The following is a 72,089-nucleotide window of genomic DNA, read 5'->3' on the forward strand; positions in this document are numbered from 1 at the left end:
ATTAGTTCACGTATATTATCAGGTAATAGTAGTTTATTAGCATTAGAAAAATTAAGTTTTTAAAGGTAATTTGGAAAAAGGAAATGACTTATCGCAAATTGTAGTTTATTAACATTAGGACTTCAGTGGTATCTTTTAAAAGCTCTTGTAAATTTGTACTCTTTTTTCCTTAATCTTACCAAATATTTTAGTTCTTTTTTTCACATACAAAATCTATTAACATTAATTCTTCACATTTTGCTCTTATATATTTTAGAATTTTTTAATAATTAAATAATATTTTAGAGAAATGAGTGAAAAGACCATTTTGTCTAAAGTAAAGTCTTTTAACGAAGGACAAAAAATTTGAATCACATTTCTAAGGGTCTTCACACTTTTAATATAGTATAGATATAGATAGATTATAGATTATAGATTATAGATTATTATCGATATAGATTATAAATTATAGATATAGATTAGTTTTTAACATATTAGAAATTAGAGATTCTATTCAACTTTCAGGTTTTAACAAAGTTTGTACTTGAAATGTTCACTTTTGAAAATAAAATTATTTATTTATATAAAAAAAAGAAGATTAAATATTATTTTTGTTATAAAATAATAAAGAATAAAGAAGAAGAGTAGAGAGAGAATAGAGAGTAATTCTTATTTCTCTTGAGGATTCTATTGAGATCCTTGATGATGATTTACAATGAAGGAAGCCCTTCTATTAATAGAAAAAATTTACTCTTAATTTCTGACTAAAAGACAGATACTTCAAATCCTAATAGATATCAACTAGATCTTGATAGATCTTATCTATTTAGACATTCATTATAATGTAAATACATTTATAACACTCCCCCTTGAATGTCTAATTGATAGATGATGTACCTCGTTAAAACCTTACTAGAAAAAATCCACTGAAAAAAATATTTAGAGAAGAAAAAAGAGTACACATCTCTAACAATACGCATTTTGGTTGCCTCATTAAAAACCTTACAAGAAAAATTCAAGGGGACAAAACCTTGAAAGGGAAAAAGAGTACAACTCCCCCTTATGAGAACATCAATGAACTTTTGCATCTCGATCTTGTGCAACATCTCTTGAAAGTTGTAGTCGAAAGACACTTGGTGAATAAATCAGTAATATTGCCACTCGAACGAATCTATTGCACGTTAATATCACCATTATTTTATTGCTCAAAAACTTTGATGAAGTGTGCTTCGTTCTATCTCCTTTTATGAATCATTCATTAAGATGTGCTATGCGTACAACATTATCTCTACATAAGATTATGGGTACATTGTCACATTTCAAACTACATTTTTCTTGAATAAGATGTATCATGGATCTCAAATATACACATTCTCGGCTTGCTTTATGAATAGTTATTGTCTCAGCATGATTTGATGAAGTGCTATATAGACTGCTTTGTATATATCCAAGATATGACAGTAACCCCATATGTGCACACATAGCATGTTCGAGACCGAGATTTATACGGGTTAAATAAATAACCAGCATCAGCATAAGCAACAAGATAGAGACTGTAATCTTTAGAATATAATAAGATCATGTGTTTGATCCCATTTCAATGTCTCCTACTAGGAGAAGAATTATACCTTGCTAACAAATTAATCAGAAAAGGCTATGCAGGCCTTATAGTATTTGCAAGATACATTAGTACATCGATTGTACTAAGATATGATACTTCATAATCAATTCAATTCGGTATATTGATCATGTCAGCAAATAATCTGTTGCTTTGAAAACTCTCCAAGAGTTTCAATGATTTTCAAGTTATAAACTTATGCAATATAAGGATTATAAATAAGTTTCCTAAAATCTTTTATATGCTTCAAACATTTTGAATCCTTACAAAGTTTTATATAAATTTTGTCAAGTGACAATATTCAGCATTTCACGTGTGACATCATCAAGTGTTTGGATTGCAAATCAAATAAGTTTTATGCTTACCAAGCTGCATCCTTTCATGTCACTTGATAAATGTTTTTACGTCAGCATGCTTAAATAAATGTAGAATTTAGATCTTCGTAATCTGTCACATATTATGCCAATATTGTATCAAAGATATTGATGATATATCATTTTGTATCGGTTCACAATGTGACACAACATTTTGAGATCTCATCACTTTATTATATTCAAGTACTTGAACCTTTGATAAGGTTTCATGAAGTATTATATTGTATGCTCTTCAAGAGCACATTGCCTTCTTATTATGATGATTTGCTCCTTATTTTTCAAGGATTATTTTATTTGAACTGATTAGTCTACCACACTTCATGCATGCATAGACTTTGTTCTTTAAGAATGCAAAATAGGAGCACTTATAGCTTAAATATGATACTAAATTTGATTCAACAGATGCTTCTAACATTTGACTTGAATTATCTTTAGAATGAGGATCTGATGATAATTCCTAACATATTTCATAGCTACTTATAATCTCACCCTTATGTTAGGAAAACTAACATTCATCCTTCATTTTTTTTTAGAAATCTATCTTTGTGCATCATGGTATATTCATTAATCGTATATCACACATCAAAACTATTAGATGGAATAGTTAGTTTATGGCCTTGAACTAATTAAAAGGGAAGAAATAATCATAAATTTTTGGTTTGATGTATACAAGTACTTTTGTATATAATATATCATCTTTCAAACCAGCACATGAAGCTTTGTTCTCATTAACAATGATTCAGCTATTTATCGGAGGCATTCAATGCTAAACCATCATCATCAAAATGAATTATCTTGAATACACAATCTGAAAATTATGCTCTTAACTCAATTTTATTGAGCAGCAACTTTATGAATGTCAAATAACAGGTTGACAATAAACATATAAGTGATCATCTTATATCATGCATCTTAATAGATCACATGATAGGTGAACGGTCCGATATTCACCTTTTAATACTTTTTAGATTTTAAGGGATCCAATCCCAAAATTAGTAGGTCCAACCAACTTATCATGAGAACTAGCAACATTAAAAGTAATGAAGACTTTTCTAATTCTGTAATATATGTTCAATACTCAGTATGCACATATTTGGGATGCCGATCGTTCACGTCAATTTATGAACTTTTATTCTAGCAAACTACAAGTTTACCATGACATGCACCTTTTCCTTTAGTAAATTTCAGATTTACTATTACATGAATAAATTTCAGATTTACTACTTTAGAAGTAGATTTCAAAGTAACTCTTCTCAATTATTCAGCCTCTTTTGAAGGTGAGTTGTGATACCATCACAATCACGTGCACGTTTGCATTAATAAGCTTCTCATTCCCCAAGAATAGAATATAATCATGACTTAAGCCTATCAAATTATGCTAGCTTATAGCCTCTTTTCAGTATATTGCTACTTTAGGAGCAAATCGAGGCATACATATAATGTATTGCTACCACTTCCACTTTAGAGAATAGAGCATATTCAATGAGACAAATTTCATGTCTTTTGCCAAAAACATATTGGTTTACCTTAGCCATCATTATATCATCAATATGGTGCATTGAGATTCAAACTCAATGTCTTATCCATATAAAAATGTCGTAGGTCATAAATCGATGGGACTTGAACCTAATATCATATCATCATGGTGCATTAGAACTTTTAACCCAACATCTTACCCTCTTAACGAGATGAGACTTAAATCCATCATCATATCTTTAAACAATATTGTTCTTCATGAACAAATTTAAGGAATATATAATTCCGAACCAATCAGGTTCCTTTAGATCCAACAAATCCAACATCTGTTTACTTAACTCAATCATATAATATAATATATATATCAAAAAAATATAACAAGTACAAAATAGATGAAAAAATCTAAGCATTCGTTGTCATATAAACCCACTTTTCTAAAGGGAGTAATTTTTTTTTCACCTTACATATTTTTTTCAAAGTAAAATAAGATATATATTGAATAAATAATAAAAATTACCTTTAGTAGTGACAAATTCCATTGATTCAGGGAGGAATACATCATTCATATATAACTTCAAGGAATATTCATTACGGAAGAAGTAAACAATTTGACAGTACATGTCCACTAATGTTAATACGCTATATATAAATTTATCAAAAGAAAGTGTTGTGTGTAACCTCTCTTTCAATGCTTGAATTGTGATAACTATTGTGTCCATTTATATAATCACTTTTGTATTGATTGGACCAGTCAAGAAAGCTCAATTTTGTTACACACTGAATGTATATATTATATGAACATCGAGTCATTGTACTACATTTCTTTTCTTTTACTCCTATACTAAACAATTAAAACAAGTAGGAAATAATCTTCCCCAAAGTTGAATCTCTTTAATACATTAGTATTGCCAAAATGCCCATGCCTTGCATGACACAGATATCTAGTAATAGAAGAAGAAATTGTCCTAATTGAATTAACTGAAACTGTGGTTACTATATTAATTGCAAATTAGTATCCTAGTTTACTATTATAAATAGGGCTGCTTATCGGTTGGATAATTATGCTTAGCGGTTCGGCTTATTGATTATCAATTTTTAAATATACTAATCCGCTAGTCATCCAATAAGATAACGGTTGGTTCGGTATCGGATTAGCAATTAACGGACGGTTATTGGATGGTGTAACGGATAAATTTAAAAGAGAATGAAATATCGAGTGATTATTGGTAGTTCCTTTGTTTCTTCATCGACTAAGTTGTTTGTATACTATGATTGATCTATTTATAAAATTTTTAGACTTCTTGAGTTTTGTTCGTGGAGTTATTTAATAGGTTAAAACATCGAATCAAATAAGAATTTCTTTTAGACCTATAATATATGTAGAAATATTTTTAATTACTAGATTGACAGAAAAAAATTAAAACTTTAATATTATTTGAATTTTTATGTTTATATCAAACTTTGTGAAGGACACATTTGAGTTCTTTCATTTTTATTGCGGTCCTTTCTGTTGTCAAGAATAATTTATGTTTTGATTTAAGAATTAATTTCAAATTTTCTTTACATTTTAGGGAGTGTAACTGCACTTTATGGTTAGATGACACAAGAAGTGGCATGTTATTTTCTAAACTAAGAAGTGAATAGAATAATAAATGGAATTTTATATGTTGGATAGACAAAAGATACTTATATATCTAAGGGTAAAAATATAATTATAATAATTTTTAATGTGTTAATGGTTTACCCGCTAAGAAAATTGAGTAATCCGTCCCCACATCAATAATCCATTAATAATAAAATTTTAATCCGTTCTCCAACCATTAAACCGATAACCCATTACCAATAAACCAATAAACTAATTTTGCGGTTGGGTTAACGGTTATGAATCAATTTTGAACAGCCGAAATTATAAAATCACTTTATCAATTTCTTTCTCCGTTCTATTTTACTTATCACATTTAGAGTTGGCATACATATTAAGAAAAATAATTAATAACATGGTTATTTTACCATAGTACCCCTAGTGAATAATGCTTACATTGTATCTTGAAATTAATTTTTTTTAAAATTAATATTAAGGGTAAAATAGGAAAAAAGAAGGGGCGTTTGGCTAGTTTGAAAGAAGTAGCTTTTAGAAAGTTCTTTAAAAGTGCTGAACTTATTTGTAAAATAAGCAGTTACGTGCTTGGATAAAAGTGCTAAAATTGAAAAAAAAATTTATTGATGTGTTTGAGGAACAAGTACTTTTAAGCACTTCTTTTGTCAATATGTCTGAAATACCCTTAAAGTTGTTAACAATAAATAGAGTTGATTATTATTATTTTTTATTTTAATGTGTGTGTGTATATATATATATATATATATATATATATATATATATATATATATATATATATATATATATATATATATATATATATGACTGACTATTAATTTATGTGTTAAAAAACCTTTTCTTTTGTTAAAAGAGTTTAACATTTCCCATTCAAAAAAGTGGGATACTGTTTCCCTATCCTAAAACGTTAAAAGGGTAAGGTGAAATTTACTCTTAAGAAAATAAAATTAAGATGGATGATTTCTAGGGTATTGGATTGGACGTAATTACTTGGAAAACAAGTTGTATGTAATTGATTCAATTAATTTGGGAATGAGATACCAATTCATTGTATAATACTCAACATCCCCATTCAAATAAACAAAATAAATAAATGTTGATTATGACAATAACGTGAAAACTCCTTTATGCAACCACACTTTGTTAATCAAGTTGGGTATGATTAATTGATTGAGGAAAGGACATGGGCTGGCCATTTTGAAAAGAAATGACCAACAATTTTAAAAGTTGGACATGGGGAGCTAGTCGACCCAATTTAATTGTGGTAAATAGCCATTTGGCCTAAAACTGATACTCATACACAATAAAGAGTATTAAATACTATTTCAACAGCTACTCTTACATAACTTTCCCAAATCATCTTCTCTTTTCCCCTGTTATGCTTGATAAATCTGTGTTTTGAATCAACATCAGAAATTGAGTTGCTATTTCTTGCATTTTCTGGACATGAAACAAAAAATAGAAAATAAAGAAAAGTTAAATTAACTGGTAAAGGGGTCAGTTTTGACCCCAAATTTATTGATAATGACGATGATTTTACAAAATCATCACATATGTTGTTGCACTTGAAGGAATGTCCTAGTTCTTCAAACTTGAAGAAGAAAAAATGTGATAGAATGGGGTTTCAAGGTAAGATAAAAAATCTATGTCAGAAAGTCTATGTTTTTCTCAGAGGATGACTCAGTCACAGAGTCAGAGACTGTTTGGTGCATGTAAAGATCAAGAAAAAAATCTTTCAAAAGGGAAAGAGAAGGTCGATGAATGTGTAGTTGTTACTGTGAAGAAAAAAGAAGCAAATTCGAGGAAAAAATGGTGAAGATGATGGTGTATCATCAAAGAAAAAGCATAACATTTCTGATCAGCTCAGCAAACTAATTTATAGTTTATCAGATGTTGAGGTATTCGATATTTTTTGGCAACTGTAATGTATTTTTTTGTATATATGTGCAATGTGAGACCTTACTTTGTATGTTGTTGTTATTTTAGTTTTTTTGTGCAATGTAATAAATAGTGTTAACCTATTTAGAAATATATGTTTTTGTTTCTGGCATGGGATTTTATTGTTCGACCAACTAATTATAACATAACTCATGTTAGTGTGCATGCAAATTGTTCGATTGTGAATGAGCTGAAAGATAAGTTGACTAAGGTGAAACTCGATTTATTTAGAAATACCCGTTTTGGATATTTTTTAGATTTACCATCTGTTTCCATTCAAAATCAGTTGATACATGCTATGTTGCTTAGGAAAGTTTTGTCTACTCGAAATGATGAGATATGGATTAAAGTGAATAACACAAAGTTGTGATTTGGTCTATCAGAGTTTGCTGTTATAAGCGGCTTAAAGTGTACAGGTGATGTTACACTGGCATGTAATTGAGCCAGTCTAGTCGCCTTATGAACTCGTATTTTCCAAATCAATCCAAAGTTACAAAGCTTGAGTTGAAAACTTTTTTCTTGGGAAAAAAATAGCAATCTGATGGGGACACGTTGCATATTGCCATTCTTTACTTCATTTATAGTTTTCTGTTTTCAATTACGTATAGTGACTTCATGAATAATTATGCCTTTTTGTTGGTTGAGTCTGGTCAGTTTGAGATATTTTCCTGGGGAAAGTTATGTTTTTGTGCTATGTTGGGTTCAATGAAGTACCAGGTTTATAAGCAAAAGTCTATGTATTAGTGTGGTGGTTTTACTTTGGCATTCCAATGTTGGTTTTATGAATATTATCCATATGTGGACAATAAACTAGCTGGTCAAGTGGGAGATAGTGTGCGCCGAATACTTAATTGGTCGGTGACGATAAGACCAAACTACAAAAAGGTGAAATTTGCTTTTAGTGATATAAATCGCGAGCAAGTACTTATACTATGTGTATTTATATATATGATCTTTTGCTTATACTATTAATTGACTTTTTAAATTTATTTTTTATGTATAGATGGTGTTAACCAATATTGAGCCAACTTGTACTGAGAAGAGCATTCTTCAGTTGCCTGTCTTTGAGCTGCATTGAAGAAATCTAATGGTTTGTATGATTCGAGCAAAGAATATATGAGAGAAGACAATCCTGTGAATTATCAAAATGAATTGAAACTGTTGCGAACTGATTTGAATTTAGTATGTTTAAGTGTTTTAAAAGTTTAATATCACCTTTTTGTAGTTGAGTATTATGAAATATTGATGTTTTTGTCTTTGCTATTTTGAAAATGTTCAACTAAAGGTTAAGGTTTTGTCGATGAAACAAATGTTGACATTGTCATTTAACCTAATTTTTCAAGCACTAAATATAAATGAGGGTTCTAAGGTATTTTGATACTTGTATTTTTTTTGGTTTATAAGACTATATACAGTTTGATACTAATATTTTTTGTGAACTTTTTAAAACAGTCTGCCACACTGAATGAGTATCACAATGGTGATAATGTGGGACTAAAAAATGATGATACACATGCAGGGAATCCCATAGGTGTTAATTTGTCTTACAATGTGGGAAAGCAACTAATGGTACACCTAAGGTTGATCACCTAAGTGATAATATGGTTGATGGTGTTGGACAAAAAGATGTTGTGTTGGGGATCGTATTGATAGAGAATCTGAGAATAAACTAAGTGCTAATCTGGTTGATGATGTTTAACAAGAAAATATTGATGTAGGTGATCACATTGATGTAGTAACTGGAGATCACCTAAGTGATAATGTCATTGATAATGTTGGACAAGAAACTGATGGTGTAGGTAATCGTATTGATGCAGATGCAGGCGATAGACCCATTACAGATGATGAATGGAGTGCATTTTCAAAATTTTATTTTTAAAATTTACACCAAGTGGGAATAAGATTGGAAAGGAGGTAAAAAATAATTTTAAGGATAGTTGGTCTGATTTTTCTGGTTATGAATTATCAAAATTTACCCAACCAATTTCTCATGAGAATGTACAGTGTATGAAAGATGGGGTTGAAAATAGTCAGGGAATTGATTGTCCAGTTATTCCAGACAGTAAAATCTCAAAGTATACTCAACCTGATAAAATTATTGCACATTCTATGATTGAGAAAGTTGTTGGAAAGATTGATACAGATTTAGGTTGTAAAAGTGTTGCATTGGAGGCTACAAATATTGTGTGTGACAATGTTGTATAAAAGATTGATACAAAAGTTCTTGTTGATGTTGGAAGTGTAAGAGAAAATGTTGATAATACTTCTGTAGGTGATAAATATACTGTCATCTTGGATGACACACCAGTTGTCCCTCATAGAATAGGAAAACCAGCTGCAATATGTGAAACACCATATGTGTCCAAGTTGGATTCTGGTTGTAGAACATTCAAGGTCAACCAACTAAGTGCATAGATAAAGGACATTCAAGAAAATACATATTCAGTATCAAACATCCATTTACCATAAGTATTACAGAGCCATTTTTTGATATGAAGTTGTTGTCTTCATTTAACAAGTTTGTTGATAAATCATTACGACTTAATTCAAAGTAAGTCTTTTCTTTCTATGTTTTTGTAGCTTAAATTTTTATCATTTTTATGTCATAACTAATATGTTGTGTCATTCTTTTTTTAGTCCTGTTTATTCAAAATCTGTTAATAATCTATCAAATGCTTTTGACTTTGGTGTTGTCACGATTAAAATAAAAGAATGGTTCTACACGGTTGGATATGCAGGAGTATCTTTAACTGATTCAGTAAGTCATTATCCACCATGGTTTGCTAGTATAGTAGTATTGAAATATTCTTTATTGATTCTGACAACGTAATGCGGTTTATTAAGATGATCTTTTATTTTTACTTTTTAGCATATCGATGTGCTTTTTTACTACTTACGAAAGAAATTAAAGTATAGTCTTTTGGATGATGGAAGTTCATTAATAACAACTGATTGTTGGTTTAATTGCTTGATACAAAGTTTGTATATAAAGTTCTTCGGTAAGAGGAAAGATGTTGCGGTTATTAAAAAGGACAATAAAATAGTTGAGTATATCCTCGGATTTGTTATGAAGTATAATGTGTCGTGGTATTCTGTTGATAATGTTTTGTTCCCGATAAATATTTCTGAAAACTTTCACTAGATTTTGGCTCGTCTGTCTTTTAAAGACCAATCCATTTATGTTTATGATTCAATGTGTGGTGCACGACATAGACGTGTTGCTGAGAAAGCTATTCAACATATTCAAAATTAATACCATATTTCCTTTCTTCTATTGATTTTTGGGACAAAAGAAGTGATGGAATTGCAGCTACCGACTTGTTTGATATTCGGATTATTGACGGATTGCCCACTCAAAAGAACACGTAATTTAGTACTAAAAAACTAATTTTGTTGCTAGTCTTTCACTTTTTTTCTTTTTGATTATTATACTTATTTAGGAATATGTTACAGGGATTGTGGTGTTTTTATAACTGCTTTTACAGAGTGCATGATTGAAGGCATTCAAATTCCTGCAAGTATAGATGATATTGATAGCATACGAAGTGGATATAGTGTATTACTGTGGCAATATGGAAAGAGAAAATAAAGACAGTGTGCAATCAGCGATGATGAATCTACTTGGAAGACTGAAAAGGAAAAATGAATCTTCTAAAGAAACAATAGTTTAGAATAACTTGCAAGTGTAGTTGTTGACATATTTCAATGTTTTTGATATATTGTTTGAAATGTTTACCTGGTGTTTTTGATGGAATACACTTTCTTAGTTTTCATTTCTGTTTTTTGAAGAATTTATATTGATTCATATTGACGATTAGATGATCTTGAAAACTTTTATTTTTTATTAGAATGTTGATATTGTTTTCTTTTGGTATAAGTGTGTATTGATTTTTATACTTATATATGCATGCTGAATTTGATACCTATATACCATGAACTAAATGTACCCTGAAGAAGAATATATAGAATGACTGCCATTATAGTCATGCTATGATGAACAATAATAGGAGAAATACTTTCTCCCTAGACACATACATATCACCTGTATATGATGTCATTTAAGTAGTACTGTATATTGTACAGATGACGCTCAAACGTATGTATTGGATGAAACTCGCATATGGACTTATATATATACACATCATACTACTGAATAAATTCATCAAAAAGATATAATAATAACAATGAAAAGTAGAAGTTGAAATCCATATAATGTCAAAATATTTTATTAGCAATCAAATTAGGAAGTATAAAAGTAGTCTTAGGCATCATCTATTACATTTCATGTAAAAGTAGCAACCTTTTCACATTTCAGCTTAAAATGTAAAATCAACTCCTGTAATATATTTTGTAATGTAGAATGAACTGACCTATTTGAAAAAACAAAAGAGGAACTATAAGAATGTCTTGTTAAATTCTTGTTGGAGCATTTGTACAGGTTCTTTGATTGTGTCCAGCCTTTTCACACCATCCACATGATACTTTCTGTGCAGACATATAGTCTATAATGCCTTTGCCTTGATTATTATTCCTTGGTCTACATAGTCTCGGCTTTCAGATTGGTGGGAGTACTATGATATCCAATACTTTTGTTGGAATGTGCTACATTATTTCATTAGGAAGTGGAATAATTGGAAATTCATAGACTTTCAAATAGTTTTCCTTTGTGTAATAAGATGCACAGCAGGATTGTACATTCATATGAGTGTAACTCAACACTGCCATAGCATAAGGACATGGGATTCCATCAACCTAAAATTGTAGGCAGCTACACCTTTTTTCACGCATACACACAATGCTTCACTTTTGAGTTTTATCAATCACAACAGGTAGAAGCCATTACCTGTAATATACAACAAAACATTAAGCAACTAACCATACCATATTTTAGTCAGTATGAAATACAAATAACAATACAGTTTCTTTACCTTTATTTTATCTGATAAAATAAAATTTTCCCTCATTATTGTGTTGTACTTGTTTTCCAATTTAGTAAATATTGCCTGTGCATTTATTCTATTTTTATTATTCCATTTCATTACCAAATTCATCATGAATTGTAGCAGCTTCTTTACTGGCAGTTCTCTTGCCTCTCTATTTGCTGAATTTAGCAACTCTGCAATATTTGAAGTCATCACCATGGATCTATTGACATTTGAATGTGCTATGGACCATTTTTCATAGACAATTCAAATAGGTAAGGCCTCAGTCTCTCATCGATTTTGTCTGCATCTTCCATTAGTCGATCAAAATCCGCTTTTATGTAAGTACGAGCCATTGCAAAAAAGATTTCCTTTAGCTACTTTTGATTCCTCTTGAATTTTCCTTTGATGTTGTTTCATAAATGATAGATGCATATACAATGAGCTGTATTTCGATATACCTTTGCTGCAGCCTTTAATATACTTTCATGCCGATCAGATACTATGGACATATTTTCTTTTTCACTATATGCTATTTTAAACATGCTAAAAAATCATTCTCATAAAGCATCATTTTCAGAATCCACAATAGTATATGCTAATGATAGAATTTTCTTTGATTATACAAGTGAAAAAAGTCAAACATGTTAGACTAGTATGAATAACGAATATTAAGCTTTTGCAATTTGTAATTATGTTAAAAAACTGAATTTCTACATCTTTTAAGGAAGTACTATTGTATCTGAAAAAAATTATTAAACTGACCTACTGCATCGAGCATGCTAGCACATACATAATCCCCCAGTACACTGATTTAAAGAAAGTACCGTCAACAACTATTGTTGGCATATAATATTCCCATCCTTTAATGGATCCATTCAATGCTACAAAAGTATACAGTAAGTGATTGTCCTCTGTCTTGTGTAGCCTTGTATATGAACCTGGATTGATTGTATTTACCATATATAAGTAAGCCGACAGTTTAGCATGTGATTCACGTAGGGAACCTCTGACTACTTCAATTGTCTTTTCTTTTGATTTGTATGCCTTTTTGTAGTTGATTCTAATATCATGAATATTTCTCATTTCATTCATGATCTCTGCGGGAGTGAATGATGATTTCAGATTTAGATACTTGTTCTTTACCATTTCAGCAATGGTTAATGAAGTAGCATGACATTCTGAAAGGATTCTATCTGCAATTGCACAGGTGTGAACATTAAAGAATCTTGTCACCATGAAGACCTCTGACTATTTTTTACTTGAATATTTAAAAGTCCATTGACATTTTTCATTCGCACATTGCAAATAGTACCTGTATTAATACATATATACAAAATAATGTTAGTTCTATTTGAATATTTTACTTACAGTAGCTCACTCAATTCTACTACTTGTTGTAAATTTTAGGTGCAGAATTCTTATCTTAGGTTGGAATATGCCAGAGACAACTTGGGAACAACTTCAATATACCAATAAAATCAGTTGACTTAATCAAAGGTTTCAAAGCCAAAAGATTCAAAATCTATGATGCAAATCCAGAACTCTTTAAATCTTTTAAAGGCACCGATCTTCAAGTTTCAGTCATGGTCCGAAATGAACTCACTAACAATATCACTACCAATCAAACCTTAGTAGACCTATGGACCAAAATCATTGTTGTACCTTTTTATCCACACACGATGATCTATTACGTCCTTATTGGAAACGAATTCCTCAGTAACCCACCCAATATCTATCATTTTAAGCCCTCTGTAGATAAAACTCCACAATGGTGTCACAAGCAGTAAGCAGGGAAAATCCATTTTTGACCTTCTTGATTCAAAGTTTTTGATGCATTCTATTTTCTTACTAGAAAAGAAGTCTTTTATAATGAGATAATGTAGGTTTCTTACTTGAAAATGATATAAAAAATGTCATTTATATGATAAGAAATAAAAAGGATTATTGAGTTTTAGTCGATTACATAATAGACAGCTCACATCCTTGCATATGCCGTATCTATAATCAATGATACTATTTTATACCAGATTTATATATTTTTATACCATATTGATACACTTTTTTTTAAAAAAAGAAGGGGAACCTATGCATGCATATACAATATATATACCACATAAATATCACATTGATACTCAATTGATACTCTTTTATACTAGATTGATACACTTTAATACCACATTTATACAGTATATATACCACATAAATACCACATTGATACTCAATTGATACCCTTTTATACTAGATTGATACACTTTAATACCACATTCATACAGTATATATATCATATAAACACCACATTGATACTCTTTTATACTAGATTGATACACTTTAATACCACTTTTATACTAGAAATTTTTTTACATGTTTTTGTGCAATCTGTACTTATACAGTCTGTATACCAAATTGATACAATATATATGTTAAATCGATATAGTTTTTGTGTAGAGTCATTCCTTGATGTTGATGATCTATTGACCTTATATTGAAATCTATGTCGGATTGCATAATGCTTCATAATGCTAGTTATTGTATTTTTATCTTAATACAATTCCCTTTCTTCAACATCCCTATGAAGAGGATCCATTATTATAAGTTTTGGCTTATCTTACAAGTGTTCCTCAGAAAAATCATCTTCAATGCCAGACAAGTGATTTACTTCAATAGGAATGTGATGAATCTGTATAGCATTTGACAATTCAACAGCTGTAAATTCGACAGGGGCGAGTGTTATACACAATGGATACTCATTAATGTCGAGACTTTTTTCTTCATCTGCATATACATTTTGACACTCATGTCCTTGTATATAAGCATAGATGCAACCTTGCCAATGTATTTGATATCCAATAAACCTTTAGTTGGATCTATATTTAACTGCTTATACAATTCAGCAACAAATATATCGTAGGTAAAGTCAGAATCAAATAAAACTCCATTGATGATGAAATTCTGAAATTCAGCCTCAGATATCCATTCACCTCCATATTTGATCATTATTGGTACTAAAACAAAAGCTGTAGACATTTTTTCGTATCAATTTTGAGCAAATTTTTAGAGATTTATACGGAAGGTTGTGGAATGTAAAAGGTAAAGATGAGTATCAGAAAAGGTAATGAATGGAGAATTAGGAGTTTGAAGGGAAAGGAATTTGTAACTGAAAAGGAAAGAAGGTAAAATTATATTTTGAATTTTTTGTATTTTTCGGTTATATGTAGTTAAACATACGCTAGTCATGAGTAGCTATTTACCGGGTTTATAAATTTAGGTGCTAATTTTATGAAATTATTTTAGTTTAGGTGTTATTTTTGTCCTTTCCCCTAATTAATTTTAATCTCAAATTAAACCTAGAGGTTAAGCCCTCCTAATACAATACTCCCCTGATAATGTGAAAGATTTTTCTTTTTAGTTCGTCAAAAAATGTAATATGATAACGATTCATCGACACTATCTTCATTTTATCTTAAATCATTTTTATTTTGTACAATAATAATTGTCCAAATTTAAAAGTATATTAAAAAAGGAGGATAATATATAAAAATTCATATTTCATAAATTAGAAGTTTCATACAAAAGAAGTACTAATATAGCTACACAAGGGTAATTTTGGAATAAGGGAGAATTTTGACGGATAAAAATGTCTTTTAATTGGTCAAAATACAATGACTTATAATTCAAAAAAAAAAAGTTGGGAATTGGAGCTTTTAGTTTTTGGCTTATAAAAAGCAAATTTTGACTTTTTTTTTTTCCAGCAATTTTGAAACTTGCCAAATACTTTAAAAGGTAAAAAATAGCTTAAAAGCTATTTTGATCAAAATATAAGTCCATCCAAACTTGATATGTCAAAAATGATAAGTAAAATTAGAAATTCAATTTTTAAAATTAGTGACAAGTAAAAATGAACGGATGGAGTAGTACATAAAATAATCAATGCTCCATCTACCATCATAGTAAAGATTCGTTTGACCATCCATCAGGTTATATTCATTTGAATACTTCTAATTACGATAATATTTAATGTGTATTCTTTACAATTGCATAAATAATTAATTATTATGCCTGGTTATATTCTTTGTTATGCACTGGCTATGAAAGTGAACTTTTGTACATTTTCTATGTAAAATTAAGTCTGAGGTTTAAGTCAATTTCACAAACTAACTCATCAACATTTTCAATGTTAGCCTCAACTGAATTAACCAATAGATCAGATGCAATTTTACGAACCTCCTTTGGCCATCTTCTTGTGTACATCAGTACTGTTTGTCGCCGCATAGGCACCTCCTGCACAGTTTTCTTTGTTAACACCTAATTTTTGCCCTCCATAACTAAGTTTAATTTGGAGTTTCTTTAATTTTCAAATAAAAGTACAACATTTATTTTATCCGAATAAAGGATTTTTTAAAGTATTTATTTGGGTAAATTGGTTAGTTTAAGTAGCGATTATATATTATCGTGTTCAATTATACGAGATTATATAATGTTGTTACTTAAATATTTATTTTACAAAATATCGGATTTTAATCAAGGCTAATCTTGAAGACAAATTCAAAAGATTGAAATCTTGATTTAAGTATGTCTTTGTTTCTCAAAATAATTTATTTAGATAAATATGTGTTTGATTTATTTTAAATTAAGAAGCTCGAGACTAAACAAGTATTTAATTCGTATCGAATTTCGATTTGGTTTAGTCAATTTATTAAATTCGGTCCTAATTGGAATCAAATTGACCCCAATCGTAATACAATTGACCAATTGGTATTCTAGTTGGCTAGAATTTAAATTTAATTGCCTAAATTACAATCCGAATCCCTAATCTACCCAAAATAATCCAACACCATATTAGTTCAGCCCACCAACCACCACAACCCCAATTTCAATTTTTAAACCCACATCCAGCCTCAATCGGCCCAACACATCAGCCTAGCTATTGCTCTTTTTCTCAAACCCAATAACCTTCTAACAACCAGCCCTCCTATCTAATAGTCAGCAGGCCTAAAAAACATCATACAAGCCCTAAATTGGCCCACTTCTATCAAGCAACCCGACCCATTTTCTTTTCTCCTTAACCTCAACAAACAACAACAGCTTTAAATCAACACCCAACAATGCACGTCAATGTATCGTTCGACCCGAATCCAACCCGACCAACTCCAAATCGACCTGTAACCAACCCATTTCTAGTATTCCTCATATGTTCCATGTGATATTACGATAAGGAAGGACCCCGAAGCTTCTAAAAATGGGTGAGTTGGCTCACTCCAACGTCCAAATCCAATGAATCTCGGGGTTATGGTTATGATTTTGTACGCATGTGGCTGGTTTACACTGGTTTTGGGGAAAATTCATTTTACCCAAATGGGATTGGTTCATGAATGGTAAAGACCGCTCAAGAAACAGCGAAAAGGGTACTGTCTAGCGGAGATTCGAATGGGATTTTGAATTTTTCCCCTTTTTAAAATCCCTAGGATACCCCGAAATGGTGCCCTATATAAAGACCCATCGGGTCACTGTTTTACGGGTTTTTTTGGGGGGCTCGAGGGTTCTTTCTAGGGTTGGATTTTTGAGGTTCAAAAAATTGGCTTTTTCGGCTCTTGGGGTTCAAAATCCAGAGGTTGGGGTATTAGGGTTGAGAAATTAGAGTTTCTTTTGGGAGCTACTGCTTTGGAGATTTTCCTTGGGGGGCCCTAAAGGGGGTTTGAAATTAGGGTTGTAGAAAGCTGTGGGTTAAACATTTTTGAGAAAAAGAAGAAGAAAGTTTTTTCTTTGGAGGTCTAAGAGGGGAAAATACCCTTTGGAAAAAGCAAACAGTCTTGTTTCATAGTAAAAATCTTTTCTTTCGAGAAGTTTGTCGACCAGGTAATGTTTCCGAGTTGACAAAGACGTCATTTCTTGGTGGTTGTGATTTCGAACAAAGCTCGAGTCCTGTTTTGCTGCCCTGAGAGAGATAAATTTCTCGATGCTTTATTTATTTTCTCCTTATGTTGCCCCATTTCCATTTTTGAAGTAGTAGTAATTTTCATTTTTTTATGCTCACTGGGAATGGCTGTAGAAGTTTTGGAAGGGTGTAGGTTTTTTCTTGATATGGTCGAACTAAATTCATGATAGAATCCGTGTTCTATTAATGGTTTCATTATTTTGGTTTATATGGCCTGAGTTCTCTGTCTCGTATTGTTGATGTTGGATAACTATGCATCTATTTTGATAGAAATCGACATATGCTAGAATTAATTCATTTGTTTGCTCGGGTCATTGTTATAGATCTTGTTTAGATTACCCTGATTTTGGTCTATTAAATTGGAATAGAATGATTTCGCATGGATTTGTTAGTTTACTGGTTCAGGCTTAAGGATTGCATCATCGTGATTGTTATTCTTCTAAGAATTCTTGCCTTAATTCATCTTTTGTTTACAGTTTTGGTTCAGGGCATCCCGTTTTCCTTATCTACACTTCTAACTACTTAATCCAATTACTATTTATTTCAGGCGTTAGTCCACATAATCTATTTAACTGTGTGATTGGTGGTTTATAATAGTCTCTCGTAGAATCCTGCCAATTCTATATTAAATAGCAAGTTGTCTCCCTCGTTAGATTGACTATGGATTCAATGAGAATGAGAGTAGGAAGAGTTGAGCTCTAGCGAAAACCTTGAGTATCCTAACTCGGTTTCCGTAGGTTGCTCCTCATTCCAAGCTCTCCTCATTCTAAACTCGAATTTTCTTCGCTAAAGTTGAATAAATCTTTGCTTGTTGTCGGCCTGTTCATGTATCACTCTCGCTTAATCATAGTTGATTGTTTTTTAAAAAAACTGGAATGCTATTTTCTTCCTGTTTGCTACTTTTGATGTACGGTAATCTCATTTTGATTTTAAAGTTTGCTGAAGATATGAAAATGGACTACAAGGCCAAATTATGTCTTCGTGGTGGCTAATTTTTATTAGCATGATTAAATGTACTGTAATTGTCTCATGAGAACGGATTAAAAATTTTTATTGGATAAGGCTTTTTTTCCTTTCTTGCCTTCCTTGATTTGCATATGAGAAAATTGTGGCACCTCGTCTCACGCTTGGATCATCCGAAATTCGATTTCCCTTTTGATGACAGAGCGTAATCTAACATATGCCGTATATCTTTTAAAAGGTTTGTATGTTGTTTAAAGCTCATTTTTTTGTTAACATAGTTGAAAAAAAATTATAATTTAGGCTTTAATTCTTTGAAGTTTTGGTTATTGTTTTCCTCACCTGGAGAGATTAAGTCTGTAACTCTTGTATGTTTGAAATTCTGAAATCTGAACGTTGCTTGTGTGATCCATGGTTTATGTAGTATGAAATCAACTTGTTGGCTTTATAATTCTTTCTCCCCTTGAGTATGAATCACTAATGAATTAATTAAATTAATATTTTTATATCCTTTTAGCCTTGTAAAGAACCAGGATTCAAACTTCTTTTGAGAAAATAGCCATTGTTATTTCTTTCCTAGCATGTTTTTTCGTATTTCTCTTGATTGATTTACATCCTTTTGATTGTCTTACGAAATCTTTTCATTGTGACATGCTTGATTGATAAATCTCATGGTATTAAAGTGATAAATTGTTTTGTCTTATTTGCTAAGGATTATAAGAAACCCTTTTTGGGCATTGTTCCCTCCGGTAGTGGGAACTTCCTTAATCTATTATGAACGTTTTCTTCAAACTTTATAGAATTTATATCGTGTGGCACTCTTACCTGTGTATGAATGTATTTGAATGAAGCATGAATCTAATAGTTCAGTACTTGTTAAAATCTTGAGCATATGTGTTAATTCTTTTATCCTTTTCTTTGCATGAACCCGTTGATTGAGTCCTATGGACTCCTTCCCTCTTGTATATTTATCATGGCCCAACCAGGCCCATCTCACCAAGTCAGCCCCAAAAAAGAGCCCAAAGTCGGTTAAAATGGCGCATGGATACGAGGAGTCGAAAGAGAAAATGGGTTAAAGTCCTATATTCGAAGCGGCCAAGAGACTTGAAAGTCTCGGTTTTTCCATTTTATTTGTTCATTTTATCATTCTTCATTGTTGTCTTTATTTATTTAGTTATTTATGTTTTATTTGTTCATTTGGGCCACGAAGCCAAAGTTGTATTTAATACAGGTAGAGCAAGATTCAAGCCAAAGGCTCGATAATTAGACTAGGACAGGTGAAATAGGTCGAAAGCCCAAATAGACTAGGACAGGTCTTATTGATTTGGGCCCAATGTCCTAAATCCCTTATTTTCTCCCCTCCCCCTTTTTCTTTACGCTTGTTTGCCTTATATGTTTTTGCGAACCTAGTTAAATCCTTAGTCAAGTCGCTAAAAACTGGTTTTGCATAAACACCAAAATATTCCTAAAATCGCTTTTCTTTTCAAAAATCAATTTTTTTAAGGTTAATCAACAGACATTTTCAAACAGGTCGGATAACCGCAAGTTAGCAGATGCTTTAGGTGCCTAACATCTTCTTAAAACGTTAATAGGAACCGCTTACTCAGAATCTCTTAACTTAAAATTTTTTTCCTATTTTGAATAATTTTAAGTAAACTCTCTAAAGGTTTCTTAATTCCTTTTCAAAATTAAGTGGCGACGCTTTTTCAAAAATTAAATTTCTCTGCAAAACAAAAATGGCGACTCTACTGGGGATTTTTAACTAGGTTCTAACCAAATGTTTGATTTTGTCTTTTGATTAACTGTTTATGTGTATATATGTTTCGATTCTTTAAAGTTCAACTATCGCATCTCATGGCATATTCCTGCATTATTTAAACTGTTTTAGGGTTTCGTGGATGTCCCGGCCCCTATTGTTCAATTCCAATAATGTGTTGGAAATACGAATGGCTTATTAGCATGTGAGTTGTCTGATGGCTGTTCGTATTTTCAAACTCAAGTTGTCTGCTTGAGAACCATTGTTCAAACCCACTATAGACACCTAGGATAGAACGAAACCAAAACCCTATTTTAGACATGAGCCTAGGACGATCCAATACCCGAGGGGGGTATTGGACCCATTAGACAATCTACCTTATGTCTATTGATCCCGAGTCAATTATAGACGAACCATATTTATGTGTTGAAGAAAATGTATGTCTATCTAATTCAATCCATTATCCTTTCGGGGTCAGAAAAAATTTTGATTTGCTTACTTTCGTAAGAAGAACTGAAGCAAGTTAAGCAAGAAATTTATCGATTTGGGAGGTTGCATCTACGGCACAGTTATACGAAAATCGCTTGATCATTAATGGATTTTGCCAATAATGAGGAGTGGACAAGCTAAGAGCGCGAAGGCCGATAGAAGAAACATTCAGTAATTAGTATCCCCTGCGTGGGACATTATTTCCTTTCCCTAAAGATTGTATCCCTTTTGTGCAAATTTTGTAGACATTTATGTCATTTAGGTATACCTATGAAGGTTTTTTGGGGATAATGGATTGGCTTTAAAAAGGAGTATATTTTCTTCAAAATTTCTTAGGCCTAAACCCTTGGTTCAAACGGGTCACCTAATTAGGATGCACTTTTATTACAATATGCTTGTGTAATATAATTGTTTATGTGCTTATGCGTGTTATGTTGATTCGATTCAAAAGCGAACTGATCCAATCCCATTTTCCATAGAAAATCTCTAGGAAGAAATATACCCTACTATAAAAAAGTCCGATCAAAAGTACTCTAAGTCTCCCAAATATACAGAACTGATTCCGTAGTCATCTTAAAACTTCCAAAATGATTGCTACCATTTCTAGGAAAATTGACCTTAGAATCAAAAAATGTCATTATAGTTTCGAACTACGTAGGGCCTGATTAATCCTCTGTGGGATACGTAGGCAGTCTTTCGGCCCGACCCATATCTCCAAAAGCTCTGTTGTCCTCCACTTTCTTGAAGGAAGAAGAAGAGTTGAACCTTCTCGACAAATTCCACCTATCCATATCATTGAGCAAAATTCTGTTCATTGAAATCCTTGAGTCATCATTATTTCATGGATCAATTCACATGAGATGAGAAACAACTCTATGTGTTTACTTCCTACCTTATCATCTTGCTTTACTTATTACTAATGAAATCTAACATGTCAGCATTTGTGTTGTTTTTACTTTGCAGGTAATAGAAATTACTCTATGTTGGCACAAAATGACCCTACTTCACCAGATCAAAATGAATAAGAGATCCGCTTCTTGACTATAGTTTTGTTACAGGAAAAGAAAAATGACTAGTAGTAAAATTGGACTCTACCAATCATTTTTCAACCCTGTAAGCAATAGTCTCGAGGATGGAATAAGGGAAAATATAAGGGAAGAATTTTCCAAGACAATCAGAATCATTGAAGATTAATTGGAGGAAACATTATTGAATTGGACCTTCACTCCACTCTTGACTCATCGCCCGCCGTATAACAGTAACTTAAAGCCTTCCATTGTTATGTCATGTCAAGAAGTAACATAATGGTAGCCCTAGAACCTTCAACAGAAGAGTCAAACAGTTCGAGAATCAAAGAAGTCTAATCTAGAGGAAACCGAGGTGGTTAACTAGGAAGGCGATGACTCTATTGGACATTTGATCCTTTGGTTTATCAAGACAAACGCAATGCAAACGTCATGTCATCCATAGAAGTACTTGTTTATGTCCTAGTAAGATGGGTAAGAGTAATTTTAGGGCCATTATGAGTTTATGTATGAACTACGTTTGACCTGAATTCCCAAAAAGGGATACGTAGGCGGCCTATCTCGGCCTCAGTCAACCCCTTAGGAAAATTTATCATTTCCTTTTATGTATAAACTACGTTTGACATGGATTCCTAAAAAAGGATACGTAGGCAGCCTATGTCGGCTTCGGTCAACCCTTTAGAATACTTTATCCTTTCCTTTTATGTATGAACTATGTGATGACCTGAATTCCTAACAAAAGGGATACGTAGGCGGCCTATGTCGGCTTCGGTCAACCCATTATATTTTTCTATATACCCTTAGTGTAGTCTTGAACCACGTTTGACCTGATTCCTGCTTTAACGAGATACGTAGGCGCCCTAATTGGTCGGTCATATAACCCTAGGAAATGAAAACTGGGGTAAAATTTTTGAGAAGGAATCTCAAAAATTTACAAGGGAAGATCAACATCCAACAAGGAGAACGAAGACCAACAAAGACTTTGGATCTCCTCGAGATGATATCATTTCACACTACTTTAAACTGGGGCAGAAATTTTGAGGAGGTCCTCAAAATTTCGACTAATATATTGAAATATATTTCAAATTCCCCAGCACTAGAGGTCGAAGTTGAGATTTAAGAATCACCACCTGTGATAAAGTCTAGGAAGACTGAATCTTCGTCTTTGATACAACTTCTGGTAGAGAGCCTCGACAATGTTGACTCCCTAGCAATCCTCCGTCAAACGTCGGACATTGTCAGAATCAAGAGAAAGATGGTCGTTGAGCTAGCACATGAAATGACTTGCCAAGATTTTTTAAAGTTTTGCAGGAGTTTTCGAAACTATTTTCTAAAAAATTAAGACTACTTTAAAAAATCTATATAAATCTTTTACTTAATAATTGCCTAGACATCAATTAGGATGGAGAGTCAAGGGTGAAAGTCCCAACATGACAGAGTACCCAAAAAATGGCGTAGAGCAAATAGAGAATCAAAGAAAGTCAACACGGAGTAGTATCACTCAAACTAATCATTTTTCTGTGGATGCAGAGACCAAGACACAAAAATGAGAGTCTCTTTCAAAAATCCCCAAGCAAATTGGGAGCTACACCAGAGCACAAATGCTCAAGAACAGTATTTTTGGGTAGCCCTAAAAATGGGTTTAATACCCATTTATTGAGGACCTTTTGAATTGTCCATCTCATTTCTTGAGATCATGTAGGACAAACAAAAGTGTCTTGTCTTCTTTACAAATATTGTGTTTAGAATTTTTCTAAACCATATAGTCACTAGAAAAAGCAACTTTATGTCTACTAATCATCTACCTTGAGTACAGGTATATGTAGAAAGAAAGACACAGACAAACAAACTCAGGTGAAACTATCTTTAAATTGCCAAGAGGGCCATTCATATCATTGACAAGAGGGTCATTTCATAGTATTGCCGAGAGGGCCATTTCATATCATCATCGAGAGGGCTATTTCATATCATTTCTGAGAGATCCATTCACATCATTTCCAAGAGGGCCATTTATATCATTTCCAAGAGGGCCATTTCATAGCATTGCCAAGAAGGCCATTCATATCATCGCTGAGAGGTCCATTCTATATTATTGCCGAGAGGGCTATTCACTTCATTGCCAAGAGGGCCATTCATATCATTGCCAAGAAGGCCATTTCATAGCATTTCCAAGAGGGCTATTCATATCATCGCCGAGAGGGCCATTGCATATTATTACCAAGGGGGCCATTCAATATCTGTTGACACGCAAGAAATAAATGCTGGCATTAAGGATATCATCAGTATTTTATATCTATTGACACGCAAGACATAAATGCTTGCGTTAAAGATATCATCACCATTCAATATCTATTGACACTCAAGACATAAACGCTGGCAGCGAGGATATCATCAGCATTCATTATCTGTTGACACGCAAGACATAAACGCTGGTGTCGAGGATATCATCAGCATTTCATATCTATTGACACGTAAGACATAAACTCTGGCATCACGCAAGACATAAATGCTGGCGTCGAGAATATCATTAGCATTTAATATCTATTGACACGCTAGAAACAAACGCTGGCATCGAGGATATCTCATCATTTTATGAATCAGCATCTGAATGCATCAAGAGCACACGATTTGAAGGGACGCCTTTAAGTCGGTGTCTAAAGATGGATGATGTATGATATTTCCTAGAAATTGATAATTTGAAGGTCATCTATAAGTCATTTTATTTAAAATAGGATAGTGTGCAAGATCACCTATGAGTTGATAGCTTGTAGGTCATCCGTAAGCTACAACAACATCCTAATCGGATAGTGTGCAAGATCACCCAAAAATCAATAGTTTGGAGGTTATCCATAAGTTGCAACTAAATACTTACCGGAGAATATGCGAGATTATCAAATTAATACGTCCAAGGGTTCTCTATAAGCCGTGTCATATCCAAGATCGATTATGTGCAGGATTACCCAAGGACTAGCAATTTGAGTAATATCTAGAAGTCATATTGTATCCAAGGTCGGATGATGTGCAGGAACACCTAAAAGCTAGCGATTGGAGGGATATTTGTAAGCCATCTCTTATCCAAGGTCGGATAATGTGCAGGATTACCTAAAAGCTAGAAATTCAAAGGATATCTTTAAGTTGCCTCGTATCTAACATCAAATAATGTGCAAGATTATCTAAAGATTGACAATTTAAGGAAAATCTATGTCGTATCGGTACAAAAGATGCGCAAGACTTACCTGAGATCATATGAAAAAATTACTATCAATAATCGAAGACGTTATCATGCCACATACGATAAACACTATAGGTGGACTCAAAAGGGTTGCCGCATCAGCGCAAGATTAAGAGGTTACAGGGACCGTTTCGCATAAAGTGTCGTCGATGTCTAAGAGAGACACCCACTTTGAATACATATTAAATCGATAAATTTTATAATTATACAACAACTAAGAGGTTTATTGTGTTTGTTATTGCCGGTTATTTTATTCCAAACAGGTACAAGAATAGATGGCTCCGTTTTTCAAGTCACAACTCACGTGGAGATATGGTAAAAGACCATATATCTCTTTCGTGAATTATGTTTAGAACTAACACTTTTTGCTTGAAGCATTGTCGAGAGCATCCGAGAGGATGAAAATCTCAAATCAAACCCACAGGTGCAAACGACTCCGAAAAGGATGCAGCATAACGTGGAACTATTTCTTAGCAGCAAAATGGGACATAGTCTAAAGAGGGATGTCAAACTCTTTGGACGCGAGCTAAAGGATGATCGCCACCACCATCTATCCACACCCCTGTTAGAAGGCATGTGGGTATTTTGGGATATTCCAAGTCTCAGCTTTAACTCCAGGATATTTCTTAACTCATGCCGAGGGTAACCTTCTCTTTCTACCAAATTTGAGTGATAAGGCTCCTAGAGTTTTGGAAATTATGCCCAGGTAAATTCTTACCTATTGATGTGAAGAGCTCCACATTCATGGTTAAGAGGTTACAAGCCTCTTTTCCACAACTCGATCAACTTGTCACTCATCTTGAGCCAAAGATCATTTGAAATAAAAGACTATCTTTTCTACCGATCGAGTCAAACTACAAGCAGTCTGATTCACTAAGTCCTGGGGATATATAGGCTGGGCTCTATGTAGAAAACTCGACTGCATTCCAACCTCCTCCCAAATCCCTTCACTCCCCAACTTCTCAATTTCATCAAAAACTCTAAAACCGTTATAGTTGGTGAATTTTCTTGGAAGTTGTGCTTAAAATTAAGCTTTATGAACTACAAGTGGCCTGAATTCTCATGAAGCCTGAGATATATAGGAAACCTGATACCGAGGTTCGGCCATAACTCTGTGAAGCTCATGCGAAAGCCAATCTCTTCCAGATTTGAATTTGTGGTCGGACAAAAATTAGTAACGTCAACCTTCCTTTGCCCAGGGTTACTTGCATCCGCCCTACCCAAAGGGGGGGGGGAGTTGTTGACACCTAATTTTTTCCCTCCATAACTATTTAATTTAGAGTTTCTTTGATTTTCAAAAATTACAACATTTATTTTATCCGAATAAAGGATCTTTTAAAGTATTTATTTGGGTAAATTGGTCAGTTTAAGTAGCGATTATATATTATCGTGTTCAATTATATGAGATTATATAATGTTGTTACTTAAATATTTATTTTACAAAATATCGGATTTTAATCAAGGCTAATCTTGAAGACAAATTCAAAAGATTGAAATCTTGATTTAAATATGTCTTTGTTTCTCAAAATAATTTATTTGGATAAATATGTGTTTTATTTATTTGAAATTAAGAAGCTCGGGACTAAACAAGTGTTTAATTCGTATCGAATTTCGATTTGATGTAGTCAATTTATTAAATTCGGTCCTAATTGGAATCAAATTGGCCCTAATCATAGTACAATTGACCAATTGGTATTCTAGTTGGCTAGAAATTAAATTTAATTGCCTAAATTATAATCCGAATCCCAAATCTACCCAAAATAATCCGACATCATATTAGTTTCAGCCCACCAACCACCATAACCCCACTTTCAATTTTTAAACCCACACCCATCCTCAATCGGCCCAACACATCATCCCAGCTATTCATTTTTTTTCTCAAACCCAATAACCTTCCAACAACCAGTCCTCCTATCTAATAGTCAGCAGTCCCAAAGAATATCATACAAGCCCCAAATCGGCCCATTTCCATTAAGCAACCCGGCCCATTTTCTTTTTTCCTTAACCTCAGCAAGCAACAACAACTTCAAATCAACAACAACTTTAAATCAACACCCAACAACGCACGTTAATCCGTCGTTCAATCCAAAACCAACCCGACCAACTCCAAATTGACTTGTAACCAACCCGTTTCTAGTATTCCTCACACGTTCCACGTGATAGTACGATAAGGAAGGACCCCGAAGCTTTTAGAAATGGGTGAGTTGGCTTACCCTAATGTCCAAATCCCATGAATCTCGAGGTTATGGTTATGATTTCTTACGCATGTGGCTGTTTTCCACTGGTTTTGGGGAAAATTCATTTTACCCAAATGGGATTGGTCCACGAATGGTAAAAGCCGCTCAAGAAATGATAAAAAGGGTATTGTCTATTAGGGGTAGCGGATATTCGAATGGGATTTTGAATTTTTTCCCTTTTAAAAATCCCTAGAATACCCCGAATTGGTGCCCTACATAAAGACCCATTAGGTCACTATTTTAAGGGTTTTTTTGGGGGGCTCGAGGGTTCTTTCTAGGGTTGGATTTTTTAGGTTTAAAAAATTAGTTTTTTCGGCTCTTGGGGTTCAAAAGCAGAGGTTGGGGTATTAGGGTTGAGAAATTATAGTTTCTTTTGGGAGCTATTGTTTTGGGGATTTTCTTTGGGAGGTCCTAAAGGGGGTTCAAAATCGGGGTTGTAGAAAGCTGTGGGTTAAATATTTTTGAGAAAAAGAAGAAGACAGTTTTTTATTTGGAGGTCTAGGAGGGGAAGATACCCTTTGGAAAAAGCAAACAGTCTTGTTTATTAGTAAAAATCTTTTCTTTCGAGAAGTTCATCGACCAGGTAGGGTTTTCGAGTTGACGAAGACATCATTTCTTGGTGGTTGTGATTTCGAAAGAAGCTCGAGTCCTGTTTTGCTGCCTCGAGAGAGGTAAATTTCTTGATACTTTATTTATTTTCTCCTCATTTTACCTCGTTTCCATTTTTAAAGTAGTAGTAATTTTAATTTTTTATGCTCACTGGGAATGGCTATAGAAGCCTTGGAAGACTGTAGGTTTTTTCTTGATATGGTAGAACCAAATTAATGATTGAATCCATGTTCTATTGATGGTTTCATTATTTTGGTTTATATGGCCTGAGTTCTCTGTCTCGTATTGTTGATGTTGGATAACTATGCATCTATTTTGATAGAAATTAACATATGCTAGAATTAATTCATTTGTTTGCTCGGGTCATTGTTACAGCTCTTGTTTAGATTACCCTGATTTTGGTCTATTAAATTGGAATAGATAGATTTCGCATGGATTTTTTAGTTTACTGGTTCAGGCTTAAGGATTGCATCATCGTGATCGTTATTCTTCTAAGCATTCTTGCCTTAATTCATCTTCTGGTTTACTGTTTTGGTTCAGGGCATCCCGTTTTCCTTATCTACACTTCTAACTACTTAATCCATTGACTATTTGTTTAGGCGTTAGTCTACTCAATCTATTTAACTATGTGATTGGTGGGTTATAATAGTTTCTCGTAGAATCTTGCCGATTATAGATTAAATAGCAAGTTGTCTCCCTTGTTAGATTGACTGTGGATTCAATGAGATGAGAGTAGGAAAAGTTGAGCTCTAGCAAAAACCTTGAGTATCCTAACTCGATTTCCCTAGGTTGCTCCTCATTCCAAGCTCTCCTCATTCCAAACTCGAATTTCCTTTGCTAAAGTTGAATAAATCTTTGCTTGTTGTCGGCCTGTTCATGTATCACTCTCGCTTAATCATAGTTGATTGTTTAAAAAAAATTGGAATGCTATTTTCTTCTTGTTTGCTACTTTTGATGTACGGTAATCTCATTTTGATTTTAAAGTTTGCTTTAGATAAAAAAATGGACTACTGGGCCAAATTATGTCTTCGTCGTGGCTAATTTTGATTAGCATAATTAAATGTACTGTAATTGTCTCATCAGAACGGATTAAAAAATTTTATTGGATAAGAATTTTTTTTCCTTTCTTGATTCGCATATGAGAAAATTATGGAACCTCGTCTTACGCTTGAATCATCCGAAATTCGATTTCCCTTTTGATGACAGAGCATAATATTACATGTGCCGTATATATTTTAAAAGGTTTGTATGTTGTTTAAATCTCATTTGTTTGTTAACATAGTTGAAAAAAATTACAATTTAGGCTTTAATTCTTTGAAGTTTCGGATATCGTTTTCCTCGCCTGGAGTGATTAAGTCTGTAACTCTTGTATGTTTGGAATTCTGAAACCTGAACGTTGCTTGTGTGATCCATGGTTTATGTAGTATGAAATCAACTTGTTGGCTTTATAATTCTTTCTCCCCTTGAGTATTAATCACTAATGAATTAATTAAATTAATATTTTTATATCCTTTTAGTCTTGTAAGGAACTTCTCCGAGGAAGAGTGATTCAATTTTTAAAATCACTTAATATTCTCCCATGTAAGTAAGTGTTGCGTGAAGAAAAAGAAACTATATATGTATTGTAATAACCCTATTTTACAAACAAAAAAAAATAATAATAATAACCTTTGTTCGCAGCAAATTTTTGTTAACGCTGAAAATTAATTGCAAGTAAAAATAAAATAAACAAAAAAAATAATTTTATATAAATGGATTTTGCGGGTATAATTCTGTTATTCTCTCGATTCTTCTCTCCTAAGTTTTTCCGTTATTCCTAAGTTTTTCCGTTATTCGAGGGCCTTCGCAGCGTGATTCTTGAATGTAGGATGATTTGAGCCTCCTAGAAATATGTTTGGATCTCCGGGAATTGTCTCACAGTACTTCGTCTTGTCGAGTTGATCTCTGGACAGAACTCCGTTAGTCAATTCGTTGAAGAGCTGTGTAGTCAATGCAGAAGCTTCCTCCACTGCTTGCAGAATGTCCTCTTTTTTCCTTCCTAGAATGTTATGTTATTCCCCTATTTATAGTTGTAGGGGGTAGGCCTAGTTGCTTGTGATTGACTGAAACATGTCACTTTGCCACTTGACGCCTTTTGACTGATTGTTGAATTTAAATGAGATTTTGACATCATTTGTACATGTGGCGGCATCTCATTGTTCTTTGATTTGACTGGGATGCCACGTCACTTGATGAGTTTGGGCTTCAAGGTGAGATGGACCTTGATGAGGAATAAAATAAGCTTATTATTTTTTTATGCCCAAAATAAGTTTAAACCCAATAAAATGTGGATTAGATTTAAATTTTATATAAATTTAATCCAATAAATTTTATGTGTCTACAACCTCATTTACAAATAAGGTGAATCATCTTCTTATATGTAAAGATTCTAAAAAGGTGAAAAAGATATGACTCAAATGAAAATTTGAATCATAATATATGCCACAAATGAAGTTAAATTTTTTATAATTTCACCAATACGTTATAAAAGAAAAGATAATTATTTATAAAATTAATTATTAATAAATTTTTCATTTTCTATTTTATAATAAATAATTTTTGTCAATAAGAGAACATGATTGTTGGCTACCATAACTGCAATACATTATGTCTCCTTGAATTCTCCACATTTTCTTTACTTGCTATTTATATTGTTGATGTGGTATAATTAGTTGCTTATGATCTCTTGAATAGATAAGTCGTAATAGTTTGGTTTAGTTAATAGTTAATCACAAGTTCTCATTGAAAGTAATACTCTACTTATCACTTTATTATTTGTCAATCATATATACTTGCGGGAGCGATGAACCGACCAAATATTCCAAATATATCTTACTATCACACTTTGATGGTAAGTCCATTTAAGTTGTAGCTATTCACCTGATTACGCAGCCTAGCTGGTCAAACTAACTTGTGAAAATTAAAGATAATGTGTCATTTAAGTCTTGAAAGAAGGATTGGTGACATTGACCAACTTAAAGGGTTAAACATAATTAGGAAACTTAATTAAGTTAATTGTGGACTTGATTAATATTTTCAAAACTTTCTAATCTTTTCAAAAATACAAATCAACCCACACCCTTCTCTCCTCCAGATCAACCATCTCTCTCCCCTCTCCTTCTCTCTATCTCGATTGTTTCTCTCAAACTTCTTCCAACCAACAGTTCTGCAAATTTCTCCCTTCAATTCCTAGCGACTTCAAATTCTCGGCGACAAAGAGTTGTGCTTCGAGTTTATTTTTGACTTTTAACCTTCAATCAACGTGACAACATTGTGCTCTGGCGACAACAACTTTGAATTCTTCATCGTCCTTTTTCTTCTTTCACAGGTAAAAAATTAGGGCTTTTTAGTTATTAACAAAAAAAGGAACTTGAGTCAACTTCGCTTCTATTATTGGTTAATAATTTTAATATTTGCTGCTTAAATTTGAAATGGGGACTGAAGAAACATCTAATTTATGATATTTCTTATTCTTTTTTTCTCTTTTCGGAGTGAAAAATAATTTTTTGTTGTTACTATAGTTCTTGTTGTCGAACTGTTGATTTGATTTGTTGGTGTCTGTTGAATTTCTTAAAGTTTGATTTTTGTTTTGTATTTATACAAACAAAATAATAATTTTGGTATTTTCTATCACTGTTGATGTTCTTGGTGTCTGTGTTGTGTTGTGTTGGTGTTGGTGTTGGTGAGTTGATTTATTCTTGTTCTTGGTAAAAATGGTGTGTTCGGTATTAAATGATGATATTGTTTCTGTTCTATTGAACAAAATCTTGCTACTGGTTTTTTTCCACAACAGATGAAGCATTTGATGCAACAGATGAAGTATATAATACAATAGATAAACCATCTAATACAACAGGTGAACCATCTAATGCAACAGATGAACCATTTGATGCAATAGTTGAATCATCTGATGCAACAAATAAACAATCTGTTGTTTGAAATTCTATCCATTATTCCAACTAGACAATATTTTCAAGACTTTGATTTCTCCCAACAGATAATTCATCTTTTGTGACAGATGACGCTTCTATTGGAAGAAATCTAAATAATATTGACAATTGATCTATTGCACAGACCAGCCATCTATTTCAACAGATGAGTGATCTGTTGAAAGAAAATACAATAGTATAGAAACTATTTTTATTGTTTACAATAATTACTTTCTGTTGCAACAAGTTAGTTATATGTTGCAATAGTTGAACCATATGATGCAACAGATGACCAATATGTTATTTGAAATCCTATCAACTATTCCAACAGGACGATATGTTCAAGTCTTTGATTTCTTCCAACAGATAATTCATCTATTGCGATAGATGACGCTTCTGTTGGAAGAAATCTAAATGATATGGAAAGTTGATCTGTTGCACATACCAAGAATTTGTTTCAACAGACGATTGATCTGTTGGAAAAATCACAATAGTGTAGAAACTATTTTTATTGCTTACAACAAATTATTCATCTGTTGCAATAGGTTAATTACATGTTGCAATAGATAACACACCTGTTGCAACATATGTGTGATCTGTTGGAACTGTTATTTTACTGTATTGTACGTGTTAGATTTATTGTTATCCTTTCTTCAATGTTGCTTTAGTCAATTATAATTTTTGCTATTCTTCTATTATTTTTAGATAATATGGCTCCCAAAAGAAAAGAAATCGAATAAAGTCCGCATAAAGGAACATGCGAAGCAGCTAGGTTACATCCACCACTCTATGAGCTTGCTTTACAAGCATTATCTCAATCAAAAGTAGAGGATAATGAAAATGGGGATGAGAAATGTTTCAAAGGAGATGATTCAAATGCTAATAGCCCTTCCACTGAAGAGTTGGTCAAAACCTTCAGAAATGATAGTTATTCTGTGAGAATGCAGTGTGATGGTGCCACAGATTTAACTGATAATTTTGTGGTTAAGTCAGCAATGGGAAAATCTTTTGATGCCTTTAGAAAAATACTTTGAGACCAAAAATTGGATGCTTATTTCAGGAACAGCTATTTTAGGCAATATCTTGATTTGTCAGAGGACAACAATGCTCGTTTCTAAATGAAAAAGATATATGATCTTCTCAAGCGTTGGTTTATAAATGAAAATAAAGATAAGATAGATGAGGTTTGGATAAATTACTGTGGCATGCCTGTTTTTTTTGGTTGGAAGGAGTTTGTCATAGTTACTGGACTAAAACATTACCCCCTTTCTCCTTCTCAAGCAATACCTAATCTAACCCTAAAAAAAGCACTCCCCAGACCCAAAAAAATCAGAGGCAAGTCAAGTGATGGTGATGACTTGGTGTCCTTTTCTGGTCTAAGCTTCAAAAATAAAAATCTGATAAAAACGTTAAAGGTAAAAGACTTTCAAAGAAGCACAAACAGTCATTGTGCTTGGTTTGGTTTGTACATAATATTCTTTGGGCGAGAGACGTTAACAACAACATACCACTCAGTTTAATAAAACTCTCTGAGGATCTTGAGTCTTTTAACATCTTTTCTTGGGGTTATGAAAGCTTCAAAATAACTGTCAAATATTTCTTGACTCCCTTAACACCAAAGACAGTCAACTTATATGGATTTCTATGGGCTTTCATGGTAAATATTTCCTTTATTATGATTTATTTATTTTTTAATGAATAATGCTTTTGATTTATTGGCGTTATTTTATAGGCTTGGGCATTTGAAACCTTTCTTATTTGAGACAACAAGTGAACTACCAGGAAGAAGTTTCATGTCCAAGAATCCTAAGATGGTAGTCGGCGAAAATTGATAAAAATGCAAAATTTCTTGATCGCTTCACCCTCACGAAGGAAGCAGTTCCTAGCTGTCCACTTTCTAGTGGCACAACATGATAGTGGTGCATCGCGCCAGGTGCCCTGTTTGGAAAAATTTCATGAAAAATTAAAAGGATTCCCAGGGTTAAAACACTCCTTTTCCATGATTTTATTATGCCCAGATACGAGATTTAATCCATAAAAACATTCTTAGCTACTCATTATTCAATTCATCCACAAATTAAAAAGTATTCTCTCTCAAGGAGGTAAAAATCTTAGTTCGAGAAATCAAGAACAAGTCTAAGGATTTCTTCCAAGAACCATCAAGAAAAAATCTTCCAAGGTATGTTAGATATTCATCCATAGATCCTTACCTTCCATGGATCCCAACAATCCTTTTTCAAAATACAAGATTTATAATTTATAATTTATAATTTATGATTTTCATGTTTGAATTATATTGAATTCATGTTCATGATGTTGTTTGAGTTTTAATCCATGATTTAGATTACAAGTTCTAAGAATTTATTCTAGTATGTATTGAATTACATGATATTTATAATAAACCCTTCAATTTGCAAGTTGATTGTTGTAACTATGTTAAACTCTAAGTGTTTATGATTTAATGAACTAAGTAAGCTTCTCATGTGTTTGATAAGTTTTCTATGAGAATGAAATAATGAAATTATATCATGCTAATATGTATTTCCCATCCATGTACAAGTTAATGCATTACAAGTGTTTGATGAAATGTCTCCATGAATGAATTATAACCAAGTGAACATTCTTATGTTATTCAAGATGATGCTTTGCTTTACTTTTTATGCTAGTGAGTCCTGGGGGTATTTAATACCCGACAATTTAGCTATTTACCTAGAGCCAGTGTCAGTGATAGGATAGTATCAGTCATGTCACGATTATTAGTACTATCATTCATTTACAGAACTCAGTAGAACTCAATCAGTTACAGAACTTAGGAAAACTCAGTAAACTCTATTTTAGTCTAGTCCAGTTTAGTATAATTAGATCAGTGTCGTTCAGTTGGGAGTAAGATTCAGCACCAAGCAAGCCCAATAATAGGGTCTGACCCATTACCTAGGACTGGATGTCTAGAAGCAATCCCTAAAGTCCAAAACTACGTAGCCAATATAGGTTCTGAGATGTCACCAGTTAGATAAGACTGACATACTCAAGGATCACTCACTAGTTTAGGACTGATCTTAGGGGTCACCCGTTAGTTAGGAATATCTCCACAGTAGTTGTCATTACCCATGGCACGGTACTGACACCCTTTCAATTGGAGTTATAGATTGGACCCAACTCAGTTATCTTATCTTATTTGGGGCATGTCAGTTAGATGATTACCTCCCACAGTTTTAGTTTCAGTCTTCAGTTTAGGACTCAGTTCAGTTCTACAGTATCAGGACTATCAGCTACAGTCAATCAATATTAGTAACTCAGTTATCAGTAAATCTCAGATTATCAGTTACTTAGTTATTCAAAACTCAGTACTTAGTTTCAAAAAAGTTTAGATGCAATATATATCTATGTATGTCCACAGTATTGCATACTCAGTGATTTTAGTAGTATCAGTTATTCACGTGATCTCATGTTCAGTTACTCTATATCATTTAGTCAGTTATTATTCATGCATATGAACCCTTGCATTCAACCTTACCTCATCTAGAATACCAGTACATTCCCACATACTGACACATACTTTCATGCGCTATGATGCCTCAGGTTCCCGACCATGCATAGTAGATTCAGATTCAGCCAATAGCAGTAGATTTAGCAGTGAGTCCTCATCATTTGAGGATATTCTATTATTTTATATTCTAGTCGATGTAGTAGTTCAGTAGATGGAGTTGTTAGGGAATTGTCCTATTAACTCCACTTTCAGACGGATTCAGTTAGAGGCTTTCAGACTATACTTTCAGACAGTATTTAGTTTTACAGATGTAATATTTTATTAGTATTTTAGATGTTTTCAACCTTACGACATTTCATCCCATTTTTCGCATTAATTATAACATTATTATTCAGTGCTCAAAACAGATATCGTTCATGGGTTAGCTTGTGGTCCTTCGGGTTCGTAAGCATATTGTGATGATTAGGGGGTAGTCTCGGATCGTTACAGATATTATATTGAGTGATATGTTAATTATACTTGAGCCGTGCTAGGCACTGTCCTAAGAAACTATATCAGTAGTGTGAAATATTTTCCCAAGATTAAATAAGCACTTCATTAATTAATCAGAGGATACAAGAGTCAACAAAATTAATAATACAAATGAAAGCAAGTTAAACCAAGGGATTAAAGAGAAGATAAGAAATATCAATTACCAAATTTAGAACAAGAAAAGAGAAGAAAAATGTTATTAGTAGAAGGCATAGAAATAGCTTAGTTGTTGAGTTTTTCTTGGTATATTTGTAGATTGAGTCCCTTTTATAGGCTTAAGAATGAACTTTTCTCTTGACAAGTGTCAAGCTAAGTGGCATAATTTATGGCTTACAAGCTTCCACCATAATCTTCCCAAGTACACTTCTTGTTGACTTCAAAAGTAAGCATTTTAAGTATCTTCTAAAATACATTTTACAAGTTTCTCAAATACACTAAAACAAATAAATCTTTTGAAATGAACATATTTTACCTAGAATACTTGTAATAAGAAAAAAGTGAAAATGTAGTGTATAGGAAATACTCCATATTTTTAAACTAGATGCTATGACTTCTAGTCTTATCAAGAAGTTCTATGCAAATCATGTTTCGGGACTAAATTTTTAAAAATTGTGGACACTTTGACAAAAAATTAATTTGAATAACTTGATGTGATTTCAGGAAAAAAATGTTGGGAAACAATATAAATTTCAATATCATTTGTGAAATAAACTGCAACAATGATAATATTTCTTATTTTGTAGTATCAACAAGTTTTAACAACAACAACAACAACAATAAAGATAATATTGAAATATAGATAATAATAATAATAATTATAATATTTTTAGTAATATATAAAATACTTGAGTTGTGCTAGGAACTATCCTAAGAAACTATTTCCACAATGTGAATATTTTCGTAGGATTAAACAATCACTTTCCAAATTAATTAGAGGATACCAAGGGTTAGGCAAGTCTTCCCTAATTAATTAGAGGATACAAGAATTAACAACTATGAATGATACAAAATCAATAAATTAAATGGGAAATACAAGATAACAAGAACCAAATATTATTAACAATATGACTGGAAGACCAAGAGAGAAAATAAGAACATGAGAATAGAAGAAAGACAAGAAGAATGTTTTTCTTTGTGTTATCAAATGAGCTTAGCACCCATATATATAGTAGTAGCTAGTAGGTAGGAAAAATAAAAATAACTCTACTTGGTCACAAAGTAATTAGAGTTCTTAGCCATCAAGAAATAAAAGAAGTTGGCCACAAAGTAATTAAAGTACTTGGCCATCAAGAAAAAGTACTTGGAGACAAAGAAATTTTAACCAATAAAAAACTAATTTAATTAATCTTTTAAAATATTATTACATTGACAACAATCCTCGCCCATTTCAAAAGATTTGATAATAAGAGTTGCTAATTTTGTATGATCAAAATGCAATAGGTTTGGTGTCTTTTGGACTATGAACTAAACCTAGACTGATAAAATTTAACTTACAGAGTTACTGGTGAAATATAATATTTCTATGAAACAATAATTTTTATTGTAAGCCAGAGACTTTACCAATCATATTTTGATATTCATAATTATTGTTCAATGTGATTTTACGCCAATAGGCGATGCGCGTGCCTGGTATTCATGAGAGCTCTCGAGACTAAGGCCAAAAGTCACAAAGGAACGACCTCATTCCACTTCTCATATAGGTAAATTCATCAAGTTTACACTACTTTAAATATATCATTCATAAGGACTATGAATTCATTAAGAGTTAATAACTCATCCCTCATTTTTAGTAGTAGTTCTAGCACTCTCAGTAAGTTTACAGTGTCAATATCGACTTGTTATTACCCATATGAATCTACTTCATGGGATATCCAATTACATAAGTTGGGTTACCATCTCTATTGACAATCGTATTAGCCTTAACACTATCTCTTTTGAGGTTTGAAGAATTAATTTTCTTCCCACAAGTTTAGTCAGTGAATCAACTGAATTCAATTTTGACTTTACACAATCAATAAAAATTATTCCAAATCTCAACAATTGCTTAACAACATCATTCCTCAATTTCATATGTCTACTCTTACAATTGTAAGATTTATTCTTCGCAATAGCAATTGCGTCTTGACAATCACAGTGTCTATACACACGAGGAACCAAATCATTATTTTTTTAAAGGGATATTAGACAACAGATCATCCTTTTTCAAAGAAATATTAGGCATCATATTATCATTTTTAAAAGGGATATCCATTAAGAAATTTCTTAGCCATTTATCCTTAGTATCAGCTAACTCCAGAGCCACAAACTCTTTTTCCATAGTTGATCTAGCAATGATTGTCTGCTTAGTTGATCCCTATGATACTACACAACCACCTAAGGTGAATACCTATCTACTAGTGGATTTCATCTAATCTGAATCAGAGATCCAGTTTGCATCATAATATCCTTCTAACGTAGAAGGAAATCCACTATACAGGATACCATAATTCACTGTTCTATTTAAATATTTCATCAATCTCATTAACGTGGACCAATGTTCTTTGTTAGAATTATGTGTATATCTACTTAGTCTACACACAACATAAGCTATGTCAAGCCTAGTAAATTCATCATATGTATCAGACTTCCAATAATTTATACATATTTAAACTAAGCAACTGAGTCATCATTATTCTTTTTTAATTTAGAGTTAGCATCATAAGAAGTGGCTATAGGAGTTACCTCCCAACATTCGAACTTCTTAAGAAATCTTTCAACATAATGTTCTTGTGTTAACCTTATATCATTATCACTCCTTATAACTTTATCTCCCAATATCATATTTACTTCTCCTAGAATTTTTATATCAAAGTTAGTAGATAGAAATAACTTGATACTTTTTAAAACATTTAAACTTGTACCTAATATAAGCATGTCATCAAAATATAAGCAAATTATGATATAATCATTGTCTACTACTTTAGTATAAACACATTTATCTACTTTAACAAAAAAAATTATCTTTTATTAAGACTTGATTAAATTTCCCATGCCACTGTTTAGGAGCTTGTTTAAGGCCATACAAAAATTTAACCAATTTACAAAACTTTATTTTCTTGTCCAGGAACTACACATCCTTTAGGTTGAACCATATAAATTTCTTCTTCTAAATCACCATTTAAGAAAGTTGTTTTTACATCCATTTGATGGATAAAAAGCTTATGAATTGATGTCAAGGTAATTAAAATTAGAATAGAAGGAATTCTTGTCACTGGTGAAAATGTATCAAAATAATCAATATTTTATTTTTGAGCAAATTCCTTAGATAAACGAGATTTATATTTATCTATACATCTATCTGGATTAAGTTTACTTTTAAATATTTATTTACAACCTATAGGTTTTGCACCAAGAGGTAAATCAGTTAAAGTCCATGTATTATTTTTCATTATAGAATCAAATTCAACTTTTATTGCTTCTTTCCAAAATTTAGCATTAGAAGAAGATATACCTTAAAAATAATTTCATTGATCTTTATCGACAAGAAAAGTTTGTAAGTCATTTCCATAAGAAAATATTCTTTTCTAGGCCTTTTACTCCTTCTTAATTCCTCAATATTAGAGGTAGATTCATTTTCTCTTTCAACAAGTGCAAGAGATATTTTATCCCAAGTGGAAAAATATTTTCAAAGAATTCAGCTTTGTTTGTCTCAATAATAGTATCACTTTTCAAAATAAGAAATCTATATTCAACACTATGTTCAGCATATCCAATAAGCATGCAATCACCAGTTTTAGGACCTATTTTATTTCTTTTTAGGTTAAGGCAAAAGAACTTTAGCACGTTACCACCATACTTTTAAATATTTAAAATTAGGTTTATAACCTTTCCATAATGCATATGGAGTTTTACCAGTTCTTTTATGAGGAATTCTATTTTGCAAGTGACATGCAGATAAAATAGTTTTACCCCATGAATTATCAGGTGCATTAGAGATAATTAACATAGAGTTCATCAGTTCTTTAAATATCCTTCTTAATTTTTTCTTTCAGCTACACCATTAGAAATAAGTGTATAAGGTAGAGTTACTTCATGAATAATTCCTTCATTTTCACAAAAAATATTTAAGGATACACATTCTCCATCTTTATTAGCTCTAATTCTTTTGATCTTTCTACTAAGTTGATTTTCAACTTTAGTTTTATAAGATAAAAAAGCATGAAATGTATCATCTTTATTTCTAAGTAAATACAACTTGGTAAATCTAGAGAAATCATCAGTAAAAGTCAAATAATATATTTTACCATCTCTAGTCATAGTTTGTTTTAAATCACCCAAATCAGTGTGAATTAAAGTTAATAATTTAGTTTCTCTATTAACTAAAAAAATATTAATTTTTAGTAATTTTATATTTAGCACATATTTCACATTTATTAAAATTGAGATAAGCATCCAGTACCCCTCGAAGTATGATCAAAGTTGCTACAATACACTCAAACTTTACATGGGTCCTATTAACCCCCGTATACTTAATATTAATGTATTTTTGTCACCCTCTTTTGCTGACATGACACTTTTATTACATAAAAATGAGGCCCACATCCAAAGTGTCACGTCAGCTAAAAAGGTGCCATATCAGCTAAAAAGGGTGATAAAAATACACTAAAAATAAGTTTAAGAGGGTAATAGGACCCTTGTGAAGTTGGAGTGTATCTTAGAAAATTTGGTCATAGTTCGGGGGTACTAGATGCTTTACTCATTAAAATTATTTGATTCTAAATCATATATTTAACCAATTGATTGCACATTTTTATAAAAGAGAAATTAACATGTCCTAATCTAGCATGTCATAAAGAAATAGACTCAGTTAAATAGGCAGAAGTAGATAAATTTTTAGAAATATCATCGTGAATATTAAGCACAAATTAACCATGATTACAAAATTCATTCCCCACAAAAATATTATTTTTACTCAACATGATTTCATTGTTTTCAAAAGTAACCTTCATTCAAACTTTTTGTAATAACGCCACAGAAATCAAATTAATTCTGATATTGGGAACATGCAACACATTACTCAATGCCAAAGTTTTACCAGATGTGAGTTTAAGAAGAACTTTGCCTTTTTCAAGAACTTGAATAGTTCTCGAGGTCCCAAGATAAATAATTTTTTGTCCTTTCTCAACTTGTATGCATGATACAAAATCATTCTTATTTGTACAAATGTTCCTAGTTGAACCAGATTCTACCACCCAGTTTCTCACATTGGTTTAAATATTTATTTTTGAAATGATTGCAATAATTATATCATCCATTTTAGTCAAATTTATTTTTTACTTAGCGAGATTGTCATTTCTTGCATTGAGATGCATTTTTGTATGAAGAGTTTATTATTAGCTTTAGGTATATAATAATGTTTATTTTCATACCTGTATTCTGCAGTACCATAATCTTTTGACAAAATGATTGGAATGGAAGCAGCCAGAGCAACACCAACATTAGTATCATCAACTATATTAGGACCAATATTATATGCCATAGTTTCTTAGATTGTTGGTAACAATAATAAATTTCAATTCCATTTGTGAAATAAATTACAACAATAATAATAATAAAAATAATATTGAAATATAATAAAATACTTGAGTCGTGCTAGGCACTGTCCTAAGAAACTATTTTCACAATATGAAATATTTTCCCAGGATTAAAAAAGCATTTTCCTAGTTAATTAGAGGATACCCAAGGTTAAGTAAGTTTTTCCTAATTAATTAGAGGATACATGAATCAACAAACTCTAAATGGTACAAAATCAATAAATTAAATGGTGAATACAAGATAACAAGAACCATATATTATTAACAATGTGAATGGAAGAGAAAGAGAGAAAATAATAATACGAGAAGAGAAGAAAGACAAGAAGAATGTTTTTCTTTGTGTTATCAAATGAGCTTAGCACCCATATATATAGTAGTTGCTAGTATGTAGGAAAAACAAATATAAATTTACTTGGCAACAAAGTAATTAGAGTTCTTGTCCACTAAGAAATAAAATAACTTGGCCACAAAGTAACTAAAGTACTTGGCCATCAAGAAAAAGTACTTGGCCACAAATAAATTTTAACCAATAAAAAAATTATTTAATTAATCTTTTGAAAAATTATTATATTGACAATAAAATAGAGGTCAAATAATGGTGGCACAGACACTAGAATATTCTATTGATGTATAACCAACAAGAAAATAGAACATCAATAAAAACCTTCCAAATTTATATGTTTTGGTTTCACTTTAAAGAACAGAAGAAAGAACTCCAAGAAACAATCAGACTACCAACTGACAAGTTCTAATGAAAGAAGAAGTGCTCAAGTATTGGGACAGGCACATACAAGTGTATATTATTAACGAGGGCAATGAATTCAACATTAAAATGTTTCTAGTAATCATAGTGTATATTATTGGGTTTTAAGTAATGTGTGAATGAAAAATGGATGGAATAAATTGGGATATCATTCTAACAATCAACTTTTTGTTTCCCTGAAGATAGCACTTCCTAATTGACGATCAACATTAATTGAGTATTCTTTGGTTAAATGAGATTATTTATCCTCTTTTTATAGGTGTACAAAATGAAGAAGGAGATCATAAAAAAAAGTGATGAAGACATAGACCTTACTTGCGAAGATTTTTGAATTGTTGATGTAGATGCTTTACTATCAATCTTTTTGATTGAAACACCCTGGTTTCTGGACCCTAGAAAATTTCATTAATTTATATTTTTTGGGAAAGATACCACTTAAGGAACGATTTGTACACTTGGGTACGGGCGGTATGGTTCAGTCGTATGCTGACCAATATTGGTTGGTGGGGTGGATTTAGTTACTAGAATAGGTACGACTTAGGTGGTATGAGTCGTATCAGTGAATATGGTTTATTTGGTTGCTTTACTTAACCTTGAACTTCATAACTTAGGTTGGATCTAAGTACGAGTGGTTCACTATGAGCCATAATTCAGGGTACGAGTCATACCCATGACTCATAAAGTGGATAGTGTCAAACCTCTTGAGATTCTATTTTGCCAGGGGTACGATTTATGAGTACTAGTCGTACACTTAGATATGATTTGGGTTTAGGTGTGTCGTACCTTGGATAGTTTTGGGTCTAAGAGGGAAAGCCTAGGGCACAAGAAGTGGATACCACTCATACAAAATGGATATGACTCATAAGGGTAAGTCATACCCTATGATGGAAATTAAGTGTAGTTTAAGTGAGGGCAATATAGATATTTTGCCACTTATCCTAATAAGATCCCATGACTTATATTGCACTTGAAAGGTTATTTTCCCTACTATTCTATTCTTAAACACTTAGAAAACACTTAAATCCTTTCTAGAGTTTAGGAAAAAGAAGCTAGGGTTTCATCTTAAGGAATAAATTAGGGTTTGTTTTGGTGATTTATCTCCATCATCATCTTTGTTTAAGGAATGTTCTCTTCCCGTATTGTTATTTCCAACTAAAGGTATGGATTTTATACAATGTTTTCATGATTTAAATGTTGTATGATTTTGGGTTTTTAAATATGATTTGGGGGTTTTGGCTATAAATTCTTGGTTATGGTTTTCCCATATTTTAATTATGGTTTTATATGCATTTATGACCGTTTTGGATAATTGGTTGCATGGGAATGGTTGTTTGGTAATTGGTGTTGGTTTTGGAAATACTATGCCCCCAATGTGTTAGATAAAAGGCCTATAACAATGCTTTCACCATTATATTAGGATTTCAGTGGAACTTGTGCATGATTTAAGCCTGGTAATGGAACCCTAAATAATATGAATAGTTTAATAAATTTTGGAATTATTTGGATTAATAAACATACTTGTGGGGTACAAGGAAATCTCCCAAGTTAATATGAGAAATACTTGTGGGGTACATAGAAATACCCCAAGTTAATTGGATAATAGGGTCTATGGGTACATAGGAATCTCTTGACCACTAAAAGGTTTGGCTAAGGATAATACTTGCAAGTTATAGTCGGTATGACGATACCACTAATAATAGCCTTGGTTAATAATAATGGAATAATGGTTTGGCTGGAAAATAGTTTTAATTAGATAATAATAGTGGGATGTTAAAGCTAACCGTGAAGGTGGGAGTCCAATGGATGAACACCTAAACTCATGTTTGCCGACATTAGGGGTAGGTCATGGCAAATTTATATGATACTTGTGAGGTACACGAAATTCCTCTAGGTACACTGTACATATGTATTATGGAGAGTGAAGGGTACATGGGAATCCCTGACTTTTCTGGTATCTTCAATTCGTACAAATACACGCATCGAGACTCGTTCAAGGGTTTCACTGGACCGATATATCCCTTAGGCGGTTTTAGGATAGTTAAGCTTCACATACTCAGGCTAAAGGTTTTAAATGCATGCTAAACCCAGTTTTCTTTTCCTGGAATGGTTATATATATGTATGGTTCGTGTGCATATGGATGGTTTTACTTAATTTTCATAAATGACATTATTTTGTCATTATTCTAAGTTCATTCTAGCATTCACCCACTAACCCATCTTCGAGCGGCTGTATCCCCATGGAATACCGGAATCGACTGTTCTACTCCTTATTCTTAGCATTTGGACATTCGGGGGTCAATTTTAGATTAAAGTGGTGAGCTTTCATTTCTCTGGAAGGCTCCATTTCATAGATGTTATTCCATACTTTAGATTATTTATGTATATTAGTTTTGGCTATGGTTGGGGGCATGTCCCAACTGGATTTTTGTATTCTTTTGATTAGAGGCTTTTGTGAAACTACTATGGGTTGGTATGGGTAGGATCGGTATTGGTGTCAGCCTTAGGATTGGTATTGGTATTGGGCATGATATTGGCTGACTGTATTGTTGGTTGTTCCATCCTCTTTTATTTTGGGATTTTATATTTAATTATTAATAAAACTTTTTTAGTTATTGTTAGAGTTATAGTTTTAGTTTTGGTTTGGCTTGGTATGGTTGGACGATTGGTATGAGGAAGTTGGACTTGATTGGGCCGGTCACGGTCGTGATCCTGTTCTATAGTCTTCATATGATATGTTATGCTATATTGTTATATGTTCAAAATTTAGACAACTCAAGGTACGCGAATGGAGGTTGAGTTAGGTAATGACGGTGGTCTCTGATCCTGGTTGAACTTAGGATACCCATTACGACAAGGCTCTGAGTTGAGATATGTCAAGTGGGTATCAGAGCCTTAGGTTCATGGTTAATTAGGAGTCTAGAAAGTCGTGTATGGTAGGGTCTCTTTTTAGGATGTGTAGCATGCAACACTCATAAGAGAGAGGCTACAGGGCATTTAGGAATATTTTACTTTCTTGGTATTCTATTTTTAAGTTTGGAGTCTAAGTCCTGGAATCTTCTCTAATCCTTGTTTGTTCACTTTTTAGATCATACCTTAATTATCTGTAACACAAATAGATATTTTTTTCCTATCTGGGGATATGGTGATGGGGTACATCCTACACTTAGAGTTTGCACATGTTCTCTGGGTCCTATCCCTTATTGTTCTGGAGTTTCCCCAATTGCTACTAGTCCTCCTTGGGGTGGGGTGACTAATGTGTAATTTCACCAATCTATTCATGTTATTGATCAGTTGGTTGCTTCTCATGCTTTGTCTGCTGAGGCCATAAGGATTGGTTAGTTTATGAAGCTGAATCCTCCTACTTTTACTGGTGTGAAAATAAAAGAGGATCCTCATACTTTCTTGGATGAAATAGAGAAGATATTTATGGTGATGTAGGCCACAAATATGGAAGGTATAAATTTTATAGCTTACAGCTCAAGGATACTGTGCACCAATAATATGAAGAGTGGGAAAGGGATAGAAGTGATATAGAGGAGTTATCCTTATAGGATGCTTTTCTAATGCTTTTCTGGTTGGTTTCTTTCCTTAAGAGCCGAGGGAAGTGAAGATGGAAGAGTATGAGAATCTCAAGCAAAGCAACGTATCTGTCTGTCAAGGAATATGCCTTGAAGTTTCATCAACTGTCAAGGCATACTTCTGATTTGGTGGATGGCATGAGGGTGAGAATGAGAAAGTTCACGAAACACTTTGGTTTATGGACCTTAGAAAATTTCATAGAATTTTGGTCTTTGGATCCAATACGACTCAAGATTATGATTCATATGTTATGGTATGGATAGTATGGTCCAATTTTATACCGATCAATGTTTGTTGGTGGGATGGATTTGGTTACTGCAATGGATACGACTTGGCGGTACGATTCATATTGGTGGGAATAGATCATTTGATTCCTTAACTTAATCTTAGACTTGGTTACGTAGGTTGGATCTGAGTATGAGTGGCTTACCATGAGCCATAATCCAGGGTACAAGTCGTACCCAGGACTTATATGATGGTTAAAGTTCAATCATCTTAGTATTCAATTCTTCCAGGGATACGAATGGAGTGTATGGATCATATACTTGGATACAACTTAGTTTGGATGAGTCGTATACTGGACAATGTTGGGTCCAAAGTTTAAGGACAAGGGTATGAGTGGTGGGTACCACTCGTGTAGAAAGGATATGGCTCGTAAGGGTTAGTTGTATCCCTGTGATGAGATTTTGGGGGATTTAAGTAAGGGCAATTTAGACATTTCCTCACTTATCCTAATAAGGTCCCATGACTTATATGTCACTTGAAAAGTTATTTACCCTAATATTCTTTTTATTAACACTTAGAAACTCATCCTAAATACTCCATAATTCTCTCAAGAGCTTTTGGGGCATGAAAGCTAGGGTTTCAACTAGAGGATCAATTTTGGGCTTGTCTTGGTGATTTCTTTCCATCAGCATCTTGGTTTAAGGAATTTTCTCTTCCGTCATTGTTAATTCTAATTAAAGGAATGGTTTTACATAATATTTTCATGGTTTTATGATTTTGGTTTTCAAATATGAATTAGGGGTTTTGATATTGAGTAGTTAGTTATGGTTTTCTATGGTTTTAATAATGTTTTATGTGCATTAATGGTGGTTTACTATAATTGGACTGCATAGGAATAGTTTAATGATAATTGGAATTGGTTTTGGGTATATTATGCCCCTAATGTGTTTGATAAAATGCCTATAATAATGTTTTCATTTCATTGAGTACTTTAATGGAACTCTTGTTTGTTTTAAGACTTGGTAAAGGAATTATCCATGTTTAAATGACTTGTAAAGGTAAATGGCTAAATGGTTATGCTTGTGGGGTGCATAGAATCCCCCAAGTGGTTTAGTATGGTAATTGGAAAGGGCATTTGAAAGTTCCCTTAAACCTATATATGGTTGGCTATGGATAATACTTGCAAGTAAGGGTTGGTATGACGATACCAATATTAATCACGTTGGTTAATAAATGGATAATAGTTTTGTTATTTGGAAAATGATTTTAATTAGGCATTACTGATAAGATGTGTAGCAGAGCCGTAGAAGGTGGAGGTCCCGAGGGACCAAAATTGGAAACTCATATTTGCCGATATAAGGTTTGGTCTTGGTGACCGTGTACATGATGTTATACTTTATTTTGGGGGATGTACTAGTCATCCCAAGGTATCTTCTCTAGTTGTACGACTATACGCACTAGGTCTCTTTCAGCGGAGAAAGCTGAACCCATATAGCCCATGGGTGGCTTAAGACGACAAAGCTACACAACCCAGGTAAAGGTTTTAATGGCATGCTAAACATGGTTCCCTTTCCTGGCATGGTTATATGTATATATATTTATGGTTGTGTGCATATAGATGATTTTACTTGACTTTTATAAATAGAATTATTTTATCCTTATCTTTAGATCATGCTAACATTCTCTCGCTAACCCATCTACTGGCGGTTGTATACCCACACTATGCTGGAATTAATTGTTCTACTCCTCCTACATAGTGATTGACTCAGGGATAATATTTGGATTGGAGTGGTGAGCTTCTATCTTTATGGAAGGATCCATGTCATGTTATGGGTTCTTTTAGACATTTTAATTCGGTTTTGGATATTGGTTTTGGCTATGGTTGGGGGCATATCCTAACCGAATATTCTTACTCTTTTGGTTAGAGGATTTGTGGTATTGCTAGGGGTTAGAATGGGCGGGATTGGTATTAGTGTCAGCCTTGGCATTGGAATAAGTTGGGAGGCTGGCATCATTGAACATAATTTCTCACTGTTCTATCATATTTTATTTGGGATTAATCATATTATATTTTTGAACTTATTTGGTTATGATTTGTTTTTTTGCCCTTGTTTTGGTATTGGTTTTGTTTGGTATAGTTGGATGGTTTGTATGGTATTGTTGGACTTAGTTGGGTCAGTCGCGATTGTGATGTTATCCCAGAGTCTTGTTATGAACAATAACGGTATCTTGTTATATGTTAAGAATTTAGCCAACTCAAGGTAGGCGACTGAAGGTTGGGTTTGGTAATGGGGGTGGTCTTTAGTCCCGATTAGACTTGGGATGCCCATTATGACATGGCCCCTGGTCGGGTCATGTCAGTTCACTTCTGGGCTATCTCGGGATCTGATCCTTGAAAGTAAGACTGCTTTGCTGATCAAGGATATGGATATTTCGAGGTTGGTTTTCCATATGCAGTAGGTGGAGAAATAAAAGAGAACACAGACAGAGTTTAGAGAAAGAATGGGTAAGAGAAGTAGGTTTTTTGAGCAGGGTGGTTCTCAGCAGCCGGGCGGTCGAGATGGAGGTAAATGGGCAAAGAAGAAATAGAGGAGTTTGGGTTCCTTCTCAACTTCTAGTGCTCCTTACTTGAAACAATCGGATGACAACCGTCAACAAGGTGGTGATAATTTTTGAAAATAAGGTGCCCAATTTTAGGCGAGTGGGGGTTAGTAGGCTTCTTTATGCCATCCTTTTTGGTTTTATAGTTGTTATCATCGGGGCTATTATTCGGTTGAAAAGGGTGGATTGGGAGCGATCAAAGCTCTGGTTATTTTATTTTCTGATTCTGCACGTAGTGGTGTGACTTTGGCGTCAGCTCTTGCTTCTGGTATAGACACAAGCCAGAATAGGTTGTATGATTTTGCATCTCGGTAGTAATTTGAGGCATCACCTGATATCGTTATAGATACTTTACAACTCTTTTCTTATGACCTGTATTGTCTGCTCGATCCAGGGTCTAATTTTTCTTATGTGACCCCATTTATGGCTGTATGTATTGGCTTTGATCCTAAGGTTATCTCAAATCCTTTTTCTATTTCTACTCTGGTAGGTGACTCAATTATTACTAAAAGGGACTATAGGGGGTGTATGGTATCTGTGGGTCGCAGATGGACTTTGGTGGATCTATTTGAACTGGATATGGTAGACTTTGATGTCATTCTGGGGATGGATTTGTTGCACTCTTGTTACGCGTCCTTGGATTATCGTACCCGTAAGGTTGTCTTTAGGTTCTCTTGTGAACCAGTTATAGAGTGGGAGGGTTGTAATACCCCATACTTTTACCGAGCTTAAATTCATCCCAAAATTGTCAAAGACTAGATTATAAGATGAATACACTTTTATACATGTGGAATTTTCATGATTTTCACTTTTCATTGTGTGGGGAATTGAATAAGCTATCCATTGATACAAAATTTTTCCAAATACGACACCCGGGAGAAGAATTAGTGCCATTTTAGTAAGAAAGTGTACCACCTAACACTCTAGCGCATTGCGGAGGCTGTCCATATGACATTTGTCATTTTTCAGTGAGACAATGTGATACCACCATGTCGCACCACCAGGCTTTTTTCCAATTGTAACTTTCCAGTGTGACTCCGCGATCATGGCGCGTTGCGCCAAAGGGAAAAGTTCACAACTAGTGAGTCACCACGATGGCATCGTATTGCGCCATCCACCCAGTTCCCAATCATTAGTTCCAGTGACACGACACGATAGCATCGCTTCGTGTCAGGTTCCCAAATCGCTTTTGTAGTAATGAAAATTAAAAACTTTCTAGGGGCAATAAGGTCTTTTTTCATGATCCAAATTAGCTTTTAAACATGAAATTATGCCCTAAATCTCCCATTATGTTATTTTTCCTCACTTTCTCTCAAGAACAAAATCATTCTCTCTAAAGAGGTAGAAACCCAAGTTCAAGAAATCAAAGTCAACCCTAAGAAATCCTTCAAGAACTTCAAGAATCTCACAAATTCAGGTATGTTAGATGTTCATCCATGGGTTCTTTTCACCCATAGAGTCCAAGAATCCCTTTTAAAACCTGCAAGATCTCAGATTTATGATTTCCATATTTGATTTAGATTGAATTCATGTTCATGATATTAGTTGGGTTCCAATCTATGATTTAAATACAAGTTTCATGAAATTAAATATGTGTGGTGTATATATGATTATCTTGATAAACCCTTGAACGTATAAAATGATTAATGCATCTATGATGTTAATTTAGTTTGTAATCCTTGATTATGATAAAATTCAAGAAAAATAGAATAGTATTTAGGGGGAATTATATGAATTATATGCTAGACCCTTGAATTTGCAATTAAGTATTGTATTCATGATGTTTATGTGATGACCATTATCATTTGAAATACTTATGCTCCCCAAGTATTTGCTAAAATGCCTATGTGAAGTAGATAGAGGAATCATGAGATCTTAATCATGTACAATCTTATGCCCTACAAGTGTTTGATAAAATGCTTATGTGAATTGACTAGTGATGGCATGACATGTTATTATGTGATCCCATTCATATACAAGTTAATGTATTACAAGTGAATGATGAAATATCTCTATGAATGAATTATGATCAAGTGAACATTGTTGTGTTAGTCAAGTTTATGTTTTGATTTATTTCTCGTTCTATCGAGTCTTAGGGGTATATAATACCCGATAATTTAGCTATTTACCTAGAGCTAGTGTTAGTTATAGAATAGTATTAGTCATGTTACAACCAGTAGTACTCTCAGTCAGTTATAGAAATCAATAGAACTTAGTCAGTTACAAAACTCAAGAAAACTCAGTAACTCAGTCTCTGTACATTTTCTTTCAGTATACTAAGTTTAGTGTCTTTTAGTTGGGAGTATGATTTAGCATCGAGTGAGTGCAGGTATGATGACTTCCCTGTCAAATAGGTAGAGTCGTTATTTGCAGTCCCTGTAATCCAGAACTACGTAGCCAGTTCAGTATGAGGAGTCACCCGTCAGACTAGGCTTAATACCTCCCAGGGGTCACCTATCAGATTAGGCTTGGCTTCGCCTAGGTGTCACCCATCAGTTTGGCTTGGCATCCTGGTTTTCTAGTGTTAGTACTGGTGGCACGGCGTTAGAACCCTTCCATTTAGGATTATATGTAGGACCTCTATCAGATTAGATTTGGGGCATTTTGGTTAGATTATTACCTCCCACAGTTTGAGTTTTAGTTTTGGTCTTCAGTACGGAAATAAGTTCAGTTCTACAGAATCAGAATTGTCAGACATAATCAAATAAGAAGCAGTAATTCAGTTATCAGTAACTCAGATATCAGTTACTCAGTTATTATAAGTCAGTACTTAGCTTATGAAAAGCTCAGTTACAACATTATATAAACTCACAGTATTGCATACTCTGTATTTGCCGTAGTTTAGATTATCCATGTACCCTCATGTTCAGTTACTCTATATCATTTAGTCAGATATTATTTATGCATATGAACCCTTGCATTCATCCTTATCTCATCTAGAATACCAATACATTTCCACATACTGATGGATACTTTCCTGTGCTATGATGTGCTATATCAAAGGTTCAGACGCTCAGGTTCCCGACCATGCATAGTAGATTCAGATTCATCCAGCAGTGGTAGATTTAGCAGTGAGTCCTCATCATTTGAAAAAATTCTATTATTTTATATTTTCAGTAGATGTAGTAGTTCAGTAGATGGAGTTAGTTGGGGGATTGTCCTATCAACTCTATTTTCAGACAGTATTTAGTTTTACAGATAATATACTTTATCAGTATTTTATATGGCATTTTAGCCTATTTTCTGCATTAATTTCAGTATTATTATTCAGTGCTTATAGCAGATATTGTTTATGGGTTAGCTTATGGTCCTTCGGGGTCGTAAGCACCGTGTGACGACTAGGGGGTAGTCCCGGTCATTACAAACTTTGTATAATAGCCTAAGGTTCAACAGAGTCTTAGGTAGTCTGGAAGCTACTTTATATAGAGTCTTGTGCATGGGTGTGTAATGCGCCACACTTATGGACAGAAGGGTATGAGATGTTTTAGAAAAAGTTTCCCTTCTTTTAGTATTTATGTTGTGTGAGTGAGTATGAGCTCAAGTTAAACTCTCAGTCCAATTCATCTCTTACTTACGCTTCCAGAACATGCCTTCCAGAGAAGCCACTAAAAGAAGTATTGGAAATCAGTCAACACCTCGGCCCATTCAGGCATATCCCCTGGATGAACATGTCTCTTATGAAAAATTTAGAGATGCTTTTACTACGTTAGCCAATTTAGTAGTTTCTCAAACCAACCTAAAGGCTGTTATTCTATCTAGGCTTAGGGTTCATACTCAGTAGAGCAAGGGGAAGAAATATCGAAAGAAAGATAGAAAGAATAAAAATAAAAGATTCAGAACAAGTTGTTTTAGGTCAAGGTCGGAGAGTGGTAACCAATTCAGTTTTGTCAGAAATTCTCAGCCCCAAATTCTTCTGTAGCTAGTGCTCCAATGCCAAAGTTTAGAAATGTTAGTCGAGATAGCACATCAGACTCTAACTCTTAGGGTAGCATGAAAAAAGGTCGTACCTACCTCCTTTTCTAGAAATGTGATAGAAATCATCCGGGGGTGTGTAGGGCTGGCAGTGGCTTATGTTTCATGTAAGGAAAGTTAGTCCATAGAATCAGAGATTGTCCTCAGTTAGGTTTACGGGGTTAGCACAACCATCCTTCAGCTCAGTTCAGTCGCCCGAATTAGCTGGGTGCCACTTCCAGTGCCTCCAGAGGGCAACGTCCAAATAGACGTTATGCACTTCAGTCCAGAAAAGATCAGGAAAGTTCTCCTAATGAGGTCACTGGTACATTACAGATCTTCTATTTACATATTCAAGCCCTATTAGATCCAAGAGCTTCTCTGTCTTGTGTAACTCCTTGCATAGCAGACAACTTTAAAGTCAGACTAGAAATATTAACCAAACCTTTCTTAGTGCTTACCTCTGTGGGAAAATCTATTCCAGCTAGATGAGTATACAGGAATTGCTCGGTTACAGTATTTCAAAAAATCCCTTTAGTTTATTTCATTAATAGAGTCATTCCATTTTAGTTTCTTGATGAACCAGTCCTTGAATAAAAGGGTAGTACCTCATTTTCGGTTGATTTCAGTTTGAATCTCTAGATTGAACAAGCAAAAAAAAAAAGTTGAGAATTCTAAGTTAGTTAGGTTGAGGTTTCTATATGATGATTGTTAGGGCAATAGAAAGCTAAGAATCATGTATCAGAAGAAAGTACTAGCAGTGGACCTTATATTATTAGGAGTAGTCCTTCAGAATGAGTTTAGTGTTTATGAGCATTATCATATCTCAGACTCTAGAGTAAAGTGGTCTCAACTCGATTTAGAGTTTATCAAAGGGTTCACAGTCTTAGAATAATGGCTTTAAGCTAAGGGGGAGATGGCAGAACAAGTGACCAAGTCAGACTTTTAGATTTTATTAGTAATGACTTTATGTGTAGAGAAGTAGTGGGACAGGTTGATACCCAACCCATCCTTACCTCAGTGAAAAGTTTTGGACTTCAGCTATGACAATATCTACACATGCCTTACATGTTAGCTCTGTGATCATAGTTCCTATTCGTGCATATTATCAAAAATCATGTACATGTACAGTCTCTAGTATAAGGAGTTCCAGTTTCCTTGGAGTATTACAAATCATGATCTGTGAATATAGAAACTCTAAACTTAGGTCATGCAGCTCATGACTCATGTACTCAAGTCTTAGAGTGTGCTCAGTTTCCATGATTTATGCTATACTTCTAATGACCAACTAAATTTAGATTTCGTCATGTGTATCCTTGGTTTAGATCTCCTGATAAAGTCTTGGATATTGATGTTCTATTCCTTAGGTCTCAGTTAGGTGTCAAGTTCACTATAGTGTCCATTTATTCTTAAGGTCCTCATGTTTTAGCTTTTCAGTGAACTCCCCTTATGTGATGATGTAGTGATGAGCGATTGCATAGAAGAGGGAGAGTAGGGTAAATGTTTTGTGTTAAGGAAAGATTTGTACATGCTTGTTCTACTTAAGGCTGTAGATGTCAGGTTAGTGTGTAAGTAAATGGATAGTAAGAATTATTTAGTTCTTAGAGGAAAAATCATAATCCTTCATGAGATAAGAAGTTGAGAAAAATATAGAGTGTGAGTGTACATTCAGCTCCTCAATTTATGCCAGTCCCCATCACAGAAGATGTTAAAACTCAGTCCAGTTTTAGGTTTGCTTGATCAAAGCGTACAGTTACCAGTTATGCAATTGTTAGTATCTCAGTATTTCAGAATCATGTTATGCACTTAGTTTTGCATTCCTAGATAATACCGCTCCCACGAATTCATGCTCAGTTACCTCACTCTCCTCAGTCAATCCTTACCTTATAGGCATAGTACTTTATAGTTTTATTCCAGTTATTCAAGTTAAAAACAGTTTAATCTTACATGACCCGTGTTCAACTATCAACCATTCAGTTAATCAAGTAAGCTAGTATATTTATGCATTCGTGCTCAGTGCGCATGTAAATAGTTTCAGTAGCTTTAGGTAAAGTGCTGTGCTAAGGTAGAGAGTACAGTTGAGAAAGTATTTGAAAAATATGTCTAAGCTTGAAAATTTGTAGCTGTGGTGCACAAGGCTTAGAAACTATATCTTAGAAGGTGTTTTTAAGGCCTTACATTATGTTACAGAATTGGATCCATGTTGTGATTTAGATGTCTTATTCATACCATGCCCAGATTTCTTACTCCCTAAAGTCACTAGAACTCTATGGAAAGAGTGTCAAGAGAGACTCCAATCGAGTATACATTTTCAGCATGGGTTAGTCCGTAAAGTCAGTAATTCAATTAGCTTTCAGTTGGACAAGTTCGTATGGTTTCCCATCTTGCCATCTATTTGTATTATCCAAAGTTTCATGAATATGACCATTCCAAGATAGAGCATCCTAGTAATAATGAGTTCAACCCAGTTCATGTATCATGTCTCAGTTTTAAATCCCAGATATTTAGTTATGATTCAGTTCGTAGGTGCCCCATGCATCATCTCAATTTTTCCTCAGTATCTCAGTCAAGTCAACATTCTTCAAGGGACATAGTCTCCCAAGGGGGAGATGCACTATATCCCTAAACTATCATGATCTAAACCTTTCATTTTCTCTTCACATAACAAATTTAGTAGTAGTAATAGGTTCTCATAGTTGACCCTCTATTTCCAATCTCAGTCGTAAGCTATGTACTCAAGGGCTCAGTTCAGTTCACGATATTCAGTTCGTGTATCACGTTTTAGACTCATTCATGTTCTCATGTTCTTGTTCATACATGTTCAGTAAATGATCTTAGGCTTATAAGTGTTCTTAACTAAGGTAACAGTCTTCCTTAGATCTACTCAGTTCCATGTTCAGTTACAACCATAATCTTAGTATTAGTTATCGTTGCATATTCAGTCACGCATTTATTAATCAGTTCAGTCATGTATTCCATGCGTTAGATATGAATGTCTAGTGTAGTAACTCAGCCTATAAGTAGTCCTCAGCTTAATCAGTCTCATTCGAGGATGAATGTTCTTAAGGGTGAGATATTGTAACACCCCATAAGTTTACCTAGCTTAAATTCATCCAAAATTTTTAAAAGAATTTTGTTAAAGATGAATACACTTTTATACATGTGGAATTTTCAAGATTTTCACTTTTTATTGTGATATAAATTGAATAACGTTTCCATCGATACCACATTTGCCCAAATCCAACACCCGGGCGAAGAGTTAGAGCCATTTTAGTAAGACAGTGTACCACCTGGCACAATAACGCGTTGCAAAGGCAGTCCAAATGTCATTTGTCATTTTCAGTTAGACAACACGATATCATCGCATCATGCCACCAACTTTTTTCCCAATTGTCACTTTCCAATATGACTCCGTGATCATGGTGCGTCATGCCAAAGGAAAAAATTCGCAACTAGTGAGGCACCGCGATAGCGCAATATCGCGCCATCAGCCCAGTTCCCAATCATCAGTTTCTAGTGACACGACGCGATAGCGCCGCGTTACGCCAGGTGCCTAAATTATTTTTTCAATAACGAAAATTAAAAACTTTCTAGGGGAAATAGGGTCTTTTTTCATGACCCAAATAAGCCTTTAAACACAAAATTATGCCCTAAATACCCTATTATGTCATTTATTCTCACTTTCTCTCAAGAACAAAATCATTCTCCCTCAAGAGGTAGAAACCCTAGTTCAAGAAATCAAAGTCAAGACCAAGAAATCCTTTAAGAACTTCAGGAATCTCAAAGATTAAGGTATGTTATATGTTCATCTGTGGGTTTCTTTCACCCATAGAGTCCAAGAATTCCTTTTTAAACCAACAAGATCTCAGATTTATGATTTCCACGTTTGATTTAGATTGAATTCATGTTCATGATATTAGTTAGGTTTCAATCCATGATTTAAACACAAGTTTCATGAAATTATATATCATGTGCGGTGGATATGTGTTTATCTAGATAAACCCTTGAATGTATAAAGTGATTAATGCATATATGATGTTAATTTGGTCTATAATCCATGATTATGATAAGATTCATGAAAAATAGAATAGTATTTAGCGAAATTATATGAATTACATGCTAGACCCTTGAATTTGCAATTAAGTATTGTATTCATGATGTGTATGTGATGACCATTATGATGTGAAATACTCATGCTCCCAAGTATTTACTAAAATTCCTATGTGAAGTAGATAGAGGAATCATGAGATATTATTATAAGATCTTATCATGTACAAGCTTATACCCTACAAGTGTTTGATAAAATGCTTATGTTAATTGAATAGTGAAGGCATGACATGTTATTATGTGATCCCATTCATGTACAAGTTAATGTATTACAAGTGAATGATGAAATATCTCTATGAATGTATTATGATCAAGTGAACGTTATTGTGTTAATCAAGTTTATGTTTTGATTTATTTCTCATGATATCGATTCCTGGGGGTATTTAATATCCAACAATTTAGCTGTTTACCTAGAGCCATTGTCAGTTAAAGAATATTATTAGTCATGTTATGACCAGTAGTATTCTCAGTCAGTTACAATACTCAATCAGTTATAAAACTTAGGAAATCTCATTAAACTCAGTCTCAATACAGTCTCATTCAGTATAGTCAGATTAGTGTCTTTTAGTTGGGAGTAGGATTTAGCACTGAGTGAGTGTAGTGATGGCGGCTTCCCTGTCAGATAGGTAAAGTCATTAGTAGCTGTCCCTGTACTCCAGAACTGTGTAGCCAGCACAAGATAAGGAGTCACCCGTCAGACTAGGTTTGACTACCAGGGGTCACTCATCAGAGTAGGCTTGGCTTCACCGAGGTGTCACCGGTCAGTTAGACTTAGCCTCCTGGTTTTCTTGTGTTAGTAACTATGGCACGATAATAGCACCCTTCAAGATGGGGTTACAGGTTGAACCCCTATCAGTTCAGATTTGGGAAATGTTGGTTATATAATTACCTCTTACAGTATGCGTTTAGTTTTGGTCCTCAGTACGAAACTCAATTTAGTTCTATAGAATCAGAACTATCAGACAAAGTCAATTCAGAACCAGTAATTCAATTATTAGTAACTCAGATATTAGTTACTCATTTATTAGAAGTCAGTACTTAGCTTTATAAAATCTCAGTTACAACATTATATAAACACATAGTATTGCATACTCAGTATTTGTCGTAGTTCAGATTATCCATTTAACCTCATGTTTAGTTATTCTATATTATTTAGTTAGTTATTTTTAATGTATATGAACCCTTTCTTTCAGCCTTACCTCATCTAGAATACCAATATATTCCCACGTACTGATGCATACTTTCCTGTACTATGATATTTCATATCATAGGTTCGGATGCTCAGGTCCCGACCATGCATAGTAGATTAAATTTCAGCTAGCAGAGGTAGATTTAGCAGTGAGTTCTCATCATTCATGGATATTCTATTAGTTTATATTTTCAGTAGATGGAATTAGTTGGAGGACTGTCCCGTCAACTCTACTTTCAGATAGTATTCAGTTTTACAGATGTTATACTTTATCAGTATTTTAGATGTTTTGAACCTTATGGCATTTTAGCCTATTTTCTGTATTAATTTTTGTATTATTATTCAATGGTCACAACAGATATTATTCCTGGATTAGCATATGGTCCTTCGGGGTCATAAGCACCATATGATGACTAGGGGTAATCCCGAGTTGTTACAAACTTGGTATCAGAGTATAAGGTTTACCAGATCTTAGGGAGTTTGAAAGACGCATGACGTAGAGTCTTATGCATGGTGTGTAGTGCGCCACACTTATGGACAGGAGGCTATGAGATGTTTTAGGAAAAGTTTCCTTTTTTCTAGTATTTATGTCGTGCGAGTGAGCATGAGCTCAAGTTAAACTCTCAGTATAATTCATCTTTTCCTTATGCTTCCAGAATTTACCTTCCAGAGAAGCCAATGAAAGAAGTAATGAAAATCAGTCAGCACCTCAGCCCGTTTAGGTAGATCCCCTGGACGAGCATATTTCTCATGCAAACTTTAGAGATGCTTTCTCTACGTTAGCCAATTTAGTAGTTGCTTAGAACAACCCACAGGCTATTGTCCTATATAGGCTTGGGGTTTGTACTCAGTAGATCAAAGAGGAGAAGCGTAGGACAAAAGACAGAAAGAATAAAAATAAGAGAGTCAGAACAAGATATTTTAGCCCAAGGTTAGAGAGTGGTAACCAGTTCCAGTTCCATCTAAAATTCTCAGCCCCAAATCGTTCTGTAGCTAGTTCACCAGTGCCAAAGTTTAGAAATGTCAGTTGAGATAGCATGTCAAACTCTAAGTCTCAAGGTTAGCATGAAAAAAAGGTCATACCCACCCACTTTGCCAAAAAGGTAGTAAAAATCAACATGTATGTGTAGGGCTGGCAGTGGCATATGTTTCAGGTATGGCAAGTTAGGCCATAGAATCAGATATTGTCCTCAGTAGGTTCACAGGTTCAGTACAACTGTTCTTCATCTCAGTTAGGTCACCCGAATCAGCAGGGTGCCACTTTCAGTGCTACCAGTGGGCAATGCCCAAACGAACTTTATGCACTTCAGTCCAGACAAGATCAGGAATGTTCTCCTAATGAGGTTACTGGTACATTATAGATCTTCTATTTATATATTCAAGCCCTGTTAGATCCAGGAGCTTCTCTGTCTTGTGTTACTTCTTACATAGCAGACAACAGTAAAGTCAGACTAGGAATATTAACCAAATCTTTCTTAGTTCTTACCTTACTGGGAAAATCGATTCCAACCATATGAGTATACAGGAATTGCTCGGTTATAGTATTTTAGAAAATCCTTTTAGTTTATTTCATTAATAGAGTCATTCAATTTCAGTTTCTTGATGAACCAGTCCTTGAATAAAGGGGTAGTACCTCATTTTCGGTTGATTTCAGTTTGAATCTCTAGATGAACAAGCAGAAAAAAAGTTGAGAATTCTAAGTTAGTGTTGAGGTTTCTATATGATGATTGTTGGGGCAATAGAAAGCTAAGAATCATGTATCAGAAGGAAGTACTAGCAGTGAACCTTATATTATCAGGAGTCCTTCAGAGTGAGTTTAGTGTTTATGAGCATTATCATATCTCAGACTCTAGAGTAAAGTAGTCTTAACTCGATTTAGAGTTTATTAAGGGGTTCACAGTCTTAGAATAACGACTTTAAGCTAAGGGAGAGATGCTAGAACAAGTGACCAAGTCAGACTTTCAGATTTTATTAGTAATGTCTGTATGTGTAGAGAAAGAGTGGGATAGGTTGATGCCCAACCCCTCCTTGCCTCAATGCAAAGTTTTGCACTTCAGCTATTACAATATCTATGCATGCCTTACACCTCAGCTCTATCATCATAGTTCCTATTCATGCATATTATAAAAAATGATGTACGCTTACAGTTTCTAGTATAAGGAGTTCTAGTTTCCTTAGTATTACGAATCATGATCCATGAATATAGAAACTCTAAACTCAGGTCATGCAGCTCATGATTCATGTACTCAAGTCTTATAGTGTGGTTAGTTTCCATGACTTATGGTATACTCCTAATGATCAGCTAAATTCAGATTTCGTCATGTATATCCTTAGTTTAGATCTCTTGATAAAGTCCAAGATATTAATGTTCTATTACTTAGGCCTTAGTTAGGTGTCAATTTCAGTATAGTGTCCATTTTTGCTTCAGGTCCTCATGTTGTAGCCTTTTAGTAAACTCCTCTTATGAGATGATGTAGTGATGAGCGATTTCTTAGAATGGGGGTATGTAATACCCTGAGACTCTAACCAATAATGCAACCATGAATCAAGCTCATGATAAATAAATTATAATGTTTTAGGTTATTTTCTGATCAAGGATGATGTGTATTAAGTCCATAAAGATGTCCTAATGATTGGGTGAATCAAAACATTCCTTACCGATTGAATTCTTGGGAAGGATATTGGTATAGTCAACTTCAAATGAGCATATCTCTAATTGCACTTAGAATTTTTGAGGGCATTACCTATCAATAGATAGATAATTGAATTATCTTTCCAAGGATACTAATTTTGCCAAAATCTGATACCGGAGCAAAGAGTTATACCCATTTTACTCCAGCATGTCAATCTGGAAAAGGGTGACGACATTTCTGATGGTCTGTCATGTTTCTGACGGTATTTCTGATGACGTCGTCACATTTCTGATGACATCGTCAGCCTTAGGCAGAAAATCATAAAATTAGACCCTTTTGTGATGACATTTCGTGACAGCCTACTATGGGTCTGACGGCCTATCATGGATGTGCTCAACTATTTTTTTCACAATTTAGAGACGTTTTTGGAAGGGTATTTTGATCTTTTCCCACTTTTGGAGGCCTCTATAAACATGAGAATTCCATCCAAATCCTAATTCCATCCTTTTATCTTCCAATTCTCTTGAGATAATATATCTAGGGTTATATCAAGAACATAAATCTTCCAAGAATCATCCATAAATCTTTAAAATTTCTTCAAGAACCAAGTTCCTCATAGTGTGGGCTTCAAGAAATATTTATTTCAAGTGTGGATAAAGTCTCAAGAACTAAAGTTCATCAAATTTCAAAGATTAAGGTATATGGGGTTTTGAACAAGAACACTTCTTTCGTTCTTGTGCTCAAAGATTTAATTTCTATTGAATTCATGAATTTTGCAAAGTGGCTTTACACCCAAATTACTTTATGAAGGATTTATGAGATTTGAGCTATACAATATCGACACAATGACTACTTCATTGTCTTATTTCTTAAATTAAGAATTTATGTCATGAGTTGTATATTGTTATCATAAAATGATAATTTCTAAGTGATTTATGATAAGTGTCATGATTTATGTTTTTCCATGAGAAGTTTGTCTATTGAATATATATTGATATTGAGCTTGAGACTCAAGAACAAGTTCTATGATGTTTTTTGGAAGATTTGATACTTGATATGATTTGATAAGTAAGTGTACTTGATGATGAAAAGATTATTTTGAGATTTAGTCGAGTTAGGAATTCATAAGTTGATTATAATTTACAAATGAGAGATATATTTATATTTTAGTCTTCATGATAGACCCTTGAGTTGATTAAGGTGGATTTCCTAACACGTTCTGATCTTCAGTCTGGGAGTAGTATTTAGCACCGAGTGGGAAGTATGGGTTCAACACATTCTACTTTCCCAGAACTATATTCCATCGTAGGATATAGATTAAGTTATTAAGTCCAAGATAGTTATCACTAAAGCTAAGGTTCTACTTCGATGGAAAGGATAGAACAGCTCTCCCCAATGTGGGCAAGACGTTGGACACCATGTAAGGTAACATGGTTTATGTCGGTTATAAGAAACTACCAAGTCCATAATAGTCCAAGTTTCATGATTTACCAAGTCACTCTAATTCATGAGTCAAAGAGTTTGAGTTGAGTCCAACAGTTTGTGAGATTTATGAAGCATGTGTTATTATTGATGATTTATAGAAAATATGTTTCAGGTAACTCAAGCAAAAAGAGTCATTATTATCAGCATGCATGATTTTCTTATACATTTATGATATTATTTAAATGTTGCCTGCACCCTCACATACTCAGTACATTCCCAAGTACTGATTCTCATACTCTTCTGTGTTTTATATTTTCTCATGATGTAGGTTCAGGTGCTCAGTCTCAGAAGCGACAGTGATTTTCAAGTACCTCCATCTACATTTGTACAATTGGTGAGTCCTCATGGTTCAAGGACTTATGTTCCCAATTTTTGTCTTGATTGTAGATGGTTGTTTATTTCCAATTCAGTACGGGTTAGTCGGGGATCTGTCCCAATGGCTCCTCAGTCTTATGTAGTAGAGGCTTTGTCAGACTAGAGTACCGGTATGTACAGAACTTTAGTATTTTGATTGTACAGGATAGTATTTTTTGTATTCCAGTATGTTCATGACATGATTATTCTTCTTTATTACAGCTTGATTATTGTCATAGTGAGTTATAGAGGTGATGACAGGCTCAGAGGGTTAGCTTGAGGTCACGTGTGGCCTTAAGCACCATGTGACATCTTGGGATGGGATCTTGGGGCGTTACAAGCTTGGTATCAAAGCCTAAGGTTTAAAGGAGTCCTAGGGAGTCTGCTAAGCCGCATTACGCAGAGTCTTGATCATTGGTGTGTAGCGCGCCACATCTATGAGCAAGAGGCTACGAGATGTTTTAGGAAAAGTCATTTCTTTCTTTCAGAAGTTTTACGTTCCTACTACTGTTTCTCTCTGCTATTAATTCATGCTTTCTTATGATAGAAAATGCCTCCTCGTAGAGCTCGCAAAAATAATGAATGACCTCAACCCATTGATCCTTTAAATGAGACGGTGACTCATGCCAAATTTTGGGCAGCTTTTCAGGCTCTAGCCCAGGCAATTACCGCCAATGCTCAGGCAATGTTCTGGCTACTATTCTACCTAATTCTGCAGCAGCTCAAGTATAGGATTTTATGCGAATAAATTCGCCAGAGTTTTATAGGTCAAACGTAGGTGAGGAACCACAGATGTATCTTGATGAGGTGAAAAAGATCACCCAAATTATGCATGTAATAAAAGAAGAAAGTATGGAGCTAGCTTCCTATCACTTGAAAGATATTTCTTATGATTGGGTGGAGTTGTGGAGGAAGAGTAGAGGGGAGGATGCCGCTCTCATGATTTGGCAGTTATTCCAGGATGCGTTCTTAGACCTATTCTTTCCCCTGAAGCTGAGGGAAGCAAAACTAGAAGAATTTATGAACTTGAGACAAGGCTCCATGAGAGTTAAGGAATATTGTCTTAAATTTAACCAATTGTCTAAGTATGCTCCTGGTATGATGGCTGATTCCTGGACTAGTATGAGTAAGTTTTTGACTGTCATATTGATTTATGTTGTGAAAGAGTGTAGGTCCTCTATTCTTAATAGGGACATGGATCTTTCTAGATTGATGATACATGCCTAGTAGATTGGAGTGGATAAGGTAAAAGAGAGAGAGAGAGAGAGTGAGAGGGAATAAGAGAGTTAGATCAGAGCAGTAGGGGTATAGTCAGAGTAGATTTTCTAGAGGGATCCTCCCTTAGTTTTAGAGCCGTTCTTTTATGCCAGCATCGTCATCATCTAGTACTCCCACATCTAGAGTCAGAAAGGAGCAGAGTAATAGACATACTGTGTCTAGGTCTCAGGACAGTATGAGTAATAGACCTAACTATCCCCCGTGTGCTAAGTATGGTAGGATCCATCCTGGAGAGTGTATGGCTGAGAAGAGAGGTTGTTTTGGTTGAGGTAAGTTGGGCCACAAATTCAGGGATTACCCATATGCTAGACAGAGGAGCCGTGATGTTCATCCCCAGAGTCAAGCTATTAGTGCTCCAGCCCCTTGGCTTTGTCCTACTCCTCCTCAGGGTGCCTCATCTAGTACTACCGGTGGTCAGTGCCAGAATCTCTTTTATGCTATACCACCCTACCAGGAGCAGGAAAATTCACCAGATATTATTACTTGTACACTTCGTGAATTTCATTTTGATGTGTATGTGTTGATGGACCCTGGGTCAAGTCTTTCTTATGTGACTCCGTTAGTGGCTGTGAATTTTAAGATCAATACTGAAAAGATTCCTGAGCCTTTTCTAGTTTCTACTCCAGTAGGTGAACCTGTTGTTGCTAAGCAAGTATATAAAAAGTGTCGTATCACTGTCCTTCACAGAGTTATGTTTGCAAATTTGATTGAGCTACACATGGTTGATTTTGACATTATTCTTGGTATGGATTGGATTCACTCTTGTTATGCGTCTATAGACTGTCGTAGCCATGTAATCAAGTTTCAGTTTCCCAATGAGCCCGCCTTTGAGTGGTCCAGAAATTCTGTATCTCCAAAGAGTCATTTCATATCCTATCTTAAAGCTAGGAAATTGATATCCAAGTGTTGCATCTATCATTTGGTTTAAGTTAAAGATATGAAGTTTGAGACTCTAACCATTCAGTTGATTAGCATTGTAATGCGTTTTGTGATGTTTTTCTAGAAGATCTCCCAGGGGTACCTCCCGATAGAGAGATAGAATTTGGGATTGATCTTCTCCCTAAAATACAGCCTATTTTTATTCCTCCATATCGTATGGCCCCCGCAGAACTTTAGAAGTTGAAAAAGAAACTCAAAGATCTTCTAGATAAGGGTTTTATAAGGCCTAGCGTAGCTCCTTGGGGTGCACCCATTCTGTTCGTACGAAAGAAAGATGGTTTATTAAGGATGTGTATTGATTATCGTTAGCTTAACAAGGTCACAGTCAAGAACAAGTACCCTCTTCCTAGAATTGCTGACCTATTTAATTAGCTGCAAGGTGCCAACTATTTCTCAAAAATTAATTTGAGATCCGGTTATCACCAGCTTAAAGTTCGGGAGTGTGATATTTCAAAGACAACTTTTCGCACCCGATATGGTCATTTTAAGTTCCTGGTCATGTCTTTCGGGCTAACAAATTCCCCAGCAGTTTTTATAGATCTCATAAATTGGGTGTTCAGACAGTACCTGGATATCTTTGTTATTGTGTTCATAGATGATATTCTTGTATACTCCAAAAGTGAGAACGACCATGCAGATCATCTCTGAATAGTCTTGCAAACCCTTAGAGATCATCAATTATTTGCTAAATTTAGCAAGTGCAAAATTTGGCGAAGGTTAGTTGCTTTTCATGGTCATATTATTTCTTTTGAAGGTATTCGAGTTGACCCTCAAAAGATAGAAGCTGTGAAAAATTGGCCTAGAACTATTTCCCCATCTGATATTAGGAGTTTCTTGGGCCTAGCAGGCTACTACCGTTGTTTTATTGAGGGTTTCTCTTCCATTGCATCTCATTTGAATCGGTTGACCCAAAAGAAAATTAAATTCCTGTGGTCTGACTCTTGTGAGAAGAGTTTTCAGGAGTTGAAGACTCGACTCACTTCGGCCCCTTTGTTGACCCTTCCAAATAGTGTAGATGATTTTATTATGTACTGTGATTCTTCTAGAGTTGGGTTGGGTTGTGTGTTGATGCAGAAAGGTAAGGTTATAGCCTATGCCTCCAGACAGTTGAAACCGCATGAGAAGAACTACCCGATCCATGACCTCGAGTTAGCTGCAGTGGTTTTTGCCTTGAAAATCTGGAGACACTATTTGTACGGTGTTCATGTTGATGTCTTTATGGATCACAAGAGTTTGCAGTATGTGTTTACTCAGAAAGAGTTGAATCTTCATTAGAGGCGATGGTTAGAATTGTTAAAGGACTATGATATTAATGTGCTGTATCACCCGAGCAAGGCCAATGTAGTGGCAGAGGCCCTTAGTAGGTCGTCCATGGGTAGTGTAGCACAGGTCGAGGAAGATATGAAGGAGTTAGCTCGTGAGGTGCATCGTCTATCTAGGTTGGGAGTTAGATTGCTTTATTCAGCTAAGGGTAATGTTTGGGTCCAGAGTAGTTCCGAGTCTTCTCTAGTTTCAGAAGTAAAGAAGAAACAAGATATGGATCCTAGTTTAGTCAAACTAAAAGAGCTAGTTAAAGACCAAAAGGTGGAGGTTTTATCCCAAGGGGAAGATGGTGTATTAAGATTTCAGAATAAATTATGTGTTCCTGATGTTGAAGATTTAAGGCAGAGAATTATGGTTGAAGCGCATGGCATGCGATATTCTATTCATCCCGGTGCTACCAAGATGTACCGTGATTTGCGAGAAATCTATTGGTGGAATGGTATGAAAAAGGATATAGCAAAATTCGTAGAGAAGTGTACAACTTGCTAATAGGTTAAGAGAGAACACCAAAGACCCAGTTGAATGATACAAGAATTCAGTATTCCTACTTGGAAGTGGACGAAAGTAAATATGGAATTTGTGACTTGTTTACCTCCTTGTCAACGTCATCATGATTCAATTTGGGCCTTTGTAGATAGGTTGACTAAGTTTGCACATTTCTTACCAGTGTATACATTTTAAACCGCTGAGGACTATGCTAAGCTGTACATTCGAGAGTTAGTCAGGTTGCATGGAGTTCCTTTGTCTATTATCTCCGACAGGGGTACTCAATTTACTTCTTATTTTTGGAGGGATTTTTAGAAGGGTCTTGGTACCTAAGTTTATCTTAGCTCCGCTTTTCATCCGCAGATCGATGGTCAGGCTGAGAGGACCATCCAAACCTTGGAGGATACGTTGAGGGCATGTTTTATTGATTTCAAAGGAAGTTGGGATGAACATTTGCCATTGATTGAATTTGCTTACAACAAAAGTTTTCATGCTGTCATTGGAATGGCACCATTTGAGGATTTATACAGAAGGCGATGTAGATCACCCATAGGTTGGTTTGAACTGGGTGAAGCTGCTATGAGTGGACCTGATGCTTTGTTTGAGGCTATGGAGAAAGTTAAACTAATTTGGGAAAGGTTGAAGACAACCTAGAGTCGTTAGAAGTTATATGCAGATGTGATAGTAGAGCTCCTGAGTTTGAGGTTAATGATCTGGTGTACTTGAAGATTTCACCCATGAAGGGAGTGAAAAGATTTTGTAAGAAAGGAAAGCTTAGTCCCTGATATGTTGGCCCTTATAGAGTTTTGAATCGTGTTGGGAAAACAACTTCCGAGATTGAATTTCCTGCCAAGTTGTCAGTTGTCCATCCTATCTTTCACGTTTCTATGCTCAAGAAACACATTGGTGATTCTGTTGTTGTTGATCCGTCAGAAAGTTTTGATGTTCAGGATAGCCTTTCGTATGATAAAGTTCTGATTGAAATCCTAGATTATCAAGTTCGTAGACTAAGAAATAAGGAAGTTCCCTTGGTCAAAGTTCTATGGCGAAATTAATCAGTTGAGGGTGCCACTTGGGAAGCAGAAGTAGATATGCGAACCAGATACCCTTATCTCTTCTCTGTGATTTCAAATTAAGCCAAAGGTACTATTCTTCCCTAATCCAGTTTCCTTCTAATCCAGTGTATTCAACTATATGGTTATTCTTTCTATGATTCATGCATTTTGTGAAGTACTCGAAATTTTAGAATGAAGTAACCCCTCTTAGCGAGTCGTTCCAGCTATACGTCCTTATTTTCTCTTGTTCTTGGCCTATCTAGCCACATTCGAGGACGAATTTTTCCAATAGGGAGATATTGTAATACCTCGAGACTCTAACCATTAGTGCAACCATGAATCAAGATCATGAGAAATAAATTATAATGTTTTGGGTTATTTTCCGATCAAGTATGGTGTGTATTTTCCTAACGATTGGGTGAATCAAAAAATTCCTTACCGATTGAATTCTTGGGAATGATATTGGTATAGTCAACTTCAAACGTGTATATCTCTCATTATACTTGGAATTTTTGAGGTCATGACCTATCAACAGATAGATGATTGAATTATCTTTCCAATGATATCAATTTCTCCAAATTCTGATACCGGAGCAAAGAGTTATACCCATTTTACTCCAGCATCTCAATCTGGAAAAGGGTGACGACGTTTCTGACGGACTGTCACATTTCTTACGACATTTCTGACGATGTCATCACATTTCTGACAATGTCATCAGCCTTAGGTATAAAATCATAAAATTTGACCCTTTTGTGATGATATTTCGTGATGGCCTATCACGGGTCTGACGACCTATCACGGATGTCCTCAGCTATTTTTTTCAGCAATTTAGAGACGTTTTTGCCAGGGTATTTTGGTCTCTTCCCATCTTTTGGAGGCCTATATAAATATGAGAATCCCATCCAAACCCTAATTCCATCATTTTCTTTTCCAATTCTCTTGAGATAATATATATAGGGTTATATCAAGAACATAAATCTTCAAAGAATCATCCATAAATCTTCAAAATTTCTTCAAGAACCAAGTTCCTCATAGTGTAGGCTTCAAGAATTATTTATTTCAAGTGTAGATAAAGTATCAAGCACTAAAGTTCATCAAATTTCAAATATGTGGGGTTTTGAACAAGAGAACTTCTTTCATTCTTGTGCCCAAAGATTTAATTTCTATTGAATTTCATGAATTTTGCAAAGTGGGTTTACACCCAAATAACTTTATCAAGGATTTATGAGATTTGAGTTCTACAAGATTGACACATATGACTACTTTATTGTCTTATTTCTTAAATTAAGAATTTATGTCATGAGTTGTATATTATTATCATGAAATGATAATTTCTAAGTGATTTATGATTAGTGTCATGATTTATGTTTTTCCATGAGAAGTTTATCTATTGAATATATATTGATATTGAGCTTGAGACTCAAGAATGAGTTCTATGATGTTTTTTGGAAGATTTGATACTTGATATGATTTGATAAGCAAGTGTACTTGATGATGAGAAAGATTATTTTGAGATTTAGTCGAGTTAGGAATCCACAAGTTGATTATGATTTACAAATAAGATATATATTTATATTTTGGTCTTCATGATAGACCCTTGTGTTAATTAAGGTGGATTTCCTAATGCGTTCTGAGCTTAAGACTGGGAGTAGTATTTAAGACCGAGCGGGAAGTATGAGTTCAGTGCATCCTACTTCCCCAGAACTACGTGCCACCATAGGATTAAGATTAAGGGAAAAAGGCCAAGATAGTTATCACTAAAGTTAAGGTTCTAATCTGATGGCAAGGATAGAACAGCTCTCCCCAACGAGGTCAAGACGTTGGACTCCATGTAAGCTCACATAGTTTATTTCGGTTATAAGAAACTCCCAAGTCTATAATAGTCCAAGTTTCATTAGTTACTGAGTCACTCTAAGTCATGAGTCAAAGAGTTTGAGTTGAGTCCAACGATTTGTGATATTTATGAAGAATGTGTTATTATTGATGATTTATGGAAAATATGTTTCAGGTAACTCAAGCAAAGAGAGTCATTATTATTAGCATGCATGATTTTCTTATACATTTATGATATTGTTTAAATGTTGCCTGCACCCCCACATACTCAGTACATTCCCAAGTACTAATTCCCATACTCTTCTGTGTTCTATATTTTCTCGTGATGTAGGTTCAGGTGCTTAGTCTCAGCAGCGACAGTGATCTTCGAGTACCTCCATATACATTCGTACAGTTGGTGAGTCCCATGTTTTGAGGACATATATCAACGATTTGTGTCTTGATAGTAGATGGTTGTTTATTTCCAGTTTAGTATGGGTCAATTGGGGAGCTGTCCCAATGACTCAGTCTTATGTAGTAGATGCTTTGTCAAACTAGAGTACCAGTATGTACAGAACTTTAGTATTTTGATTGTACAGGATAGTATTTCTTTGTATTCCAATATGGTCATGACATGATTATTCTTCTTTATTACAACTTGATTATTTTCGTAGTGAGTTATAGAGGTGATGACAGGCTCAGAGGGTTAGCTTGAGGTCACGTATGGCCTTAAGCACCGTGTGACATCTTGGGATGGGACTTTGGAGCATTACAGGATAGTAGGGTAAATGTTTCATGTTAAGGAAATATTGGTGCATGCTTGTTCTACCTGAAGCTGTAGGTATAAAGATAGGCTTAGATGTCAGGTCAGTGTGCAAGTAAATGGCTTGCAAAAAGTTATATTTAGTTATTAGAGGAAAAATCAGAATCCTTCATGAGATAAGTAGTTGTGAAAATTGTAGAGTTTGAGTGTACATTCTGATCTATGATTTATGCTAGTCCCCATCACAGGAGCTGTCAAAATTCAGTCCAGTTTTAGGTTTGCTTGACAAAAGCGAACAGTTACCAGTTATTCAATTGTTAGTTTCTCAGTATTTTAGAATCATGTTATGTACTTAGTTTTGCATTCCTACATAATACAGTTCCCATAAATTCATGCTCAGTTACCTCACGCTCCTTAATCAATCCTTACCTCATAGGTATAGTACTTTATAGTTTTAGTCCAGTTATTCAGGTTAAGAACAGTTCAATCTTACATGACCAGTATTCAACTATCAACCATTCAGTTAATCAGGTAAGCTAGTATGTTTATGCATTCGTGCTCAATACCCGTGTAAATATTTTTAGTAGTTTCAGGTGAAGTGCTGTGCTAAGGTTGAGAGTATAGTTGAGAAAGTATTTGAAAAATATGTCTAAGCTTGAAAATTTTTTGCTGCAGTGCCCAAGGATTAGCAACACTATTTTAGAAGGTGCTTTGTAGGCCTAACTCCATGTTACAGAATTGGAGCCATGTTGTGATTCAGATGTCTTATTCATACCATGCCCATGCCCAGATTCCTTACTCCCTAAAGTCACTAGAACTCTATAGAAAGAGTGTCAAGAGATGCTCCAATTGAGTATAAGTTTTTATAAAGGGTTAGTCCGTAAAGTTAATAATTCAGTTAGCTGTTAGGCAGACAAGTTTGTATGATTTCCCATCTTTCCATCTAATTATACTATCTGAAGTTTCATGAATATTACCATTCCAAGATAAATCATCCTAGTAATTATAAGTTCAACCCTGTTCATGTATCATGCCTCAGGTTTAGATCCGAGATATTAAGTTACGATTCAGTTCGTAGGTGCCCCGCGCATCGTCTCAGCTTTTCCTCAGTAACTCAGTCAACTCAACATTCTTCGAGGGACATAGTGTCCTAAGGGGGAGATGCACTATAGCCCCCGAGCTATCATGATCTAAACCTTCCCTTTTCTCTTCACGTAATAAATCTTGTTGGAGTAATGGGTTCTCATAGTTGACCCCCTAGTTCCAATCTCAGTCGTAAGCTATGTATTCAAAGGCTCCGCTCATTTCATGATATTCAGTTTGTGTATCACATTTCAGACTCATTCATGTTCTCATGTTCTCGTTCATACATGTTTAGTAAATAATCATAGGCTAATCAGTGTTCTCAGCTAATGTAACTGTCTTCCTTAGATCTACTCAGTTCTATGTTTATTTACAACCATAATCTTAGTATCAGTTATCATTGCATATTCAATCACGCATTCATTAATCAGTTTAGTCATGTATTCCATGCATCAGATATGAATGTCCAGTGTATAAACTTAGTCTATCAGCAGTCCTCGGCTTAATCAGTCTCATTCGAGGATGAATGTTCTCAAGAGGGAGATATTGTAACACCCCATACTTTTACATAGCCTAAATTCATCCTAAAATTGTCAAAGAATTTCTTTAAAGATGCTTACACTTTTATACATATGGAATTTTCAATATTTTCACTTTTTATTTTGTGGTAAATTGAATAAGTTTTCCATCGACACCAAATTTGCCCAAATCTGACACTTGAGCGAAGAGTTAGAGCCAT

This window comes from Capsicum annuum, chromosome 2 (genome assembly GCF_002878395.1).
Source record: "Capsicum annuum cultivar UCD-10X-F1 chromosome 2, UCD10Xv1.1, whole genome shotgun sequence".
In the NCBI taxonomy this organism is placed as follows: Eukaryota; Viridiplantae; Streptophyta; class Magnoliopsida; order Solanales; family Solanaceae; genus Capsicum; species Capsicum annuum.